General features: G+C 35.3%; 5 protein-coding genes across 5 annotated transcripts; 2 read left to right on the top strand and 3 right to left on the bottom strand.

Moving 5' to 3' along the window:
* Nucleotides 1–25333: 25333 nt before the first annotated feature.
* Nucleotides 25334–36492, top strand: LOC126657526 (uncharacterized). The gene is made up of 15 exons (XM_050352231.1): nucleotides 25334–25497; nucleotides 25788–25938; nucleotides 26074–26171; nucleotides 27987–28048; nucleotides 28148–28239; nucleotides 28337–28460; nucleotides 29113–29199; nucleotides 31446–31539; nucleotides 33525–33632; nucleotides 34026–34126; nucleotides 35244–35309; nucleotides 35386–35473; nucleotides 35709–35769; nucleotides 35995–36058; nucleotides 36168–36492. The coding sequence occupies exons 1-15, from the start codon at nucleotides 25437–25439 to the stop codon at nucleotides 36297–36299; spliced, it is 1389 nt and encodes a 462-aa protein (XP_050208188.1). The 5' UTR covers nucleotides 25334–25436; the 3' UTR covers nucleotides 36300–36492.
* Nucleotides 36493–47574: 11082 nt separating this feature from the next.
* Nucleotides 47575–48884, bottom strand: LOC126657011 (uncharacterized). Its single transcript, XM_050351631.2, has 3 exons — nucleotides 48628–48884; nucleotides 48432–48539; nucleotides 47575–48139 (listed from the first exon to the last, which is right to left on the bottom strand). Exons 1-3 carry the CDS (start codon nucleotides 48868–48870, stop codon nucleotides 47705–47707), a joined length of 786 nt encoding a protein of 261 aa, XP_050207588.2. The 5' UTR covers nucleotides 48871–48884; the 3' UTR covers nucleotides 47575–47704.
* A 108-nt stretch (nucleotides 48885–48992) lies between these two features.
* Nucleotides 48993–49467, bottom strand: LOC130014833 (uncharacterized). The gene is made up of 2 exons (XM_056103781.1): nucleotides 49220–49467; nucleotides 48993–49140 (listed from the first exon to the last, which is right to left on the bottom strand). Exons 1-2 carry the CDS (start codon nucleotides 49465–49467, stop codon nucleotides 48993–48995), a joined length of 396 nt encoding a protein of 131 aa, XP_055959756.1.
* Nucleotides 49468–50627: 1160 nt separating this feature from the next.
* Nucleotides 50628–53273, bottom strand: LOC126657010 (uncharacterized). Its single transcript, XM_056103780.1, has 3 exons — nucleotides 53040–53273; nucleotides 51021–52985; nucleotides 50628–50918 (listed from the first exon to the last, which is right to left on the bottom strand). Exons 1-3 carry the CDS (start codon nucleotides 53271–53273, stop codon nucleotides 50628–50630), a joined length of 2490 nt encoding a protein of 829 aa, XP_055959755.1.
* A 15674-nt stretch (nucleotides 53274–68947) lies between these two features.
* LOC126657009 (uncharacterized) lies at nucleotides 68948–70172 on the top strand. The gene is made up of 2 exons (XM_050351629.1): nucleotides 68948–69840; nucleotides 69896–70172. The coding sequence occupies exons 1-2, from the start codon at nucleotides 68948–68950 to the stop codon at nucleotides 70170–70172; spliced, it is 1170 nt and encodes a 389-aa protein (XP_050207586.1).
* The last annotated feature ends 1917 nt before the right edge of the window (nucleotides 70173–72089 follow it).

Genomic DNA, 72089 nt, shown 5'->3' with positions numbered 1-72089 from the left:
CTATGTGATTAAAATTTTACTATTTATCGTGAATTGCGGCCCTATCTCGGTGGGAACATGAATACATTATTTAATTAGAAAGTAAGTGCTTTTTTACAACTATCCATTTGGAACAACATGGAGATTTATCGAGGTATAATGTTTTGGATTCGGTGTGAGAATTCTATCTCGTTTGACCGGAACCTTACATAACGGCCGAAGCCTTACTAGGATGGCTGAAACCTTTCTTGGACAGCCGAAACCTTGTTAGGATGGCCGGAGCCTTACTTGGACGGCTGAAGCCTTGCTAGGACGGTCGAAGCCTTACTTGGACGGCCGAAGCCTACTTGGTCGTCTGAAGCCTTGTTAGGACGTCTGAAGCCTTACTTGAACAGCCGAAGCCTTTCTTAGACGGCCGAAGTCTTGCTAGGACGGTCGAAGCCTTACTTGGACGGCCGAAGCCTACTTGGACGGCCGAAGCCTTGCTAGGACGGCCGAAGCCTTTCTTTTAAACGCATAGTGATTGGCACATTGTTTCCTTTTTAACTTTTCTGTTATATTAAGGGGAAAACTTATATTTGATTTTTACACAGGTTTAACCCAAACTTAAGTGAAAAACCCCTAAACATCAACTCACAAAAATGAAAAGAAAAGATATATAAACATACGTACGTCTACTGGTATTACTTTCGCAGTACTTGCGAGTTCCAGGTTCTTGGCACAACTTTGCCCGACATAGACTTCAAGTGATAAGCTCCACCCTTACCGACCTTCATAACACGGCACGGCCCTTCCCACTTTGCTTCCAACTTTCCTACTCCTACATTGCCTTTGCCAATATATGCTCTCCTCCGAACTAAGTCTACAACTTGAAAATTTTGCGGCTTAACCTGGTTATTGTGATATCTTGCCATTCTTTGCTTATACTCCTCAATCCGGACATATGTTTGTTCTCTTCTCTCTTGCAACAGATCTAAACTCAACCTCTGCTCTTCCTCATTTGTGGCCTCATTAAAAAATTGGACTCTTAATGCCGGCATACGAAGTTCGACTAGCACTATTGCCTTACATTCGTATGTCAGAGAGAAAGGGGTTTTTCCTGTTCCTTCCCTTAGGGTAATCCGGTAAGCCCACAACACATTCTGCAGCTCTTTTACCCATTTCTTCTATGCTTTCTTCAGCCTGGTTTTTAATCCTTTCAAGATAGTCCGGTTTGTCACCTCGGTCATCCCATTGCTCTATGGATGAGTGGCCGAGGTGAACCTTAGATCGATATCCGAGTTAGCACAAAACTCTCTGATTTTTTTGCAGTCAAACTACTTCCCATTGTCCGCTATGACTACTTTAGGGAGCCCAAAACGGCAGACTATCTGTTTCCAGAAAAACTCTCTTACCCGAGCTAAAGTTATCTTGCTGACTGCTTCTACCTCGACCCATTTTGTGAAATGGTCAATTGCTACTATCATAAACTTCCTCTGCCGAGTAGCTGTTGGAAATGGTCCTAGGATATTAATTCCCCAAGTTGAGAAAGGCCAGGGGCTGACAATAGGGGATTGCTCGATGGTCGGCGCATGTCGTAAATTTTGGTGTTGCTGGCACTTTTCACACTTCTTCACTAAATCTTCTGCTTGCTTTAGCATCAGAGGCAAATAGTATCCTTGCAGGAGTACTTTCTTCGCTAATGACCTCGGGGCGATATGAGATTCACATACTCTCTCATGTATCTCCTTCAAGACATATTCCCCTTCCTCCAATGTCAAACACCTTGACCAAGGCCTCAGAAAAGACTTCCGATATAGAATACCCTCCAAGAAAACATAGTGTGGTGCCTGGCATAAAATTTTATACACTGCTCTCTGCAAATTGTTATCTGTCAGATACCGAGCAAATCCTTGCATCCATTTATCCAAAGGCCGTGTGAGGAAAATTGTTTATGGGTGATCTATGCTGAAATGATGCAGAGTAGAAAAATGTACTCCGGGCAATGTCTCTCCTTGCGCAGCAGCTTTTGCCAAAAGATCCACTTCTGTGTTTTCCGACTTGGGTATTTGCTCAAGCTCCCACTTCCCTATGAGCTCGGTGATCCGATCAAGGAAAAATTTGGTTCTACCAACATGTCTCCTCATCTCGGCATCCCTGGCTTCAAACATTCCCAGGATTTGGTTGACTACCAGCTGTGAGTCACTCCTGAACATTACATGTTCTGCTTTAACTATGTTAGCAAGTCGTAATCCAGCCAGCAATGCCTCACACTCAATTGCATTATTGGACGCAGAAAAATTAAACTTCACCGAGCTACACAGCTTAGTACCCAAAGGACCCTTCAACACTACACCTGCACTAGCACCTTCCATGTTGGAGGCTCCATCAACTGCTAGGACCCAACTTACCAATTTCTCATCTATTTCCTCTTACTGGTCATGGGTGGTGGTTTCTGCCATAAAATCATCTAAAACTTGTGCTTTGAGTGCCGATCTGGCCTTATACTTGATGTCAAACCCACTCATCTGCACTAGCCATGCGACCATTATCCCTGAAGTTTCAGATCGGTGAAGAGCCTTCTTCAAAGGTTGGTTGGTCCGCACTACAACCACATGCGCTTCGAAATACCTCCTCAATTTTAGAGCCGCCGACTTAAGGGCAAAAGCGAATTTCTCTATCTTCGAATATCTCACCTCTGGTCCTTTTAGGACTTTGCTCGTGTAATAAATTGGTGTGTGTTGACCCATCTCCTCTTTAACAAGCACCGATGCCACCGTTTCCTCAGCCACTGCTAAGTATAAATACAGAATCTCTTCAGGCTCTGGCCTACTAAACACGAGTGTAGTGTAAATATAGACCTTTAATTCTTCAAAATCCTTATCACACTCTTTTGTCCACAGAAAATTCTTTGTATTCTTCAATGTCTTGAAAAATGGCAAACATTATTTTGCCGAGCAACTCATAGATCGGCCCAAAGATGTGATTCTCCCATTCAGCTTGGGTGACTGGGTGTTTTCTTACTTCGACCGATGGCGTTTGATTGGAATTTATGTTTCGCGTTGTTTGTTTTTTTGTAGCTTTTGGAGAGTGTGGCCTCATTATGTGCTGCACATGTATTTTAATAATATTTCTTTAGTTTCGGTTGACATTTTCTCTAATTTGCTTTTTCTTGCTTGTGTTTTGCTTAACTTGGCGTTGTATCTCTGGTTGCTTGATTTTTGCCTTATGGAATGTGCTCCTTTCATGCATGTTTTTTTTTTGGCTCCGTTGATTTTTTGTTTTGTTGTTGCCTTGGTGGGCATGGGTTGTTGTTTTGTTGTTATTCGTAGAAGGTGTGCATCTCTATTTTAATTGGCCGTTGCCTTGAGGAGAGATGTATCTCCTTTGTTTGGCTGTTGCCTTTGGAGATATGTATTTTTTTTATTTGGTCGTTGCCTTGAGAAGATATGTATCTCCTTTGTTTGGTTGTTGCCTTAGGAGATATGTATCTCTTTTATTTGGTCGTTGCCTTAAGAGGTTTGTACCTCTTTTGTTTGGTCGTTGTCTTATGAGATATGTATCTCTTTTGTCGCTTATTTATGCGCATTTGTTTGCGTCTTTCGATTGCTGCTATTGTTGTTTTATTTTGCATTTTTCTACTTGGATAAAAAGGAAACTTTGATTGTATTGAGATTGACATGGAGAATTTAATTATAACAAAATTGAAGGCTGATATCCTTATCTCTTTCGCTTTCTATCTTTGACAACTTTCTTGTAGTAGTGTTCTACCCCTCAGTTTCTTTCATGGCGATAATGTAGCATTTGGCGGCTACCTCATAGTCTCCATTGACGTCGATGACTCTCTTTGCGGTTGGTATTTTCATGGTCAGGTAGCGGATGTTGGTGATCGCTCCTGAAGAATATAGAAGCGGCCTTCCTAATATCCCGTTGTAAGCCAATGGCATGTCCACAACTGAAAACAATGTTTTGACTTCCTTTGTCTCTCTTCCTCCTCTTTCAAATTCTACCATTAGTTCCGCCAGGCCCTTGGGTTGGATTAGGGTTCCTCCGAGCCCTACTATCAGCACCGAACAATGCTTGAGCTTTCCTAGTTCTCCGCCAATCCCTTTGAACCTCTCCCATGTCATCAGGTTTACTGCGCTTCCTTCGTCTACTAGCAGCTTCATAACCAGGAAGTTGATAATCGCTTCCGCCACCAACGCGTCGTTGTGTGGTCCTTTCACGTGTGTTCCGTCTTCCGCTGAGAACGTGATTACTTTTGTTACTTTCTATAAGCGTTCAATTTTAAGCTTAATTATAAAATTAATTATGGTATTAAATTTTAATAAATTTTGAAAACTAACTTGATAATTTCACCATTTAATTCATTTTTTTAATTGAATGGAAAAAATTTGAAAGAAAATAAAATAAGTAGATTAAATTCCTAATGAGCAATAAAAGGAAAATAAACAAACAAATAAATAAATTATTTTATTAATAATTTTACATAAAAAGAAAATAGAAAAAAAATAGAAAAATATTACAAAATCAAAATGCAGGGACCAAATTGAAAATTTTCCAAAATGACCACTCTGAGACTTTTGTACTTCAAAGGCTCATTTGTTCGTTTCAAAACTCCAGGGGGCAGATTGTACATGTTGCAAATTCTCGGAACAAAAAAAAGTAAATTAGCCACTCCTGCTTAATTCTCACGAAACTGAAAAATATGTTCAAAAAACTTAATCAAAATTATGTCCAATTAAATAAATTAGACAAAATTAATTAGACTGCACATAATTACAAGTTTACCACTATCAATGTCTATATAAGAAAGGCCTCACCGCCATAGCAAGGGATAAGGGAACTCACATAGCAATATGCCCATAAAATAATTCTTTCCCTCTTTTCATCTCCTCTACTTTTAGTTTGGTGTTCAATCTAAAAGGCTTCTAAACCTTTTTCCGTTTTGATTTGGTGTTCAATCAAAAAGGATATAGTTTTCAGTTCTTAAAATTATAACACTTTTCTGTTAATTCATTTCAGCTTTGTGTTCATTCTAAAAAAGGATTTCAGCTCTCATTTTTACTTGAGCTTCCAAGAATTTTTAAAATTAATAATTTTTTCAGAAACTAAGATTAACAAGAACTATTTTTTTCCACTAAAACTAGAATATCATTCATCTCAAAGACAATCAAGCATTCAAGGTACAAACCTATCTATTTTCAATTATCTTACACCACATTCATATTGATATGGAATTTTCACATTTATTGTAGAACTCAAACATCAAAAGTGTTTATGTATGTTTAAACTCAAGGAAATAAGATTTTTTGGTGTTCAAAGAAAAACTTCTACTTTCTTAAAAATAGACTTCAATATCCGTGGGGTTAATGGATCTCAATTTAACAAAAAAAAACGACATAATCATCACTCATTGAATAGCCATTTATGTGTAAAATTAACTAGTAACAGTTAAGGTGCATTTAGCAATAAATAATAAAACAAAGTAGCAAGAACTTGTCTTTTAATTTAGTTTCATCTTGTTATTCTTTCTCTGCTGCTTCCCATTTCTATTTCCACGGCCTCGAACCCATTCGTTAGGTTTCGATTAAATGATCAAAACAACACCATCAAAAATCCCGATGATATCAAATCTCCCTTTTCTTGTTTGATTGAATCGCACCAATCTGAACCCACAAACAATAACAAGAAAAAAATGCAAAAAAACACAAAAACAACCATAAAATAAATACCTTAAGCCTCGTTCTCACTTTGCCCAACCAAATCGCCCCTTTTGGTTCAATTGAACCAAATAGAATAGGCAACACATAAAATTAGATAGAATTGGAAAAATAATGAAAAAAAGTGTTTGATTTGAAATTAATAACAAAAAGATCAAAAGGGTATATGCGGGAGTTGTAGTGGAAAGGAAGGTTTGGAAGCAGGTGAAAGTGAGAGAAGCAATGGAAGTTTTTTTTTGTCAAAAGATAGATAGATAGATAAATAGAATAGTCAAAATACAGGTACCAAAAGAATTAATGTTCTAACCGCATAAGGTATCTAAATCTAGCCTTAGCTTCCTGCGCCTAGGGATGAGTATCGGTCGGTTCGGTTGGAATTTATTTGGTTTTTTTAGTTTTCGGTTTGAAAAATTCTCAAACCGAACCGAACCAAACATTTAGTATGGAGGTGAAAAAACCGAAAAAATAAAGAGACCCGCGGGTTTGTATTTAAAAAAAAAAGAGGTTTTAATTTTTTTTTTGTATATTAAAAAATTAAGGTTAATTTGTTGATATTTTAATTTTGGGGGTTAATTAGTTAATTCAGATTTTTAAATTTGGAGATTAATTTGTTATATATTAAAAATTAGAGGGTTAATTTGTTGTTTTATATTTTAGAATAATAAGGATTAAATTGTACTTTTTTAATTATTAGGTCTTAATTTTTAATGTTTAAAAAACATTAGGACCATTTCAAACTTTTTTCTATCAAAAACAACCTTGGGCAACAAAACCACTATAGAAAACCGGAGAGTGTAGTACACTCTTTTAGGTGAGAGTGGGGAGGGGGGGTTTTGACCCGTTTTACACAAGTTCAGGGTATAAGTGATCCCTTTTTCCAGTTTTGGACTTTTTTGATATTTTGACGCAAGTTCGGGGGTGAAAGTGATCATTTGTTCATTAAATAATTAGAGTCTAATAAACTTCCATATATTTTTAAATAACAATTATAAACTCATATATCAACAATAATTAAGATATAAAGATAAAAATATATATGTATATTATTTTTAAAAAATATACTATATATTTTATATTAAAGTTCGGTTAATTCGGTTTTTCGGTCCATTCGGTTTTCAAAACACCCAAATCAAACTGAATACCGAACACCAAACTTTACCTAAAATAGAAACCGAACCAAACCGTTTTCACTGAAAAACCGAACCAAACAACGAAGTTCGGTTTGGTTTGGTTCGGTTTTTCGGTTTGATTCGGTTCTTGCTCACCCCTACATGCGCCAGCTGATGCGCTTCTTTATTACACATTCAATTAATATACCTAAAGGAAATTGAACTATAACGAGGCTTAAGGTGCCAAATATCTTGACAGGTTCCCCAGTTGACTGCTGTGGGACACCAGCCCGAGTTTATTGCCTGGGAAACCAGAATGGTGTCGCCTTTGAAAGAAACTGACTTCCAGTTCATATTGATACACCAGTTCATTACTTCTCGAAGCGCAAGTAATTCAAGGATCCCCGGGTCCCAAATGAACTTAAAGATAGCCGAGAACTTCCCTAAGATTTGGCTTGAGGCGCTGAAGGCTACTCTAGCAACAGACCCAAATTTGTGGCGCTTACTGGTGCCTGCATCGTACGTAACTCGAATTTAAGTACGAGGAACAGAAAGGATTCCTCTGACGTAAGGAAAGTGAACATTAGGATCAGGATCAGTCAGCTGCCTAACATCTTCTAGGCTATTCTGAGCAATTACGAACTCATCTCTGAACCATAGTGCAATTTGCACCGTGTCCTCCACCGACCAATGCTGTTCTTTCAATAGGCGAGAATTTCTTGCTTTTTATATAGCCCAAAGAAGAAAGCAAAACATATTCTGAGCTGATCCAGACTCATCTAAAGCATTCAACTCGTCCAAGACTGCACACCAAGACTGAGGGAATGGAATGTTAGCCCTTGCGCTTGCCTGGTAAGATAGAGGTGAGATAAACCAGACACGCCTGGCACAATCACAACTAAAGAAAAGATGAGTGAGAGTTTCTGGCTGGCCACAAATTAGGCAAGCCAAATTACATTGCAGTCTGTGATTAAGATTGTCTGCAGTTGGAAGACCATCCTGCAGAGCTCTCCAAATGAAAATCTTGATTTTGTTAGGCACATTTAGTTTCCAAAGAGCCATCCATCTCTTTCTGGATAGAGAATTGGGGGTCTGGGCCTCCTCAACCATTCCTGTAGAATACTTGGCCCTGTAGTACCCAGATTTTGCCGTATACACGCCAGAGGGGTGATGGTGCCAAATGATTCTATCAGTGTTATTATAATGAGAGACAACCATGTCCAGGATAAGAGACGCATCTTCCTCTACAAAGAGTTTGTTGATCAAATAAGCATTCCAAGTCTTAACAAATCGATGTAACAAGCCACACACCCCTCAAAGGAACACTATCAGAATGGGTTCCCTGTCTCAATCTTGGTTTGAAAGGGAATTGGGACGGGATCCAGTGGTCATCCAAAGTTCTGATTTCAGCTCCTAAATTCTCCTGCCATCTACATCCATGCTTCAAGGTTTTAAGACCATAGAACAAGCTCTGACATCCCCATGATACTGAATTCCCTTTGCGAGCCTCCCAGATTGAGGAATTATAGAAATATCTGGCTTTCAGGACCTGAAATAACAGAGAATCCTGGTTGTTTAGAATTCTCCACACTTGTTTAGCTAGTAGAGCCTGATTGAAGCACCTGAAATCCTTAAATCCGAGACCTCCCTCCCACTTGCTCTTCGTCATTTTCTCCCAAGAAACCCAACACATCCCCTTATTAGTGCCACTTCCACCCCACCAAAACTGAGACATCAAACTATTGATTCTGTCACAAAGAGCAAATGGGAGTTTGAAACACATCATAGAGTATATAGGGATTGCTGAAATGACTGCTTTAAGGAGAGTTTCTTTCCCTGCCAGGGAGAGCATCTTTTCTTTCCACCCAACTAGCTTTTGCTGAATTTTCTTGATAATTTCCCCAAATGATTCCTTCTTGGATCTAAGGATGAAAGGGGGTAGGCCAAGATAAATACTTTCACTACCAATATTTTGTACCTGAAGCATAGCTGAGAGAGCATCTCTGGTGGTGTCATTAGTGTTCCCATTGTAGAGGACCGCTGACTTGTTAAAGTTTACCAATTGCCCGCTGGCTCTACCATAACTGGTGAGGAGCTCCCTTAGAGCTGAAACAAGCGCTTGAGCGGCCTCCGTGAAGATGATAGAGTCATTAGCAAAGAATAAGTGACTGATGATAGGACTCTGTCTAGAAATTTTCAGCCCAGATATTGTAGCATCTGTAACAGCTTTCTGGATATTGTGGGCAAGCCCTTCTGCGCACAGGACAAATAGGAGCGGAGATAAGGGGTCTCCTTGTCTCAAACCCCTAAAAGGAGTAAAGTAGTCACAGGCCTGGCCATTGATCATAACTGAATATGTCACTGAAGTTACACATTCTTTTATCCATTGACAGAAGACTGGGTGAACCCCATGCTTCCAGGATTGCAAAAAGGAAAAGCCATTCTATTATGTCATACGCTTTGCTGATGTCTAGCTTTAGGGCCATATATTTCTCTTGACCTTTCACCATTTTCTTAAGGTAATGAATCATTTCATGAGCTAAGAGGATGTTATCAGCTATTGACCTGCCTTTAATGAATGCATTTTGTGACTGACTCATGATGTATGGAAGCAGTTGTTGGAGTCTTTCGGTGAGAATCTTGGAAATGATTTTGTAATAGACTGAGCACAAGCTTATTGGTCTGAAGTCTTAGACCTCCTGCAGTTGGCGGATTTTAGGAATTAGTGTTATAAGAGTGTGGTTCAAGCTCTTCAGAATTTTCCCCCCTCTAAAGAATTCCTGAATAGAGTAGGTCATTTGAGGTCCTACAACTGACCAGTACTTGTGAAAGAAGTAGCCAGTAAAACCGTCTGACCCTGGCGCCTTAGAGGGGTTGATAGAGAATGTTGTTCCTCTAATTTCTTCCCTGGTAATTTCCTTAATTAGGGATGAGTTCATTACTTCTGAGACTCTAGGGGCAAAGCCTGTTAGAAAACCATTGATGTCAGTTGACTGAGAGGTCTTGAAGATGTCTTTAAAGTATTCTATTATAGTTCCAATTATTTGGGGTTCATTCGTTGTCCATTGACCTCCTATTGATATGATTCCTTTAATCTGGTTCCTTTTGTGCCTCTGTTTAGTCGAAGCATGGAAATACTTCGTGTTTTTGTCTCCCATCTGAAGCCAGTTTTGTCTGGACTTCTGTGCCTAATGCAGTTCTTCCTCCACCGTAGCATCCACAAGCTCATGCTCTAGGTTTCTAACTTGGTCCTAGTTTATGTCCACATGCTCACCCATTTTAGCTTCTTGGATTAAGTGTTGAAGTTGTTGCATTCTGATTCTGGAGTTTGTGGTTTCAGCACCTTTCCAAGCAAATAATCTTTGTCTAATGTTCATGAGTTTCTTGTGAATTTGGAACATGCTGCTGCCCACCACACCTTTTGACCATTCTTCTAAGACTATGGAACGAACCTCTGCGTTATTGCCCCATCTGCTATCGAAGAAGAATTTCCTCGTTTTCTTTGCCTTTGCAGGCATTGGCTGGACTAGCACAGGTCTATGATTTGACCCAAGGTCTTCAAGGTTCTCTACCACATAATGAGCGAAAAGATTGCTCCAGTTTGAGTTTCCCATGCATCTGTCTAATTTGATTCGGATCATATTTAGGAAGTTCCTCCTGTTGGTCCATGTAAATAAAGGTCCTAAGGATCCTAAGTCAATGAGATCCAGATGGTGGATGAACTCTGCAAAATCTGCATGTACTCTGTGATCAAATGGATTTCCTCCTTCTTTCTATTCTGGTGTTAGGTAGTCATTAAAGTCCCCCATGCAAAGAAGATTGTTATGAAAAGCGGTTTTTATATCTTGGATCATCTGAAATTGGAGTTTCCTGTCTTGAGGAATTGAGCTCAGGTGGCAAAAGAGAATATCAAAGTTGGGCTCATGTAGAGGGGAAATGGAACAAACTACATGGAATTTGCTATACTCCTGCACATTAAGATTGATGTCCTTTTTCCAAAACACACACAATCCACCAGATATGCTCATAGGCTCCACACAAAATAACTCAGTATACCAACAACGATGCACTATTTTATTCATTTTAATATTTTTATTTTTGGTCTCCACAATGAAGACTATTTCTGGGGAATACTTAATACATAGATTTTTTAGGCTGTTTGTTGTCAAGGTATTCCCTATCCCTTGACAATTCCAGCTAAGAATGATCATTTTCTACCTGGAAGCCCTTCAAGGTTGGCCTCCTTACCTTTAACACTCTTCTTAGCAGTCTGAACCATTCCTTCCTCTGGTATCTGATTGACATTGGGCTCCTTAACAATTGGTAAGCTGCTTTTTGGTTTGTTCCAGGGTTTCGGAGTTAACATGGCCATTTTGAACCCATTATCCTGATAATGGTGGGGGAATTCAGCACTTCCCAGCTTACGCTTGCCCCTAGTCTTAGGAGGAAGAACCTGCATCATTGGGGGAGCTGCAGAACAATTGATGGCATGGTTCCTCTGGATCTTCTTCCAGGTTCTGGCCACAACAGCTTTCGAGATTTGTTTTGCACAAGCTTTCTCTTTTGGAGATTGAAAGTCCTTGATAGAGGTTGGCAAAGGGAACTCGGTTGGGTTTATTTCAGCAAGTAAGGCACGAATCTCATCCATGTCCTTATTTGTCACAATATGGCTAAGCTGCTCTGCACCCTGCTTCCCATAGTAGAAATCCACCACTAGCTGCACTTGATTTTGCATAGGGATATCACCGGGATCAGCCACACCAGTGATCTTTTTTGCACCTGGGGGCTCCATTGATTCAGGATGCCTTTGGGAAGCCTCATGTTCTGCTAATTCGCCTGGTTAATCATTTTTTGTGGGGTTGGTATGCCGTTTGATATGTGGGTTGCTGTTGTCCCAGGATGAATCACTGGATGGATATCAGTAGGCTCCAGGTTGGTAAGCTCAGAAAAGCTTGCTTGGAGGAAATTTGAGACTTGAGGCTCCGGAGGTATCTGGAAATCTGTGATATTATTGAAATAATCAGCATTCATATAGAGGTCAGTTTTCACAAACTCCTGATCAGTGAAAGGCTCTAACTGGTTTCCAATCATGGCAGTGTTGAAAACCCCAACATTGTTGGCCACCTCCTGCTGCATTTCCTGGAATTGGCGTTTAGCCTCGATGACCTGGGCTAAATCTCTGGCATGCACCATGTGAAATGATCTCATGAACAACCCATATCTGCATTTCCCTACAAAAGCAATGCCAGCTCTCTCCTCATTACTTTTAGTGTCACAAAAGTTCCTGTTATGCCCTATCATCCCACAATAAAAGCAGATGTCTGGGAGTTTCTCATATCTGAATTTGATCCATGCTTTCTTTCCATCAGCTACAACATTATTGAAACCGGCCAAAAAAGGGTTAGTCACTGATACCTCTGCTCTAATACAAAGGAATTTCTATCTCCAGAGAGGGGCAAAAGGGTCCATGTCTAGCTTAAGGAACCTGTGGAATAAGCCAGCGATCAAGAGACCATTCTCTTCGTTGATCTGGTTTGGAGGAAGTCCCTTCACTTGGATCCAGAAGGGAGAAGTTGTAAAGTCCACATCAGACATAGGAATGTCACTTGGCCATTCCTTCACATTGACTAGCTGGCTATGAATGCACCAAGGTCTCTCCTCAAGGACCATGTCATAGTCCTCTTGAGTTGATAGGCTAAGAGAGAACATATTAAGCTCATACTTTGCCATCGCAAATTCCCCCTTAAACTTCCAGTTGTCTTGAATGCTACTTTTAACGGTGGTAATACTGAAGATCTTCTTAGAAATCACTTTGAGTGCCAGCATCCATCTCTTCCCACCTGGATGTGTCTCTGCTTTGACATGAAGGATTAAGGACGGTTCGGTGATTTTGAGTTGCACAGTTTGGTTAATCATCTCTGAGACAGGGCTCTTCTGGGTCGGACTCCGAAAAGCGGGGTTGTTTCCAGTTGGTGGCTGCCTAGATGAGGAGGCTTCACCTCTACTGACTATCAAAGGGGCGTTGATGTCAATCATGTTGAACATGTGATTACTATTCAGCATCCCACCTTGAGTCTGGGATCCGTCCTCCGAAAAAGCTTTTGCTTGCCTTTTCCATAGCAGTGCCCCTCTTTAGGTTGAGCGAATCTATTATATTCAGGTTCTCTGATCACCAATGGACCAATAAGGCGGGGGCTGACAAAGTTTTTCCCGGAGATCACCTGGGTGTCCACTTCTTCTTCTAGTATTGGGAGTAAGTTGTTTTTCTTGGTGGTAGGTTTATTTTTTCGGGGCATGGAGGTGTTAGTACGCTTCGGGTATGCCATAAGCAGAAGCAAAAGAACCAGGAGTTTTAGGCAATGCAGGGCTGGATTTTGCGGCTTGCATGTTTGTGAGTGTGGAATTTTTGCTGTGGATTTAAAGGCCCTATTATATGCTTTCTGGGTTGGGAAATCCATGGGGGGTATGAACCAAATTCAGGCGCTGTAGGCTCGAGCACTACAAAGGATTTTCAGAGAATGGGAGCAAAATACACGAAAAAGGAAATTAGGGTTTTAAGAGTAGGATTAACAGATCATTAATTCACACTGGAAGCATGTAATTGGTGGGTTTTTTAATCATTAGAATTGAAAATTACAATCAAAAACATCTTGCTGCGTACGCCAATTTGGGGAAAATACACTGAGCAATTAAAATCCCTAATTATCCATGCAAGTCTAGATTTAGAAGGTATAGTTACTAATTGCAGCAATAAATGCTGCGCCGTTTGGGATACAAAGATTTGGATAAAGCATAATCATTACAATATGGATATGGCAAAGGGGATAAAGATATAAAGGCTTAGGTTGTAAGACTACTCAAACATAGTGTTGAGAGGAAGAAGGAGAGACTCTCTCTCTAGAAGACTTTTTTTGTTTGTTGAGAAGGAATGAAAGTTGGCTGTAAAGGAGAGATGATTAGGTTGGTAAAAATGGATTATTTATTAATGGTTCAGATCAATATTTTCAGAACCGGACCGGAGAGTGAACCAGCTTCATCGGGAGTTTACGGTTGGACCGGTTCAACCGGGTTCGACCGGATTTTTTAATTTTAATAAATATAAATTATTTAAATTAAAAATAATTAGTTTCATAAAAAAATATAAAAAAATATTTATATAAACTATTTTTAAAATAACATTATATAAAACATAATTATAATTGACCAACTTAAAAATATATAGAATAATTACTTTTTATGAGGAAAAATGATTTTTTTCATTTTAATAATAATTATTCTTAAATCAAAATTATATAATTAAAATTGATAAAAAAAATATGATGGAACATTTAATTAAAATTAATAATTAAATTTGTGAAGTACAATTATAATTAATCAATATTTATATGTATATAAAATGATTATTTTATATGAAAAAGTAATTTTCAAATTTTAAAACATAATAATTATTAATTTTAAAAGTCAAATTTAATAGATAAAAAATGTGATAATATATTTAAATAAAAATTGTGTATTAAATTATATTGTGTGAAACATATTAATAATTAATATTTTAAAATTATGTAGAATAATTAATGTGTATTTTAGAGAGAGAGAGAGAGAGAGAGAAAATATTCTATTTAAGAGAAAGGAAGTATGTTTTGTGTGTAAGAGAGAATAAAGTGTTAGTGAATATTGTATAAGGAAGAGAAAAAATAAATATGGTGTAAGTAATTGACACATGTGTAGGGGACCACAAAAATCTGACTTGAAAAAAAAAGACATTTTTGACTCATTTTATCAAAAATGGGATTTCTACGGTTTTGGTCAAAAACCGGGTTTTACCGGTTCAACCCGGTTTCTGACCGAATTTTTGACTGTGGGTTTTTTATAACCGGACCGGACACACAGTCGGTTTCTGGTTAATCCGGTCCGACCGGCCGGTCCGGTCCATTTTTCAAAATATTGGTTTAGATTCTATTAAAGAACATAAATCAAATGGCGGAAATTGATCCATTAAATATGGATTGGGGCTTAATCTTTAAATTTGTAGACATAATAGCCTGAATAACAAAATATCTTTTTATAAAAATTTAAATATTAATTTTTTTATTTACTTCAATTTAAATTAATTGCATTATCTTTATGTTTATTATTTTCATCGATTGTTAGTTCTCGGTCGAACAACGTAGACTTTGATTCCGGTGTACGGATACGTAGGCATCAGAATTTAATTTTTGATTCAAGTCTAACTTTTAAGCTTTTTTTATTTATCGAGATTCACATTTTCATATTTATGTTTTTTTTATTTTCGTGAATGATTGAATTTTATTTGGGGTTAAAATATTATTCAATCCTTTCTAATTTAGAAGCTCTAAAAAAATTTATTTATTTTTGGATACGATTTGATAATATTCCGGTGTTCAGATATTATCTAATCTATCTCAAATTTTATTTTATTTTGGTTTATTACTCATTTATGATTAGAATTAAATAATATTTTGGTGTTCAAATATTATTTGATTAATTTTATTTAATAGTAAATAACATAATTTTATTATAAAAATCAACTGAATAATATTATGATGTTCAAATATTATTCAATCTATTTTAATTTTGTGAACTATAAAAATTTAAATATTTTATTTATTTATAATGCGATTAAATAATATTTGGGGGATAGAATATTATTTATTCTATCTTAAAATCTACAACCTTTTTATTTGGTATCTCGACATCCATACCGAAATCCAAATTTAATTCATTTTTATTCGGCGTCTCAGCATTCAAACCAAGATTCAAATGTACATTTTTTATTCGACATCTCGGCTTTCAAACCAAGATTCATTTTTACAATTTTTTAATCGGCGTCTCGATATTCAAACCGAGATCCAAATTTACATTTTTTACTCCGCGTCTCGGCTTTTGTCACGACCCAAAATATTGAGCCGCAACCGGCGCTAGGAAACGGGAGTGGTAGCTCCGGAACCCGTAATAAGCTTTAAACCGCTAATAAATTTTCGCAAATAATATAAACAAATAAAATCAAACAACGGAAGCAAATACATATATATCTCATATAACAAAATATTTACATTAACTGTTTAAACCTCGCGGGCTCTAGTTACCGTACCTCGTACGAACTAGCCTCGCGGTACTGTATACATCAGTTAATGTCTCAAAACATCTCACCGGCATCTGGGGCCGTGGATACGTAGCCAATCAAAAGCATATAGGACAATGACAGCAGTTAATATACAATCAAAATGAACTGTTGTCTAGGCTACTATACTATCGACACAGGACCACTACTGCAGCATTCACAGAAGTCAGAAACTATACATATACAGCTGACTTCTGGACTTCAAAATTGGCCTCTAGCTAGGTCCATAAACTAAGCACCTGAAAGACATCAAAGGTGAGGGGTCAGTATTTGGAGAAATACTGAGTGAGTTTGCATTTACTAACAGAATTATTATAAAAACATATCATCGCATTTTAAATAACATTAATACAAAAATATATATGAACGAGTACTCGATCCTTTCAAAACTAAAATCCTAAAACATAACGTAGCTCACTGTTATTCAAATCATACCGATTCCAATAGTCTGACCCGGGAATGCTCACACTCTACCACGTCAGTCAGGACATATCTCTTACTCCCAAAGTGGTGGGTCCAACCCACTGGTAGGTCCAACCTACTGGATACGGGGCTCAGGTTACACTGTAACCGAGTTCACTCTCGTATCACATCCATATCATAGCTTTCATAACCAAACCATGCATGCATCTCAAATCATATCTCGTAGTCAGACACGCTAGACTGACTCAATTACTGGTGATCACACAGCCTATTGACACCCAATAGGTAGCTAGTTTCGTTGGATCGTATACTGGGTTCTCGTACATAAAACTTAATCAAAACATGTAGCATATCAACAATTCATATATATATATATATAGTGCGATGCATATAAACAGTACATATATATAATATGATATCAAAATAATATTAATCGATAATACACAAAAGTAAAGTGCAACTCACAGTGACCGCTATCTAAGTAATGATGTGGTCGATCTGATAGTACGCTCTCGCTAGTCCGCGTCTACTGACCCCATTGTTCGCTGACACGTCTGACGAATTATTTAATGATTAGACGTACACCTTATATTTTAATACGTATAATACTTTTAAGTTCTAGGGTTTAGTTTTTATTTTTAACGTTATTCGTGATCTCGATATTCCTTTATCATAATTACGATATCTCGAACTCTGTTTCTCGTATTCGAGAAACGTATAATATCCTTGACATTTTTTGTTATCGTAGCTCACGTAAAACGTCGAGCTAAAACTTTATTTTTTGTGTTATCGGGGTTCTTAATCGTTCTTAGGGCCTAATATTCAAAATATTGAATTTCTGTTCTATTAGGGCTAAAAGCTCAATCAGGTCCCTGCGGACCCACTGTGTGCGTTCGCACACTTCTGTGTGCGTCCGCACACTTGGAAGTGTGCGTCCGCACACTTGCTCAAGTGTGCGTCCGCACACTTGCTCAAGTGTGCGTTCGCACACCACAAGTGTGCGTTCGCACACTTCGGTGTGTGATTGCACACCGAGTGCAGTCTACGCACAGCCCCGGAAAAATCCATTTTCCGGGCGTTTTGCCGATTTACGACCCTCCACACGCATGGTAAACACTTATATCCATAACACCCATATTTTACTTTCTTCAAAAACGTTAAAACCGATTCAAAAACGTTAAATTCTTAATTTTAACTAAAACCACCATAACTTCCAATTTTCAGCAAAATACTTAAACCTTTACCTCAAAACGAAGCTTGGGATCCGTAGAATATTCGATTCTGAAGAAATCGCCGCTTGAATCATTTGAATCGAACGTCGAACGGCGAAACGGCGGCGAAACGGCGATATCGTCGGTAATTTCTGTAACTCTCTCGATCCTTCTCTCTGCTTTCCTTATTTCATATTTCATTCCTTATATATTTTGGTTAAAATACCACTTTGATCCTTGTTCTTTTTGTTTCTTATCATTTATCCTTTAAATTTTTCTTTCCTTCGATTTAGTGCATAGTTAAATCGATAACTTCTTTTATTATAACCTATACGTATTATTTATATCTAATAAATAATACGAATCTCGATATTAGTACTTTCCCGTAAATATCCGATATTTCCATTTTCGACACAAAGTGGTTAAATTACCACTTTGGTCCATGTACTCTATTTTGGGCTTTTCTTGATAATTTTCCTTTTAATTCCAATTCTAACTTTAGAATTGAAATGTAATCTAAATTTTCACATAATTAGTTTCCCAAAACCGACCTACTTAAGACTTATTTACTTTATCTTTTCAGAAATTCTTCTGATATCGCCTCTCTAGCGAATCAAAACTGGACACGTGGTCCAATTAGCTAATTAATTATTTTGGGGTATTACAGCTTTCAAACCGAGACCCAAATTCAATTTACACAAACTGAATATTTTCTTTGCGATCTTAAATAGATCCAAAGGTGAACTACGTGGGTTTTGAATCCGGCTTGATGGATACGTAGGTGTTTCAGCACACAAACCGAGACTCAAATCCAAAACTTTTAGAATTTACTTTTTCAATTGTGGTATTAGTTCTAGCAAACTACGTGGGTTTTGATTCCGGCCTAACGGATACGTAGGCATCTCAAATGAGACTCAAATTCAATTCTTTTAAATTTACTCTTTTTTACCAAATTACAGTTCTTTTATGAATTATGTAGGTTTTGATTCCGGCTTGATGGATACGTAGGCATCTCAAATAAGACTCAAATCCATTTTCTTTTCAATTTTTTTTTTAATTATTGTTTAAAATATTTCAACTCGAACTACGTGGACTTTGATTCCGGCATGACGGATACGTAGACATCTGTGGATCCAGATACAAGTCCAGTCTTTTAATTTTTGTTCTTGTAATAATATTTAAATTAACATTTTTACATTATTTTACGCTAATATTTATAATAATATGCTATATATTAATTTAATTTATACTTTTCTTTTACTTGCTCATTTATTTATATTTTATCTATCTTAAATACTCACACTCACAAATGGATTGGTGTTCAATCCATAAACCGTTTTCTTAGTTTAGAACAAAAATGAGTACCGTTAACTTATTGGGAAACCAAAAGCTCTGCGTGAAAATTCTCACTCAAAACCAATGTTTTTAAAACCGGATCGGAAATCGAACTGGTTTCATCGGGGATTCACGGTTCAACCGGGTTCAACCAGATTTTTAAATTATAATAAATATAAATTATTTAAATTGAAAATACATGTATTATAAATAAAAATATGATATACTATTTAAATTAAATTATCTATTAAATATTTTTACATAAAATATAAAGTTTTTTATTTTAATAATAATTATTATTAAATTAAAATTATACAATTAAAGTTTATAAACATATGACAAAATATTTAAATAAAATTAAAGTTTATAAATAAAAATATGACGAATATTTAAATAGAATTAATTACTGGACGTGTGAAATACAATTGTAATTGATAAACATATTGTATATAGAATAATCATATTTTATGAGAAAGAAAAAATATAACTTTTAAATTTAATTTAACATGTCATCATATTTTTATTTTAAAATAATTTAATATAAAAAATATAATTATAATTTATAAATAATAATATTCAAGAATATATACAAGAATTATTTTATATGAAAGAGATAAACATATTATTTTTAATTTAATAATTATTAAATTATAAATATGATATAACATTTTATAAATAAAAAATATGATAATATATTTAAAAACAAATTATAATTTATTTTTTATGAAATATAATTATAAATAATTAATATTTAAGAATATATAATAGTATTAGAAAGAGTGTAGTTATATCTTTTGAGTAAAAATATTTATTAATAAAAATTAAAATGTCATATGAGAGAGAATAAGAATTAGTGTGTGTAAGAATAATTAATGTGTGTAAGAATTTATATGAGAGAGAATAAGAGGCACATGGGAGAGAGAAAAACAAAGACACACGGGAGAGAGAAAAACAAAGACACATAGTATGGACCACAAAATGCTTTTTCTGTGAAAGAAAAGTGTCTTTTTGACCATTTTTTGAAAACCGGATTTAGCAGGTTTTTATGTTAAACCCGATTTTTCCGGTTTATTTCGGTTTTTGACCGGTTTTCAAGCTATCTGATTTTAACAAGAAATCGAACCGGACACAGAGCCGGTTCCGGTTAACCCAGTTCGACCGGCCAGTCCGGTCCTGTTTTAAAAACATTGCTTAAAACTAACTCCTGTTATATTCGGATTTGCTAAACAACGAGGGTGTATTGGTTTTGGGACCCCTTTTCCTTATAGTTAGAAGTCAAAAGTTAACTCGTAACTTACAAAAAGCAAACGATTGGTTAAATATGATATTATTTCCGAACTTGAATCTCTGAAGAGGTAAAGATAATTATAATGCTTTAATTGTCTTTTCTTTTCCGGTTAATCCCGGGTGGCGACTCTATAAATATTTTTAAAAATAAATAAATTAAAGTCTCCTACTTTTTAAAAACGGACGCCGCCAAAACTGTGTGGGGCCTCGAGCGAAACCTCGCGGGATCTCCACACTTTTGCCCTTCTTCCTGCTTGTTCCGCTACCTACATTATCTCGCCCCTTAACTTTTTTCTCCCTTCTTTCATGCCTTTTCCTCCAATAATGACGTTGATGACCCCCGAGATTTCTTTCTTTCTTCCCCTTTTCTCTTCCTTTTTTTTCTTCCTTGTCGGTTCCTTCTTTAGATCGTAGCATTCTTCTGTGTCATGCGCATAGTCCTCGTGGAACTTGCAGTATCAGTTTTCGTCTCTTGTCCCAGTTTTGTGGATCATCTTCCTGAGCCATGTTACCGGTGTCCTGTTTTCTTTGACCCACTTCAGGACGTTTGCCCTCGTGGTGTTTAGTGGTGTGAATGCTTCAGTTTTGTCGCCATACCTAGATCGGTAATCACTGGTGTATCTGTTGTCGTTTCTCCAATGGTTTCTCTCTTCGTTTAGGGTGTACCTGCTGATGCTGCGATGGCTCGTACCATAATCATTTCGCGAGTATGACATTTGTCTTTGAGAGGCGCTTCTCTTGATTTCTTCCTTATTTGGCGCTTTGCTGGTTTTCTGCCTCCTTCCATCGTCTACGTTGATACACTTCTGAGCTACTTACTTCCTGGTAGATTTTTGGCTTTGAACTTAGCTTATCGCCTAGCACTCTCATTTGAGTGCCCTTCTTTAATGCATGTACCACTATGTCATTGTTGAGGTCTTCAATTTTCATGCCTTTGTTATAGAATCTTTCAATGTATGCCCTTAGTGTTTCTCCCTCGCCCTGTTTGCATCTGTAGAGTTCTTTTGAGCTTTTTTTAGGTGGAATGTTCATGAAGAACCTTATCACGAATTATTTTATTCAGCTGTCTCCACGTAGCTATTGATCCGGCCTTCAAGTTGTTGTACCATCGTTGTGATGTGTCGCTGGGTGTGGTTGGGAATGTCTTGCAAAGTATTGCATCTGAGACATACAATAGGAACATCTTGTTGTAGTATTTGGTGATGTGGCTCTCCGGACAACCGGTTCCGTCGAAGTTATCAAAGTTGGGTATCTTGAGCCCCACTGGCCACTTTTCAGACAACATGTTTACTGCTAGGGGTGACTTCCCATACGTCATACTGCTGGTTTAGACGTGCTCTTTTGATTTTTCATCAGCCACTTTTTGCATCGCATCTGAAATGAGTCTCTGAACTTCCTACAAGTCTAACCTGTCCGTTCCTATCTCCGAACGTCTAGGAGTAGGTAAGTCCGCTTCTTCCCTGTCGTTGTCTTCCACCGTGATTACTTCCGGATCCTTTCCCTCTAGGTCGTCGACTGTGTTGGGCGTTTTTCCTGTTCCGCTTGTCCGTTTCTCAGTGGCGCTCTGGTTCTTGTTGTTAGGCGTTTATGATCTGATTGATTCGGTCGCTTTTTTTGACCATCGTAGCCACTTCTTCTCTGAAACGCCTCATTGGCCCATCCATCATTCGGCCCAAGGATTCTTGGAAGTCCTGACTGAGTTCATCTCCCGGAGTGGGAGTCAGACTTTCAAATCCCTGAAAGAAGATTCCCGACCTCCCGGTTTCCCCTGTAGCTATTGGGGTCTGGGAACTGTCTTCGTTCGACACTACAAAACCGCCGGGCAAGGTGCCTTTTTCCTTAACGCTTGTCCCGTTGCATCCTTGCTTACATCCGCCATCATCGAATTTGATCACTGAAATTTCTTTGGGGAGTTCCCAAAGACGGCGCCAAATGATAGATCCAAATGTTGGATGTGGTTCGTGACTTAGAGATTTGAGTATCGGTACTGGATGTCGATTTAATGGTAAGTGGTTTAGCGTATGGGGCGTTTGTTCATTCGGATCGCGTGTCCTGAATTTATGGGTTTGTGGCCTTTCATAGTGTTTGTAGCGCGCCTTGTTTGCTTCTCTTTTCCTAGTCGATGTGAGATTTATGGTTCTTCCGTTTTCTCTTGGTTTATTTGTATATTCCATCAGGTTGTTTGGTAGATAATGAATGTGATAAATATTTAAGGCTTAGAATACGAATACCTTCTCAAGTACCGATAATGTGGTATTTATTGGTCCTAAGGATGCAAGTAACTGATCTTCAGAATGTGCTTTTGCCCCACGATCCTCTGTACGTGTTTAGCTACGTTTTCCGACATTCACATATAGTAGGGATGAGGATATACTTCGCCTATGCTGTGTATCTAATGGGCGAAGTGAGGTCGGTTATGGAGAACTTTACTTATGGCGATATATTCGGTATGAGGAAGATCTCTTTTCCTGGAGAGGACTCATCTTTTAGGCGAGCAATGATCCTCGAAGGCGATTCATGGCTCGCATGGAGTTCAAGTTTTATGAGGTCGGTATCAGGTATGTTTGACCCTTTTCGCTCGAAAATGACTTATTGGATATTTCGTGCCAAGTTGAGAGGGTGAATTTAATCAAATGTAATTGGACACGGAAAGTAAATATCATTCTGAAGCTGAAGTAAACCCACCATTAGCACACCCCTAAGGGTATTAAACTTGGGAGGGTACTGAGATATGCGAAAGTTTTAAAATGGGTATTAAACTTTTTCGTTTGTTACAAAATGGGTACTGAACTATGCGAAACGTTACAAAATGGGTACTCTCAACCATTTTTTACTGATGTGCTTCTTCCTTCGTCCAATCAGTGGAGAACACGTGGCTGAGAGTACCCATTTTGTAAAGTTTCGTATAGTTCAGTACCCATTTTATAACAAAAAAAATTTCGTATCCATTTTAAAACTTTCATATAGTTCAGTATCCTCACAAGTTTAATACCCCACCTTTACACTAAACATAAGAATTGAGAGCTACGGGGCAAATTTGTGCTTACTTTACAATTTGAAGGACCGAGTTCCGGATTTGATATAAAATGTTAAATACTGCTTGAGGAACAGAGGATCATTTTACCCCCTCAACTTGACACAAAATATCAAAAACGTTAAAATTTACTAAATGAGATCACTTTTCCCCTGACTTGTTAAATTCGGAACAAAAACCCCCCTCCCCACTCTCATCTAAGAGTGAGATACACTCTCCAGTTTTAATGGTGGTTTCAGTTTTATAAGGTGGTTTTTGATAGAAAATGATTTAAAATGATCCTAATTTTTTTAAATATTTTAAATTAATACCTAATAATTTAAAAAAAAATACAACTTCATCCCTTTAATTTAAAACTTAAAATTACAAATTAACCCTCCAACTTTTACATATATACCAAATTAATCCCTAAAATTTATATTTATAATAAGGCCTAATTACTTAAAAACCACTCACCTTGTAACTTTTTTTCATTTATACCACGACCTAGGAAAATTTTCAATTGTACCCTATTTTCGATTTTTATGTTTCGTTTGTACCCCAAGAGTAATTTTTTTGATAATTTAATTAATTTAAAGATGAAAATATTAAAAACAAGATACATAAATGATTAACATTAACGTTTTATTAGAATATATGTTAAAAATGAAGGATTAATTTAAACTTTTTTTTAAAAGAAAATAGGTCAATTCAACTCATTAGGGTAGAGATGAAACATAAAAATTAAAAATAGGGTACAATTGAAAAAATTTCTAGGTCATGGTATAAATGAAAAAAAGTTATAAGGTGGGTGGTTTTTAAATAATTAAGCCTTATAATAAAAAAATTAGGGACTTTTTCAATTCTACTTAATTAAAACTCTAATCAATTCTAATTAACTAAAACTCTAAAAAATAAAAAAATTAGGGACTTTTCAATTCTTATTCATTTCATTATCTTCTTCCTCCCTTTATCTGCAACCATCATCATTTTGCCGCCGGCAAACAATCAAACCACCAAGAACAAAATCCAAAAAAAATCAAGAAAATGAAATAAGCAAACCCCAGATTATTACAACAGCAACAGAAAAGAAAAAAATAAAGAATACTTAAAAAATTAGAAACCCTAATGTGAACAAATCACTGCCGTCTTTACCGTCCAACTCGTCGCTGATGCTCCTCCATATATGTTGGTTCTTCCTCAACAAACGGCTTGCGTTATTTGGGAATGTGAGACAAAATATCCTAAAAAATGAAAGATCTGTTAACTTTATAAAATTAAGAAAAAGCTGCCGCCACGCTGCCGTTGTCGCCTCGCCGTATTTGAACAGCTATTGTCTCCTTCAAGAGCTGCTGTCGCCGTTCTCCACATCAAAACAAATTCGACAAAGAACGAACAAATTCGAGGTGTGATTCCTCTTGTGGCCGCAGTTGATGGTGGCGGTGGTTGATGGCTACGAACTGGTGTTGACAGGTTTAAGCTTGGTAGTGGTGGTAGCCGGGAAAGAGAAGAAGAAAATTAGAAAAATGAACCCTAAATCTAAACGAAAAAGAAAATTATTAAAATGAAAAATTTGATTTTTTTGGATAAAAGTTTAAAAAGGCCCATAGATTAATTAAATTTTAATTGTGATTAATTAGTGTTTAAGTATGATTAATTAGAGCAGTGTTTTAAAAACCAGACCGGACCGGCCGATCGGACCGGTTGAACCGGTCAGTGGTCCGGTCTGAAAAGGCAAAAAACCGGATTTTTTGGTTGGACCGGGTTGAACCAGATTGGACCGGTAAGAACCGGTAAAAACCCGGATGTTTAACCGGATTGGACCGGTAAAAAACCGGCCAAACGGAATTATTTTCAATTTTTTTTAAATTTATTAAACCGGTTGAACCGGAAACCGGTAGCTTCACCGGTTCGGCCACCGATTCGGTTTTTAAAACACTGAATTAGAGTACATTAAGTTTAATTAGAAACCCACTCTCCATTTAAGATGCCACGTCATCATAGGGGTGTTTTTGTACGGGTTTTAAAAGTGATCCGGTTTTTCTACTTTTGACTTTTTAGATACTTTGTGCCAAATTTGGGGGTAAAAATGATCCTTTGTTCACTATTTTTTTTACAACATTTGGCCTTGAGAAAACAAAGAAAGAAGCACACTTCCTGAGTACGCTTAACGCTTTAGAGGTGGGCACGAAGCAAAGCTTTGATCTTTCTGAAACTGAAGTCTTGTTTTAGAGTATGGAAGTTGGTGAAAGCTCTTCTGGCAATTGCTCCTCCGACGTAATCTGGGCCAAACTTGGTATCCCCCTCTTTCAATTTTTCATTTTTAAATGCTCTTTGTTTCAAGCAAGCGTCTTTAAAATGTTCTTAGTTTTTTCTTAAACCCAAATTGCAATGCAAAGAATTGAAATTTTGTTTTTCTATAGAGGCATGAGAGTTGCTTTGTAGATTATATTTTCTGGGTAAAATTCTGTTGTTACTGGTTTTGTATGTCAACTTGGTTCTCCTAGAGAACTTTTGTAAAACAAATGTTTTCATGGGATTAAATTGCTGCAGATTTTGATTGATTTTCTTTTTTATTGGTTGAAGTACCATCTGACTCGAGATATTCGGATATTGAGTTAAGGTCGAATGAAGAGTTGATCTCTTCAGCAATCACATTGTCCACATTCGAAAAGCAGGAATGGTGTAAACTAATAAGGAATTCTGATCAACGTTCTGCCACAATACAAAATACTAGGTGAGTTTTTCAACTCTGTATAATCATTTCTTTTGTTTTTTAACTAATCATATATTTTCTATCGACAATTATTCCCATGAATAATCTCTTAGTTTTCTGCATAAGTTCTTAATTTTATCTGGATTTGTGATGTAGTCCAAACACAATACTCGTTGATGAGACTTCCATAAATAGCGATGATGATATCATTGTCAACTGTGGAAGTGAAATTATTCCTTGTCCTGCAAAACAAGGTCAGAATCCATTTAGTTATGTAATTATAATTTCCCTAGGTTTAATTTGCCTCAATATCTTTGTTTTCATAAGAACATTTTGTAATTCTCTTTCTATTTTTCTTGAGTTGGCTGCACTAATTGGTGCAAATGTGTGATGCCACAGTGATTGTGGTTGTTAATGTTCTTTCATTTTATTTTACGAAGACTGCTAGTGTTGGAACATTATATAGATAATACTTGCATCATCGGTTCCAAGTTCCAACACAGTTGTTAGGCGTCAAAGACGCTTGAGGTAGTTCCTTGCCCGCCTAGAGGCTGGTGAGATTGACAAAGGCGCGTGCTTTAACCATAGGGCAATGTGCAATCAACGCTCACCTTTGCAGCATCTTGCGTTAATTCTCCTTTAGTTTAATAAATAAGTATGTTAAATTATCACAACCAGCCATTTGAAGTTTGGCAATACATCACTATGGACTCACTCTCACATCTTATCATCTCAAAAAATATATAAAAAGGAAAAGAAAGTAAAATAAGATCGAAGAATAGGGCAAAAAAAAAGGATTGACAAAAACAGGAAACAGCCGCCAGTTATTCATCTTCTCCAAGATCTCCAAGAAGAATAATGCAAAGAAGGCTCTTGCAGCACATTGGCCATCACTTGCAGGTATGCCCCTTGAGAATTTGATGGAGAAGTCTTAAAATGATCTGAATGATGACGAGCAGCTGGTTCTAAAATGAACTGAAGATGATGAGTAGTTGGTTCTAAACTGAATAGAATGACAAGTAGTAGTTGGTTTCTAAAAGATGGTTGAGTAGAATTTAGGAATATGACTGGTTAAACCTCTTGAACATGAATATGGTGCTTTCAGTTTTTAGTTCGAACTTGGTAAACTTTATGCTATGGTTTGTGTTTTTATAATTATTTATATTTTAAACAATGGCGCATATATGATGTTATGACGTGTATCAGCTTCATTGTGTGAATTTCCTCTTCTTTTTTTCCGTTCTTTTACATTTGAAACGCGCACCCTCCCCTCGCGCCTTGGGCTTGATGGTGCTTTGATGAGCCTTATGCCTGTAACAACTATGGGTTCCAATCTTATTAGTATAGTTTTCCTTTTTCTTTTTTATTATTTATTTTAACCTTCTCTCTTCAGCAATTAAGGAAGCAAAGCTATTAAAAGTGTCTGAACAGTTTAGTTAAGCTTCCTTTTCTTTACAACCAAATGTTTCTACAATTAGTTACTGGTTTACCATGTAACCTCTGTTTAACATAAGGAAGTGCACCAACTGTTTGCAATCACTGCTTAACAAAAGATTACAGGCCTAGCTACTTATAGACCCAAAGTATTTGGAAAATATTAAGCATTGAACATTTAAAACTAGTTCCTCAAATATACGGATATGTACTTCTAAATGAAGTGAAATGCTTATGGCTGCTCTGAACCATGACTTATAATATCAAAAGTAATGTTGCAACGTTAATCCCTCATGACACAAAACATGGATAAGAGCAAAGCTAAAGACTGTCCTCGTTGCTTCACACTAAGGCATATCAAAGATGAGATATGGCTACAAACATCAATCAGTGGGCATGTTATTTGATTACTATCAGTCTAGATCCTTAGTATAAAATTCCGGTTACAACTCCTTAAACTATGAAGGTTCATTTTTTTTATTTCATTTGACAACTTGGAGAGGTTTTGGAATTTTCTTGCAAGAGGGATAGTACACTTCTTTTTCCCTACTATTTTCTAATTAAATTTTTTTTCCAGACTTCTTTTATCCAATTTTTTTGGTACTTTATTAGAATGTTATCGTCTGTATTTGTAGGTTACTTGAGTTATAGATTTAAAGTAATGCCTCCTCCAGAATCCAACATGCAGAAATTAATGGTAAATAATCATATTTAGCATATTTGACACTATCTTTTGTGCCATAAATATATCATCATGTGGTAATGTTTTCCATTTTTTACTTCTTTTCTCCACCAGGTCCGCATAGATGCTGAGCATGCAAAATGTAGCATTTGCTTGAACATATGGCATGACGTTGTTACTGTTGCTCCTTGCCTTCATAATTTCTGGCATGTGATTAAGTCGTCAAAAATATTTTCCCTACGTTTATGGCCCATAAAATTATTGTTTTTTATGTATGTTGATTAAGCATTCTCTGTAATACAGCAATGGGTGCTTCTCAGAGTGGTTAAGGAGATCAGAGGAGAAACATTCCACTGTGCTCTGCCCTCATTGTAGAGCAGTTGTAAAATTTGCTGGTAGAAATCATTTTCTCCATAATATTGAGGAGGTGATTTCTTATAGTTCATTGAATTTTATTCTAGTGCTTTCATTTTGTTATGTTGCTAGGTTTTTAAGATATTTTTTTTTGTAAAACGGTAAATGCTCCCCATTTCTATTGTGGATGCAGTAGCATTTGTTTCAATTCTTTTGTTGGCCAAATATGTGTTTTTTTTTCTCCTTTGTTTTTCCCTTAAAGCTGCATTACATGTTAAATTTAAACATCAATGATCTAATGGTACTAATTAAAGTGATTTTGTGTTTCTTAAATATTTTAGTAATAATTATAGAATTTTGTCAAGGATCTTTGCTGATATCATGTTTTTACCTAAAGCAATGCTACCTTCATAGCTTGAACCAGTTTGATACCATGTCTTGAATTTGGTAATTCTTAACTAGACACTTCTGCACCTATATTGTATTTTTCATTTGTTTCACATGAAGGTATTTTTATTTATTGAAGTGCATTCTTGGAGTTGTTTTTCTAATCAGTCTGGGAAGGTTTCACCATTTGATTATATGTTTGCACTTGATCTTGTTCCCATGCATTTTATTTTCCTGATTGCTGAATTATGTTGGAACATTATCTTATCTTTTTTAGAATGATTCCTGTATTTTGAGATTTTATATTTTGTTATTAAGATACCGGTTGTTTTGTCTAGGATATCCTGCAAGCTGATTCTTCATTAAAACGGCCAGATGAAGAAATTGCTATTTTAGACTCCTTTGCGTCAATAAGGTCTAATCTTGTAAGTACTTTTATTGTTTCCAAACATATTTCTAGGACATGAATCTATGAGAAATGGTAAGGCTGAGCAGACTAGGAATCTTAGCAAAGAAATAGACGCATGAATCTTGATTTACTTCTTACTATATCATTATGTTATTTGTGTTTTTTTGTTGCAAAGTTGCTCAAGTGAGTTCGCATGCTAGCTTCGTATGATAGCATTATCATTTTTGCCCTAAACTATTGCACATAAGATATATGAAAGGGATGATGTTTAGTTTTGTTCTTCATCTTGCAACAAACTTTAACACCTCCATCATTATTTCACAATGTCTCGATTGCCTGTGTTAGTAATTTTCATCTTATACAAAACTTATCATATCCTTTGTATTAATGGGGTAATTTTTACCAATGGTTCCCGAACTTTACTCTGTCTCCCCCAACCATCCTTGCCGTCAATTTTCTTTCACAACGTCAATTCTTATTGATGTGGCATGTGACTTAATAGTCTATTTTAGTGACATATTAGCAAACTAGAGTCCTATGTATTTTTTAATTTAATTTATACCACATAATTTGAAGAACATATGAAAATGTTTTTAACTCTCTCTTCTTCCCTTTTCTCTCCTCATTTACCTTCAAATCCTACATGCCTCTCCGTCCACAACCATCCATAACCAATCCTAATTTCTTCAGCTTCTAAATGAATAAGCCAGCCACTGCCAGCCCCGAATGCTCTGTCCATCATTTCTAGCCTGCTGCTGAAGCATTCTCAGTCTGAAGTAGTCCACTGCCGAGAAGTCCTCTGCTCGGAAGCAGTCTTTTAATGCCGACAATATTATAGATCTAAAATTTAATATTTTTATCTATAAAATTTGAGTTTTGTTGAGGTTTATTTGTTATTATATGTATAGATCTATATCATAAAGTTGATTGTAGGGGAGAAAATGATGGCGGCTGCGGCTGCTAGACTGCGGCTGCTAGATTGCGGCGGTGGTTTAGACAGTAGGTTAAATCAGGTTTTTTTGTAAGAATTTGTTAGTGAAGACGACATGAGTGCCATGTCATAAAATTACATGTTAAAAATAATAATTTGTATGACGTAGACTAACAAGTCATACGTCACATCTACAAAAGTTAACGGTGTTTTTAACAATTGACGGTGGAGACAATATATAAAGTTGAAGTGTGGATACTATTGGGATACGTCTTAAATATTAGGGATGGTTGGGAAAGTAAAGTTCGGAGACAGTTGGTGAAAATTACCCATATTAATGCTCCTTTAGATTATCATCAATTAGTGAGTTACCTTTTGCACAATAGTCTTGTTTTTGAACTCATAATTTTCAATTTTAGTCTTCTACATATTATCAAAATCGTACAATTCGCGATTCAAATATTATGATTCATTCGATTTACCCTCAAAATCAATTCGCATTTCTGAGTGAATTGCATATTAAACAAAATCAGCGCCAAATCTATAGTGAATCATAATGAATCTATGATTCGTGCGATTCACTCCGATTCATTATACAAAAGAAATTTAAATTGGATTAGAATAAAATTAAAAAAAACTTGTTCAAATGTTGCCTTTCATATACCATAAATTAAAAGAGAAAAGAAAGTATAAATTAAATAGGAAAAAAAGAAGAGTATAATAAAATAGAAAGAATTTAATAGTGGCTTATCACTTATCTTCTTAAATCAAAATGACCTATTGAAATACTGTTGGAATATATATATACTATACCAGAGCGCTTAAATTCACTATTTAGAACAAAGTATATAAAACCCCGGAGAAACAATCTCAAATAAAGAAACGTCTTTTTTTGTTAGATTCTGTTGATGCTATATTTAATTTAGTAATTTTATTTTAAGAATGTTATGTACTAAACAAGAGTTAGTTTATTAAGCTCATTTGCTAAAAGCACTATAATTTTATTTGTTAATTTTTTTTTTATGCTGAGCAATTATATAGTTCAAATTTTAGAAATATATGAAATTTCATATATATTTATGCGAGTACACAATTTTTAAAACTATAGTAAAATATAAACCGAATGTTACGGTTCTATCGATACCCAATTCTAGATTCACTAATCCAGCATTTCGATTCTCGATTTGTATCTCGATTTGACAACTTATTGTAGTTTTTCTTTGCATTTTTCTTTTCCGTTTTTAGTGTTAGCAATGGTTCCTTCTACTACATGTTAAGTCTTTTGGAGAATGTTAAGTTAATCCAAAGTTTGCTGCTTGATGATGTAATAGGTTATTCAAAATGGGAAGAAGTCAAATAGGAAGAGGGCATTTTCAACTTTGGATATGGACAGTGATGATGGAGAGTTCCCATGCCCTCAATGTGGTAAATTCAAGTTGGTTTCAAGTTTAATTCTCTTAAAATCTTTTTTTTCCTTACTGGATATGTTTGTTTTTAGTAACTGTGTGTTGGAAAGAGATTAAAACTGTATACTGGTTGATGAATAGCTTTTATGTGTAGCTGAAACCTGTTTCTCTTTTGTTTTATTTAATATTGGAGTGATCTCACCTCTTAAACATGCATATATATCATAGTTTATTGAAATTATCTGATAATATGTTTCACAATTCAGGTGCATTAAGGTTATTGAGTTGTTATTTTTGGGAATTGGATATGCTGCTCCCTAAAAAATTCCTGCTAAACTTAAATTTTAACTCTATAGTTAGAATTCTGAAAATTTCAAATTTACAACTGGAAAATGTTGTGTAGCGACTTTTATTGTTTATATTGATGTCTGAAAGCAATTAAATCTTTTTTTTTATTATTTTGCTTTTTAAAAAGTACATATATTTGTACTTTTTTGTTGTTAAATATAGGATTGGGATTCCTTCGAGTTCATTTCAACTTGAGGGGTTATGTTCAATGAATCTGCACCATTTATTTGCAATTTTAATTGAATTAATCTACACCATTCATTTAAGGCTTATCCCCTTAAAATCCCCCCACCTTTTACCCCCAATTCGTTTGCACCCTCACGTTGTAAAACCACCAAATATACCCAAATTACGACCTTTCACTTTCAATTGCACCCTCAAGTATTAAATTGACCTCTTTTCACTTGAAAAATGTTCAAATCAACACTTTAAATTTTAGCATATATTTTAAAATAGGACTTAATATTTTATTTAAAACAAAAATAAACCTATTTTTCCAAGTGAAAAGAGATCAATTTAATGCTTGAGGGTGCAATTGAAAGTGAAAGGTCGTAATTTGGGTATATTTGGTGGTTTTGCAATGTGATGGTGCAAACGAATTGGGGGTAAAAGGTGAGGGGTTTTTAAGGGGATAAGCCCTTCATTTAATAATGAATCTGAAGTTGAAAATGAACTTGAGGGAATTCTAATCCTTAAATATATCCACATATCTGTCATTTTCACCACTCCCACTGCGATTTATTTGTCAACACCCACCATCATTGATCTAAAAGAGTGTTCCACTAGCATCAGCACCATCTTTTTCTACCATCACAATCATAGTTGTGGTATCAGATAGTTTAGTGTTTTTAATTGGTGTTTTTGTGGTTTTCTAAAAGAGCTTGCAAAAAGGGTATATGCAGTGTAATGGCTGTAAAAGGAAAGAACAACAGGCTGTTTACTGCTATTCATTATTGCTTCCATAGCCACTACTATTATCAACTACTATTGTCAACTACTATTGTCAACATTGTTCCACCATGATCACCTCCACAACCAACACCAGCATCATTGCCTTTGCCATTACTGCCACTCCCTTGCAATAACTTTATCACTACTAGCACTAGCACCCTCATATTTGACAAAATTATTGTGATTAATGTTTGGACTTATTAATGTCTTTTTTACTTCTTAATTCTTTAATTTTTTATTAACCACGCCTTATGTATGTTTATGTGGTCAAATCCATCTTATTTGAAAAAAAAAGATCCATTTTTTTATCTTTGAAACGGAAACCCAAAATTAGTAAAGGAAAAAGAATTGCTAATAAATTGCTACGTTCCTTAAGTTGTCAAATGCATCAGCAGCGTTCCTATATTAATTGTGGCTTTTTATGCTCCACTTGCTGTTGTTGCTTTCAAACAAGAAAGAAAGATACCGATGTTTCAGCGAGTTGTGTTAATTTTATCATTCTCTTGTTTGCTATACCTTTGCAATATGTTGACATGCAATCTTCCTATACTTTTAGTGTTGAAAATGCGGCTAAAAATCTGAAGTTAATATTTTCTGATTTGAATTTTTTGGTTAAGTAAATTTATCTGTTCCATATATCTTAACTAATACATTTTTATTCCCAACATTGATCTTTGTTTTAATTGTTTGATATACAACAATCAGGTATGGAAATTGGTGGCTTTCGCTGTGGACCGAACATGGTCCATTTGCAATGTCAAGCTTGTGGAGGAACGATGCCTTCCAGGACAGATATTAATGTGCCTCAACACTGTAAGTGGCAGGGTTGTGTCTGTTTGTAGTTGTTTCTGGTGTCCATGTAATTTGGAAATGTGTCAGTTTCGGTATTCTGACATTTCATATATGCATGCAGTTTTTTTGATGTATCTTTTCTCTTTGGAAGTTAGTGTTAAATGACTTTTGAAGAACTTAGAAGTAGGTCAGGGATATTTGCTTGTGTATGAATTAAGTTCTAATTTGTGGATCCATTGTTCGCTGAAACAAGTCTATTTTAAGTTGGAGTCCAAAACCTAACAGGGGTGAATTAAAAGAGTGTGTATAATGACAGTGATTGCTTTGTTTAGTAATTAATGTGCACTTTAGATCAGACTGTTAGTTCTTCTGATCAATCAGTACAGTAAAGTAATTACTTTCATTTCCTTGTAGGTTTGGGATGTGATAGAGCATATTGCGGTGCTTATTGGAATTCTCAAGGGGGTACCAGAAGCAACTCTCACTTGGTGTGCAGTCCTGAAAATTTTAAACCGGTATGTTTAGATTTATGCTTAGAATTTCTTACCCTTCCTTGCAGTTGTGAGACATTTAAATCATTCTATTAATGTGCATGGTTACTATTGTTATTACTGCATTGTTATTGCTATCAGCAACTCCTTTATAACATCAAGAGGTAACCAATCTCACCACAAATTAAAAAATATTGGAGTTTGAAATGTCAGAAGTATTATATGTTTCCTGAGTCCTCTCGAGGAAAAAAAAGAGTAACAAGACACATCAAGAAAAAAAAATCTGCTACTTTGTCCACATTTCCCTCTTTATTAAATTGCTCCTTTCCTTGACGATAGTCAAATATAATGTAAAACACCTCCTGATCAAAAGTTTCTAGGCTTGTGAACTTTACCACTCGTAGTGACTTAAAATGCTCCAACAAGGACCCATTGTTCTCTTACAATGATAATCATGCACATCAAAAACAATAATTAAATTAAAACTTTATGATTCGAGCATTTTTTTTATGTTTTTGTTAACTAATTCTTAATTTCTTGGGTTACTTCAGCTTTGCGGTCATTATGCTTGTCATTTTGTTTCATTCCAGCAGTTTCTATGCTAGTTAACGGATATTAAACTCTCAGGATCAGTGAGTAATTCCAGTATTACAGAAAGGATACTAAAATTCAAATCGTTAAAAAACAGTCACTAAGTTATTGAATTATTTCACGGGATATCATTGAGGCAAAACGCACTAAACTTTTTGCGTTTTGTCCTACGTGGCATGCCATAATTACAAAAAGGTGTATAATTCAGTATCCTTTTTTAACAAAAGGGACTCAGTACCCGTTTTGTAATTTGCGATAAACTTAATGACCTTCTTTTGAGATGGTAACCTTCCTGAGAAATATTTCAATAAATTAGTGACTGTTTTTAACAATTTGAATTTTAGTATCCTTTCTGTAATCTTGGAATAACTCAGTGACCTAAAGAGTTTAATATCCGCTAGTTAACACTGACTGGAAGTTATTAGATAGAGTGCTTAAAAACTTTATTATGTCAGGCTTGTCAGCACATGATGCTTTTTTGCTTGACTTGTCATGTTTGGGAACTGTTCAGATTTGCGTACCTTCTGAATTAAAAAAGTTTTCTTTGCAGATTTCACAACGTACGATCTCACGGATTCCATTTGTGACTCATGAAAAAAACCGCCATGAACAAGATGTATGATATTTATGCAAAGATACCTCTCCATTCTATTTGTATTGCTTTAAATACACTTTATGTTAGTTTTTTGTAGATTACTGAGAGGTGCATCAGACAGATGGGGAAGACACTGCAGGATGTTATTTCAGATTGGATTGGAAAATTCAACAATAGAGAAATTGGTGGGTTTTATTTTGAAATGTCTATTTTCAGTTTAAAGTAAAAGTTGAGTGTTTCGATTCCCATCTCATGCTTTTCTCTTTCGTTATCGGCATTCATGCTGTGTTTTTCCTCAATGTGTCAGGAGGTTTTGGATATTATTTATTTTTGTCCTTTTGGATTTCTCTAATTATGCATATGGACGAAATATACCATTCTTCTAAGAAAATCTAATAAATTGTGCGACTGTTGTTGCAGATCGAACAAGGTTGCCTCTGAGTCATGCTGAGATGATAACTGCTGGAACATTTGTTTGCAAGTATGGATTTTTCCGTCTACTATTTTTTAGTTTTTCTTATCTGTGATTTAGTTTACATAGTGCAAGATTACAACGTATAGGAATTATTGAAATGTTTGAATACCGAAGCGTTATTGCAGCAACAATTATCTCAGTTTTGAATCTTTGACAATAGTATTGGTTATGTTGGATTGGTGGAACATTGTTATTGCATTTTTACAGCTTTATGTATACTTGTTGGTGCAGTGATTGTTATGACAAATTGGTCTCCTTTCTCTTGTACTGGTTTCGAATTTCAACGCTTAAAGATGTAAGTTTTCTGCGTTTTTGAAGAAATGCTATCGGAATTTCTCGTCCAATATTTGTTTTCCAGCTTCATCTGTGAGTTTTAGATGCTAAAGTGGATAATTTGGGTGTAGTTGTTGCCGGCGGATGCAGTTAGAAGGGATGATTGCTGGTATGGGTATGCATGTCGGACACAGCACCATAATGAAGATCATGCTCGCAAACGAAATCACGTCTGTCGGCCGACAAGGGGTAGGGATATGTAACCCACACCTCCATACATGCATCTTTCAACTTCTTTTGATTGCAGATCAAGGTTTTAAATAGATAAGTTATGAGCTCTATTTAACTGTAAATTAAATTACTTTATCTGTTCCTAAAATAATTGTAGCAGTTATATTATGATTATCTTGTTTAATTTCTAATTTAGTAATTTAATTTATAAATGTTTTTATGAAAGTTTATTATTTAATATATAATCTTAAATAACTATCATATAGATAAGATATTGATATTTTTTTTCTAATTAAAAGATGGAACTAAAGTAAAATGTGAAAAAAGAGAAGTGCTTCGGGTTTTACCTTAAGGATGGTTTATATGGTAAGGCTGTGATGTGCCATATATTTTTCACCAATTTCCAAATTGATTGTTGATAAATTTAGATGTGAGGTAATTTACATAACCTGTTTACATGACATGAAGTTAATATTGTTGGATTTAGTGACTTTTCAGTAAGGTTGGCAATTTGCCACATAACCTGTTTACATGACATGAAGTTAAACAGTTTTGTATTGATCGCATATGAATTCGGATTATGAACGGATTAATCCGTTATGACATGGTTTAATAGCAGGTTAGTTAGGTAAAATTCGCCTAATCCATCTAAAACACGTTTAATTCTATTTATTAATTATGTTAATCAAATTATTATATGTAACCAAATATATTCATCTATTACATACTCCCTCCGTCCCAATAGAGTTGTCCACTTTGAGAAAAAAATTTGCCCCAAAATTCTTGTCCACTTTCAAAAAGTAAATAACTTATACACTCAATTTTCCTATATTAGCCCTATTTAAAATTCACTAATGAGTAAATTGAAAGTAAATTGCAAGTTGACTTTATATTAAATAGGGGTATGACAAGAAAAGTAAGGAAAATTTTACAAAATCTATAAGTAATAATTGCTCTTCTTGAACTGTGTGATAAAGGTAAAGTGGACAACTCTATTGGGACGGAGGGAGTATAATTTATTAGTGAACAAAAGGTTAACGCGCCCTCTAAACTTATTTGAGCAATTAACCCCAAATTTTTTTATTTTTGGGTTAGATTACTTGATAATTTATATTTTTATTGCAAAAAATAGGTTTAGAATAATTTTATCGCAACAATTAAGGAACTTTCTAAAAAAAAAATTCGCATCCCTCACCTCCGATTTATATTTCACGTGTTTTTAAAATACAGTTACGGGTAATTTGACCAAAAAATGAAGAATTTTGGGGTAGTTGCGCAAACAAATAAAAACTGAATTAAATGACCTCGTGTCACAAGTTCAGGGGACGTGTTGATCCTTTGTTCATTTATTAGTTGTTGTTTGTTATATTAAGATTTATGTTTATTTTGGAGGTTTATTGTGTAATTATACTCATTTAATTTAAAAAATATGTTAACCAAAAAAATTAGGTTATCAATAAATGTGTTAATCTATTATGGCATGTTTTACTAAACGGATTAGACAGTTCGATACGTGTTAACCTATTTAATAAATGTATCGTGTTTGACTTTAACATTTTAAAACGATTAGTTAAAGGGGTTGTGTCCGAATTTGAAAAATTTGTCAACTTTTAAATGGATACACAACACGTTTATGACACGATGATATGAATTACCAACCTTATTTTTTAGGACGTTAAGATTGTTTCACCACTATATATGTTTGGTCTTTTGGCGAGATCGAACAGTAAACATTTAAATGTGGGCATGTCAGAGAGCAAATTACAATTATGATCGTGTAAAGTTGACTTCAAACAAGCAGTTTCGTGAGTTTTGTTAACTTTATAACAAATATTTAATTTAAAACAAGTAATTGAAAATTGAATGCTAAATAGTGATGAATTCAATTTGTAAAATTATTTACAAATATGAATTGTACAAGGATACAAAGTGTTTTGGGCGTTTTTATCGTTGGAATGAGTTTTTAGAAATTTGTTCGAGGGTTGTCACTATAGCCTTCATCTTTCTTTTATACCGAGTCTTTTGGTAGCTAAAACCTCAAAGCAACCTCAAGCAATTAGCTCTCTAAACTAGGGGGTGTGCAAAACCGAACCGAACCGACAAATTCGGTTCGGTTCGGTTTGAGATTTCAAAGAAATTTCGGTTGGTTAGTTCGGTTTTGAGTTAAAAAAAATTTCAGACAGATTTCTATGTAAACCGAACCGAAATAACCGAACCGAACCGAAATAACCGACCAAACCGACTGGTTCGTTTCGGTTTGGTTTGAAATTTTTTCTTTTCCTAAAATTTTGGTTCGGTTCGGTTTTTAAAAAGGCCGAAATTTGGTTCGGTTCGGTTCGGTTTGAACCGAATGCACACCCCTACTCTAAACTCATGAAGTTAGTCTCCACCAGATATATCTGGTTGCCTATGTACTTCTCAAACTTCAATCTTTAAGATTTTAATTCCTCATGTTGTTCATCTCTTATATGCTTTTAACTGCCCACAACATTCATAAAAATTCATGCATGATTTACCCTTTATTTTCTATGTTTTTTAACTGAGGAATTTACAGAAAAACCCCCATTTTCTAACTTATTTATTATGAATACTTCACTTTTAAAAATTTATTTTTTTTCTTCAATTTTTTATTGTTTTCAGTTGTACTCCCAACAAAAATTTAGTTTATTTGCGTTTTTATTCTTTCTCTTTTTAAACTTTATTTGTCTCTTTCATTCTTTCTTTTTTCTATTTTTTTCTCTTCTCTTCTTTTTCTTCTTACTCTTTGTTTTTTCCTCTTTTGTTTCTCTGCAACTTTTCTTTTCTCTTGATTTTTCCCATTTCAATAGAATTTTTTTAGTAAATTCTATATAAAATTGCTATAATTTATCTAACATGTTCAATTTTTAACACAAACTATCAAAAAATTGAAACAAATAAGAAATCACCGATAAAAAAATCAATCATATTCGTCTCAAAGAATTTAAACCAACGGAATATCCCGCCATTGCCACCGCCATAATATCTTATTATGGATTTTTTTTCTTCCTCTTTCTATTTTTTATGTATTAATTGTCAATTTTATTGATGATTTTGTTTATACGTTTGAAACTATTGTATACCATTTTAAATTATTCTAGAAATCATTTTAAATTGTTTGTTTGAAACCTCTATAAATTCTTGAAAACTTTGTAAATTGTTTTAAATTATTTTTATAACTAATTAATTTTTTTTAAAAATGTTTGCAATTGTTTTTGAAATCCGTTTGAAACTGGTTGAAACCTTTGTAAACTATTTTTGAAATTTTTATAAGCTGTATGAAATTGTTCTTTTTAAATTTTTTGAAACCTTTGTAAATTGTTTGAAACATTTATAAACTGTTTGAAACTGTTTTTATATAAAGGTTGCAAATTGTATTTTTTGAAACTATTTGAAACTTTTGTAAACGGTTTATTTTTTGAAACTGTTTGAAACGCTTATAAACTGTTTGAAACAATAGTATAATTTTTTTAAGATGATAATAAAACTGTGTTTTAGAAACCTTTTGAAATTGTTTAAAACTACATATGAAACTGTTTGAAACTGTTTGAAATTGTTTTTAATAGATTTTTAATGAGAAATAATAAATTAATAATTTACAGTTTTCTTTATTTTTGGAAAAAATTATGATCGTTGTATTTGAATTCGAAGTAAAATTCGAAGCGATTTAATTACGAATTAAAATTCGAGCGGATCGGAAACTAAATTTGAAATTCACAATAAATTTTTAAGAAGTGATGATAGAATTAGAAAAATCAATCTATTTAATTATTATGAATTGAAAATTTCGAATGTATTTGTAGTTTACTTATTTTCATTGAATTGATTGAAAAAGAAGAAGATGGAGTGTGAAAACCAAATGGCAGAGTATGAAAAAAAAACTGATGGGGTAGAGTAGTAATAAATAGACACACTGGGGTGAAAAAATTAAGTTGGACTTTTGGAGTTAAAAAATGCTAATATTTTAACCGTTTAGGTATTTTTCTAATTTTTCCTTTTTAATTTTTACTAGACTTGAAACAATAGCTTTCTTTGGGTTGAAATCATGCGATTTCAAATAATAACGAAGATGACAATTAAATCGAGTACAATCGCTGAATCTTCTTTTCGGAGGAAGAGGAATTGGTCGTTGCTTTAGCGGAGAAGGAGGTACTGGTTGTTGCTCCTGCTGAGGAGAGGAATTTGATGGCATCGGCTAGGATGAAGCGGAGTGCTGATCGGATTTTAAAATTTGACTAACCCAAATAGTAGATAATAGCCATGGAAGCAACAAATGCAGTGATGGAGTGAGAAAATAGACAAAAATTTTGTAAAGGGTTGATTACATATAAAATCACCTCCTTTACATGAATTTTCAAAAATAACTCGACTCTTAAAACGTGTCAATTCAGGGCACCAGCTTTCGTTTCTTTTCAAAAATATCGGCAATTTTAAGTGACGTTTTTGCTAACGTGGCAGACCCATCAGGTGTCCGAGTCAGCGAAATTTTACCTAAAAATGTGACCATGTTGTTTTTGAAAAGAAATGAAAGGTGATGCCCTGAATTGACACATTTTAAAAGTCGGGTTATTTTTGAAAAATCGTGTGAAGGTGATGATTTTATATGTAATTAACCCTTTTGTAAATAAAAATCAAAAGTAGATTGAGAATTGTTTCAAATTCAATAATATCTTCTTATATTGCGATTGATATGTTCTTTAATTAAAACGATATAATGAAGCACTGTTTGTTGTGAAGAATTTATTGAATTTGAAATAATCAATAGCGGTGATTCATTTGATAGCCATTTGAATTCAGATTTTGATGATAATTATCTTACTTTTAAGTCTCAGTTTCACATTTAATTTCAAATTTGGCTGCAGGAGAGGTAAAGATCCACCGTCGACAACAATATAGAATCAACCATGAAATTGTATGTATTATTGCGTCAGTTAGAATTACAGTTATTTATTCCAGTGGAGGGAAGCTTGTTCTGACGGATGGTAGGGGTACGGTGGTTCTGTTCGGTGGAGGTTCAATGGCTTTTTCGAAGTTAGGTGGCTGTTTGGACGTTAAAGTTACGGTGGGTTTGCAAAATCTTGCTTTAAATTGTTGATAGCAACATATGGCTTCCTCATAAAAATAAAATTAATTCAGAAATCATGACATTATTAGTTTAAAAGTATGCAACTGCAACACCGCATTTCAGAGGATTGACTTATCGTCATGGATTAGCAATTATGAAATCAGACCTGCATTTGAAGAAAAAAGCTATTAGAATCCTCGAGGTTCATAAATATGGAGATAGTTAGACAAAACCAACCTTGGCCAAATTCAAATTATTAGACTGCATATATTTTTCAACAACATTCCAAATGATAGTCATGCAAATAAAATAAGATAAATGAGAATAGATGATGCAATTAAAAAGAAGAAGAAGAAGTTACAGTAGGCACTTGATTGCCGAAGTTGGTGGAAGAGTGATGAGGCTCATGATTGTTTTGAGCAGATAACACATCAATGCTTTTTTTTGTTTTGGAGTAAATTAAAGGTGGGAGATGACTGAAATTGGCTTTTGTAGAAATAAATGAATAATTTATTAATGAAAAGTTTAATTTATATATATTTTTATCTTGATTATTGTATTTCTTTACATTTAATTTTATTATGTGGTATTATTTTAGATTCAAATACGGTTCACATCATGTTGCTTTTTCAATTTTATAAATTGTCAATTATATTTCACTTAAAAACAGTTATTCAATTCTTATAATAGTCTACATTTTAAAATTCTCTCTATATGAAATATCATATAAGATTATAAAGACCAGCAAGAAAAAGTTTATAAAAATAAATAAATTAAGGTAGTTCAATTGATATAGGTTCATATCAGGTTCACATCAGGTTGATTTTTAATTTTATAGACTATCAAATACATTTCACTTAAAAGATATATTCAATTTGTATATTACACTAAATCACAAAATTTTATCTATATAAAATGTCAGTTAAGATTGTAAAGAGCAATAAGACAAATTTTATAAAAGAATAAATTAAGTTAGTTTAGTTGATATAGGTTCACATATGGTTCACATCAGGTTTCTTTTTCAGTTTTATAAACTATCCATTACATTTCACTTAAAAACAGTTATTGAATATTTATAATAGATTATATCTCGAAATTCTCTCTATATAAAATATTAGATACGATAGTAAAGAGCAGTAAGATAAATTTTGTAAAAAATTAAAACTAAGATAGTTCAGTTGATATAGGTTCACATCAGGTGATTTTTAATTTTGTAGACTATCAAATACATTTCACCTAAAAGAGATATTCAGTTGATGTACATAAAATGTCAATAAAGATAGTAAAATAAAATAAGACAAATTTGATTAAAAATTAAATTAAAATAGTTCAGTTGATATAGGTTCACCTCTGTAATACCCCAAAATATTTTAAGATAATTAAGTCGTGCCACGTGTCGTGTTTTCCGATAAATTAAATTAAGGAGAATAAATTTTAGAATAAATTTTAATAAGTCAATTAGCGGATTTGAGGATTTAACTTCGGAAATTAATATAAAATAAATTATAAATTCCGTAACGATAATTATTTCGCCAAAGTTTGCGAAATAATTTATAGTATTTATGGTAAAAGTTTCGAGTCCATTGGAGATCATTTAAGTATTTTAATCATAATATAAAATGATAAAAACTGCCAATCAATAAATAACAAAACGATAAAGTCAATACATGGTCAAACATGATTGACCTAGTGCATATCACTAACAAAAATATGGAATTGATACTTAACTTAGCTAGGAATGCCTTTTATACTGACTGGATAACCTCACTCACCTATGGGCGAGATTATCGTACGCTGGACCAAAAGACCGGGTTCGTGGACATATTACCGAAACTCTTGTACTTGGCTTATCAGTCACTTTTCTTTTACTGGATGTATTCGTTTTATCTCATATCGACGACATTCATGAAGTTCACAGTATAAATTGCAAAAATTTAAACACAGATGAAAGAAGCAAGGGACCCAAATTAGACACCCATATAACTCGATTCTGGAAAGTAGCAGATACTCTTATGCATTCATCTAACCTTAGAGGTTTCTAAAAAGTAACATAAGTCTGGCTGATTTGAATTAATTACATGCACAAAGCCTAAAATCGGGTTTTTATGTTTGATTGATTTTATTTGGTTATCTTGAATGACCTATACAACCTTTTACTGCTTTTTCATGGCAGTCCTAAGATATCTATGTGATTGGCTGAAATTGATTTGGTTTTAACTAATTAACGTGGTTAGTCCTTTAGCCTGTCAATATTGGATTGACATGCTTTTGGAAAGATGTAAACATTTCAAACGTGCTCACGGGCAGTTGATATGCATACAAGGTGAGGAATACTTTTAAACCTAGTTGACTTTTGAGTTCATGACACTCGCGCGTATTTGATCGTTCGTGTGGTCAAAATTGGTTCTCCGACAGAACACAGAAGTTGTCCGTCTCGTTGATATGGTTCTATTGGTTCAAACCGGGGTCGGTTCCGAATTTGGGGGGGTCCTGGAACTCGGTCTAGATGTGGCTGGATTTGCCGGTTATAGGACCATGGGCCCGATTTATATTTTATGTTACATTTTTAGACTTCAGGGTCCGGATTACATTGTGTATGGCCCATTATAATGAATAAAAGTGAAGTACATTAAATTCCCTAAGTTAGGATTCAAACTGGGCCTAATTCCAAACCCAAACGATCCCAGAAACCTAAAAGCAAATCTGGTTTGGAGTCTAGAGGATATGGGAAGAAATTTTTGGCAGTAGAGGAAGAATAGTCGAGCCGCCACGCAGTGTCGGTGGCGGCACTGTGTACTACCGGCGCCGGTAGTCTGGGACAGTGGCAGCAACAGTAGGGACAATATCTCGTTTTCATTCGATATCAGCCTCATTTTTCATCTTTTCAACTCTTTTTTCATGCAAAGATAGGTAAAAACGCATAAAACAAAATAAGGGACTCAAATATGACAGTTTAAAAGTGTTTAAAGGCGATTTAAGGCATAAAAAATAGCAATTTACATCAATTTACAAGAAAAACAAGTTTATGGAAAACATGCTTTTTAGGTGTTTTAATTGACTGGATTTCTGAAATTGAATATACAATTACTAGCAAAATTTGACAACACAACTAATCATGCACCCTAGTTCACAAATACTCAACAAATATGAATGGAATGACATAAAAAGTGCTACATTAATATAGAGGGTCCTTATAATTACCGTTCTGAGTCCTTGGCTCATTTACTGGCGAAGTGGATGCCGAATCCAGCTTCGAATATGTGCTGCTTGATTGATTGAAGCGTATTTAGTTGTTTTCTGATCTAGAATCGAATGACACTTGTGTGTGTGCGCTAGGGAGGTGTTCGACCAACACTTGAATTAGAGTAAGGGTTTCAAATCTTCCTAGGGTTTCTGGTGATTTGGTCCGAACCTGCTAATATTATCTTAATGTTGTTTATATAGAGAAGTGTGTGACCTAGGGTTTACTAGAGTCTTCTAGGGTTGAAAGTGTGTTAATTGATAAGCCATTTAGTGTTAGGATTAGTTAAAACTCCTTTTAATTTAATGAAATTCGTATTATTTCTTTTAGGGTTAAGCTATTTTTGGTGCCCGAAAGTATTAAAAACGACTCTTAGGACCCTATGGATTTGGATATGGTTAATTTTAGTCCGTCAAACTTGAAAATTCACTACTAAAAATTCGTTGATTAGTGACGGACTTTAGCGACGGATTTCAAATCCGTTGCTAAAATCAATCTTACCGGCGGATTTAGCATCTGTCGCTAATTCCTAATAAAAATTGGCGGGAATCATCCCGCCAAATTTAGCGACGGAAATTCCGTCGCTAAAAATGGCGGGATTCATCCCGCCAATAAAAATTGCACTTTTAGCGACTGATTATTGAATCCGTCGCTAAAAGTAAATAAATAGCGACAGATTGTTTAATCTGTCGCTAAAAGCAAACAATCCGTCGCTAAAAGTTCCTTTTTAAAAAAAATATTAGTTAATAGAAAAAAATTTATTAAAAATTTATTTAAAAAATAAATATTTATTAAAAATATTATTAATTAAAAATATTATTAATTAAAAATATTATTTGTAATTAAAAAAATATTAGTAATTAAAAAATTATTATTTATTAAAAAATATTATTAACAAAAGTATTTGAAAAATATTAATTAAAAATATTAATGTAAACAATAATTATATTAAAATGTGGGGGTAAAGTGTAAGCAATAATTTGTTTTTTTATTTAAAATAATTATAAAAAAGTTATTAAAAATATTAATTATAAAAAATAATTAGTATGAAAAAAATATATGTTATATTGTGAAAGTAAATTGCGGGAGCAAATATTTGTTATTTTTAGTTATATTTAAATATAATATACATACATATATAATAAGAATATGAGCTGGTTAAAATTGAGTTACGCGCGGGGGAACTCCAAAGTTAAAGAGCTTTGGATGTGAGCAATGGAAGGATGGGTGACCTACTGGGAAGTTGGAAAATTTGCAAAATTTGCGGGTGGGTGACAGTGTGTGGTCTATCGCGGTTGGTTAGGTTTGGTGGGCTACCAATTAAATAATATTATATTTTATGATTTTAAATAATTTTTTTAATTCTAAAAAATTAACGACGAATTAAAATCCATCGCTAAATTTTTAATAATCCGTCGGTAAAGTTTTTTTCTGTCGCTAAAAATTTTTGCAACCAGAAATCCACCGACGGAAAACTTCCGTCGGTAATCCGTCGGCAAACACATTTGCCGACGGATTTTGGCTGTTTAGCGACGGAAATTTCCGTCGCAAAACAGCGAATTTCCAGTAGTGAATTGGCTCATAAATTTCTAAGATATTGCAATTAGTCCAATTTATGGACATAGACTACAATGTCTTCAGATTTTTATGGGCTATTTACGACTAGTTATGCTTTAATCCTTCAAGTTTACAGTTATGCACTAATTACACATGCTTGGATTCTAGCAACCAGATCAATAGCCTGTCACCTTGACGTTTTTCTCTAGAAATCATCATTGGACCCTTTAGTTCCTTACCACTTTTTACCTGTCTGGAAAATAGGTGTCTACACCTATCTATTTTTATTAGTTTTCAGTTTTTCTTCATGTCATGAAAGGATATTATTTTTTTTATTTATAATCTCCCTTGGTCATTGTATCTTTAGTTTCCGTTCATCAAATATTGAAATTATTAATATTATGTGACGGTTCCATATTTTTAATAAAATGTGATTTTATTTTATCATTTTAATTATAAAACTATAATCTAATAATAAAAATATTAGTCTTTATTAGTTATCATTTTTTGTAATATACTCTATTTTATGAATTAAGATGTATATTAGAAAGTCACAAGAAGTGGCAAAGAAACACTCCAACCTCAAAGCTTACACACAAGAAGTGGCTTCGCAAGGAAGCACACTAGAGGCTATGATAATGAAAAAGAAGAAAGTCACAATAACATAATACAATCGGAATTTCTATACAAATCCAATCTCGAATACGAAAACCTAGGAACTCTACATTTGAAATAAAAATCTGATAATAAGAAACAACGAAAAACGACGTCTTCAACCTCGGAACACTTATTTTCAAAAATGCGACGATTCCTAGATTTCCAAACTTTCCAAATAGTAACCTCCCAAAGACATTGCCAAAGGTTATTCGAAGCACCAAACTTGGCACACTACTGGATTTCAGTTGTTTTGCGACGGACAATTCCGTCGCAATTCACTCATAATCCGTCGCAAATACACATTTGCGACGGATTTGCGACGGAATCAGTCCGTCGCAAAAGCTCTGGTCGCTAAAATATTAGCGACCAGAGCGTCGCAAATATGGCGACGGCCAGCCCGTCGCCATATCCAAACACACCGTCGCCAATGTCGTCTCCCAAAAAATGAAAAGGGAGACGTATTGGCGACGGATTTAGACATTTTGCGACGGAATTGATTCCGTCGCAAATCATGCCATTTTGCGACGGAGCCAATTCCGTTGCAAAATGGTACAAGTTTGCGACGGTTATGTGTCCGTCGCAAAATTGTATCATTTTGCGACGGAATCAATTCCGTCGCAAAATGTCAATATTTGCGACGGAATCAATTCCGTCGCAAATATCGTCGCAATTTGGACAGAATTATCTATTTTCCGTCCGTTTTTCCTATTCAATTCACGACGATTAAAATCTGTAAAATCTATTATTTGCAACTCTCATTAAAACTCAATTTCCAAAAACGACCGATTTCATATAAAAACATGTTATATTTTACATATCGTAAGAAAATGTATAAAACAAGATAACACAAAATGTATAAAAGTGACAAAATACAAAATGTCAGAAATACAAACGTGACACTACAAAGTCGGAGTGTCGTCATCGTCTGAAGGACCTGGGGGTGGGCGATACTGCGGAGGAAGAGTCTGCATCATCTTCGCCATCTCGGCCTGAATAATCTCGGCCATCCTCTCATTGGTTCTCGCCTGCTGGGCACGGAGATCCTCCACCTCAGTGGTAATCTGGCGCAGTCCGTCTTGGATCCCCGCCCGCACACGCCGCTCGATCTCCTCCTCAGTTCGCTGTGACTGTGTGGACCTGGTCCTCGCCCTACTAGACGTCGTCGTATCCACGTACGCACTAGTCGCTGAACCCAACCCGTAGACACGCCGCTTCTTGTTGACGCCCTCGATATCCAGAAATAGCTGCGTCTCGTCGACTTCCGCTGTGCTAGACGAACCACCCTCTCCGGTCGGCGGCTGCGATGCAGCAGCAAGTCTTTGAGCAATTGCATCCTACAAAAAGATTGAAAAACATATATATCACATAACGGCTAATTAAAATGTATAACATATGAAATGTAAGTATAAATCCTAACGAAAATTCGGCAGCATTTCCTCTATAATTTGATCAACACCCATTTTTCAGGGACATCCTGCAAACATATAGATTTCATATACAACCCACCGGCTGTTAACACACCTAATCTAACATTTACAATTTAAATTAAAACACATTTTACACTAATTTAATCTAACACTTGAGTAAAGTAAAACAACTACTAAAATTAGATTGTTTATGACTTACACTCATGTCTTGGGCCCTCTTGTCTACCATGACACCCTTATCAGCTTTCGTGGAGTGCATCCGAGTATACAGCTCCGTTGCGGTAGGCTTGCGGCCGAGCTCGTCAGCCTAAAAGAATAATAAACAATTTGTTAGTTCATCAGAAAATCAGAAAATAAAAGATAGTTATAAATAAAAAAGAATTCTAGAAACAAACCAACACATCCATATGTCTGATGGCGGAACGGGATCCCCCTGTATGGCGTACTGGTCCGGAACCGGCTCCAGCAGGCTCGCTCATCCGATTAGCGCGAGCTACATCGGACTTCTTCTTCTCGTCCTCTGACGCCCAGACGGCCTGCCAGGAATCCCAGATATCTTGGCTGATCGAGGTATGTTTTCCGTCCTTCTCTCTCATCCTGTGAATAACGTCCTTGTATCGGTTGGCAGCATGCGTCATGAATACACCTTTGATGACGTCGTCGTTGTAATCCGCCGTATCCCACCAGTATTCCTTCTGCAAAACATAAACACCAAGTTTGAGTTAGTAATTTTGCGTTAGTCTAAATTCAAACTTTAAAATTAACAATTTATTACCTTAAATTCCTCCCAATAGAAATCTCTCTGCGCTGGAGTCAGAAACCGCCAGGCTCGCCCATTCTCGAACCAACACTTTCTAAAGATCTCCCGCATAGATCGGGAGATTGGTCCAGAGTTCAACAGCCTCTCCCTGCGAGGTTACAGCAAACTTTTATTACTTTCTATAGCAAAACGATAAAAAAAATTAAACTAACAATTTACATTCTTACCTGCTGGCGTCTGGGAAACACAGTGCCCTCCCCTGATCATCCAGCTCTGCAGGGGGCTCTCCTGGCTGTCGGGGCTGAACAGTGGGTGCCGCCTCCACCTCCTGCTGCTGATCCTGAACAGGGATATCCTCAACAGGGGCACGCACAGCTGGGTTACCCCGACCACGACCTCTAGCTGGGTTACCCCGACGTCCCCGACCTCTAGTCGGATCACCTGAACCACCCTGCCCTCTCATAATTGCAGACATTAAAATATGTTTCATTCCACATATAACAATTTAACAATTATAACAAAACATTACAGAAAAATACATTATAAAAAAATACATTTTAATTGTTAACAATTTCATATATTTAAATTAATTAATACATTTAATAATATAACTAATTCATTACAATAATAAATGAATACAACTAACAAAAACTGCAAAAATATCAAATACGTCAGTCAAGTTGTTCTTCATCTTCGTCTGATGAGGATGGCGGAAATTCTTCTTCTTCATCTTCAGCAGGAGGGATTTGCAACGCATCTTCGTCCGCCACCTCATTCAGGTCAGCTAAATTTGTGGGATTGTCGTCCGTTTCAACTATAAGGGGATTTTCTTCAATGTCATCTTGAAAGGCCGGGATAATTGCATCGGGCATGTCAAGTTCTGATCGTGCCTTAATTTTGCAAACTGCCCACCAATTTACTTTGTCCCGTTTTCTACTTGGATATGGAAGGTAGTGAACTTGGTCAGCCTGTTCTGCCAAAATGAACGGTTCGTATTTATTGTACATGTGTCTGTGATTAACATCTACCAAGTTGTATCGATTGGTAGTGTCCGTGCCTGTATCCATAGGGTCGAACCATTCGCATTTGAAAATGACGGTCTGCTTCATTGGTAGAGATGGATACTCTAACTCAATTATGTCCGTTAGCACTCCATAAAAGTCATTTTCACCCTCAACATATTCTGTTCCCCTTACGCACACACCGCTATTCATTGTAAGTTGATCCTGCCCATATTCCTGAGTCAGAAATTTGAAGCCATTTACATAGTATCCCTTATATGTGGTGACCTTTCTACACGGTCCCTTTGCGAGACTCAGAATAAACGGATTAGTACAGACAGTTGGATCTTTCACCTGTGGGGAGTTAGAAATTTGTAAGATTTATAAACCTTATTATTAAAATGGAAGTCCATTGTTATAAGATACGTACATATTGTTCGAACCAAGAGGCGAAATCACTTTCAAGCACTCTTTCAATTTCTGTTTCACTTATGTCACTGTTCCTTTCGCGCAATCCGGCCACAAAAACCCTTTAAATGGAAAAGGCCCAAACTAAATCAAATTCTAGCAAATATGTGAAATATTACACTATATTTAAATGCTTACCTTCGATAATCTTTGATTTCGGAACAATTCAGAAGAACATAGGTCCGAGCAGCGATGATCTCATCGTCTTCAAGATATCTCCTGCCGCTACCACGCAACGGCTTTCCCTTAGGTTTAAAAATTCCCAGTCTGTCGGCATCTTCATCGATATCCATATCACAAGTTTCATTTCTTTCCAAACGCACGGGTAACATCGGATCACCTTCAGCAAAATAATAGGATGCAAATTTAGCGATTTCTTCTTGCAGATATCCACTACTAATGCTCCCTTCGACCCTGCCTTTATTAGTGACCTTTTTTTTTCAATTTCCTCAAATATCTGTAACCGGATATTAATATTAGTAATATGAACAGATGGATTCGAGAAAAAACCATGACTAATTGATTACCTTTCAAATGGATACATCCAGCGATACTGAACCGGTCCTGCCATCATAGCTTCATACGGAAGATGCACGGGAAGATGCTCCATAGGGTCAAAAAAGCTGGGTGGAAATATACGTTCCAACTTACACAGGATTTTTGGGATCTCAGTTTCCATACGGTTTAGATCTTCCTGTGACAGTGACGTGGAAGTTAACTCCCTGAAGAAGATACTTAACTCTGTTAGAGGCTCCCACACATTTTTCGGAAGTAGCTCCCGAAGAGCGATTGGCAGAAGTCGTTGCATAAAAACATGGCAGTCATGACTTTTCATTCCATGCATTTTCAGCCCCTTTAGATCAACACATCTAAACAAGTTTGACGCGTACCCGTCTGGAAACTTTATTTTCTGAATCCACTCAAGCAAAACTCGTTTTGAATCCCTATCCAAAGCATACATTGCCTTTGGAAATCTCCCAGTTGCCGGATCTTTAGCTAACCCTGGCCGATCACAGATGTCGTTCAACTCTTCACGAGATTTTGCATGGTCTTTTGTTTTCCCGGGGACATTGAGAACGGTATTAAAAATGTTATCGAAGACATTTTTCTCAATGTGCATGACATCGAGATTGTGACGTATTACATTCGTTCTCCAATAAGGCAAATCCCAAAAGATACTTTTTTTATTCCACCCATGATCTTTTGACAGTAATGCATTAGTAACTTTCGCACCAGGCTCAAATGCCTTCTTAAACCCCAGTCGATCAATCTCTGCTAACAGTTCATCTCCAGTTCTCACCCCTGCAAACCTTTTCCCGACCTCTCGTTTCCCCTTACGGAAATCAGTAACATTTCGACGGAATTGGTGATTCGGAGGCAAAAACTTGTGATGGCAATCAAACCACGATTGTTTACCGCTTTTATCCAGTGTGAATGCATCGGTGTTTTCCATGCAGTACGGGCATGCTTTTCTACCAGCAGTGCTCCAACCAGACAACATAGAATAAGCGGGAAAGTCATTTATTGTCCACATAAGAGCCGCTTTTAGTTGAAAATTCTGACGCTTATGAACGTCATATGTCTGGACTCCACATTCCCACAGTTGGTTCAACTCTGCAATCAGCGGCTGTAGGAAGATATCCATTAGGTGTTTTGGGTTTCTAGGCCCCGGTACCAAAACCGTTAAAAACATAAACTCATCCTTCATGCACATGCTTGGGGGGAGATTGTACGGCGTCAAAATGACCGGCCACGAGGAATACTGCTGCCCAAAATTGGTAAATGGCTGAAACCCATCGGAGCATAAGCCTAATCTGATATTTCTCCCTTCATCGGCAAACTCAGAATGCAGTTCACTAAAACGTTTCCAAGCCGGAGAGTCGGACGGGTGGCACATCTTATCACCATCCATCTCGTGGTCTGCGTGCCACGTCATATGCCGAGCAGTGGCTTTCGAAGCGTACAACCTCTGTAGCCTCGGAGTTATTGGAAAATAGAACATTTTACTATATGGCACGTTAGCCTTTCTTTTTGTGGATTTTCCGTGGGTCACAGGTTTCCACCGCGCATAATTGCAAACTTTGCAGTGCGTTAGATCCGCGTCCTCCCCCCAATAAATCATACAGTTATAAAAACAACAGTCAATAACCTCAACCGGAAACCCCAAACCTTTAACCAGCTTCTTAATTTTAGCAAAATTCGTTGGCATCTTGTTGTCCTCTGGGAGCAGCTCCTGTATCAATCCGCATACGTCGTCAACTAAAGCTACTGAACCCTTATGTCGACACTTGATCTTCATCACTTTAGCAGATGCAGAAAATGGAGAGTGTCTGCTATTCCCAGGCCATATGTCTTCTTCAGCCGCACGCATCATATCATAAAAATTTTGAGCTTCAGCATTCGGGAGCTCATCTTCAGGAAACGTTATTTCTGGACCGGCCGCATCAAGAATCATTCTTTGAGCGGAACTGAACTCACCTGGCCCCTCATCTTCATAGACGAACTCAACATCCTGCTCCGGTAACTGTGCAAGGGGAGGGGGGTTCAAAACGCTCCCCTCGCCATGAAAAACTCATACTTGGTAACCTTTCACGAACCCATTCTTCAATAGATGGAATTCCACCTCATCGACATCCCGATAGCTTGTATTTCGACAACCTCTCTTAGGGCAGGGGCATTTTATCTGTACCCCGCTCATACAAGCCGGATGCCGTAATGCAAACCGGACAAACTCCTTCACATGCTCCTTATAACCTGTGGTTAGCAGCCCGTTTGTGTGGCTCCTGTACATCCAACTGCGGTTTGTCTCCATTTCTGTAGCGCGGATAATTAGAGGTGGGGTTTTCACTCGAGATAAGCAAAGTCAATGTAATTGACTGCTGAAAAGGTAGGGCCCTATCCCATTCGCAAAACAGGTGCCCCGTAACTCGGCCACGATATATGCCTAGCAACGGAAAAAAATATTCGGCAGCCTTCCGGCGTCGTTCTCCTTTAGTGCGATATTTAGTATATGCGTTGTAACGCTAATTATATATTCCTCGAGGAATAAGCGTTACAAAACATATACTAAACATCCACCCGGAGAACAAACGCTGGAAAACAACCGAATATTTTTCTACCGCTACTAGACATATATGGTTTTTCGTGATCGAGTTACGGAAGCACAAGTTTTGCGAACTGTACAAACTGTACAATCTCTTGTCGTTCAATCTCTTGAACACACGGGACGGGAACTCTACGGCTAGGTTTACGATTTTATTCGGTGGGAATAAAATCGAGGTTTATTTAGGTTGATTATCGTAAATAAAATATATTCCAACTAAAATAAATCAAATTAATTGAGCGATAAAACCTACTTGTTGAAGGGCAGAACCGCAAAGAGAAGGTGAAACGTCCGGATCAATCGGAACCACGGTGCGTGGGCTATCAGCGACTGTCAGAGAATGCAAACCTATCATATTAAATAAAAACACGTATTAATAAAAAATTTCTACTAAAAATTCGGCAGAACTTCCCCTAAAAATGAGCATCACCCATTTTTCAAGGAAGTCCTGCAAGCAAATTACATAGCACAATCCAACAAATCATGCCACATATAATCTATTACTTCAATTAATATTTTAAATCTTTGACAAAAAAACTTTAATATTTTAAATGCATTTAATTAAAAAATATTTAATTAACCTAATTAATAAAACTAATCCTAATCCCAATCAATCAATTAAACTAACGTAACAATTTAACTTAATCAACCAATTAGACTTAATCAACCAAATTTATCTAACTTTAACAATTTAACCCAATTAATCAAAATCTAAACCTAATCCTAATCCTAATCAATCAATTAAGCTAATTAACTTAACAATTTAACTTAATCTAACTTAACAATTTAACCCAATTAATCAATAAATCTAAAATAAATTACGTAATCAATTTTTAGAACTAATTAATTTAAATAAATTATAAATCTAGATTACACCAATTAATCAAATATAATTGTAATTCATTAGTTACTTAACATTTTAACCAAATTAATCAATTAACCTAATTAATTAAACTTGACAATTAAATTAACAAAACAAATTATATATTAATTCATGAAGTTAAACTAAATTAATCTAAACTATAATTTTTTTATGTAAAGTAATTATAATTAACTACTTATTATAATTAATTAAACTAAAATAAACTAAATTAATCTAAACTAGAGTTTTTTTACCTAAACTATAAATTATAATATTTAATTAAACAAAATTAAATTAAATAATGAAAAACTCACTATGGCGGCTGGACAAAGGCAGCGGCAGCGGGACGTCGACAGCGACAGCAATGAGGGCGGCGGCAGTAGCGGGTATACGTCAACTAAAATCGAAATCATAAATTAAATCAATATACTAAACAATTAATTTAGGTTGAATAAACAAAATAAATAATTAACTAATATAACACTTACCGCCGGTGGATGAGGAGGAACAGACGGCGGCGCACGGTGGAGGAGAGAACAGGACCGGCGGCGCACGGTGGAGGAGAAGAAACAGATGGCAGCGGCTCTCAGTGGAGGAGGAGGGACTGATGGCGGCGGCGCTCGGTGGAGGAGGAGGACTGATGGCGGGGAGGAGGACTGATGGCGACCGGCAAAAGAAAAGGAAGGAGGAGGACTGGTGATGGCGGCAGAAAACCAAACAAAATAAGAAAAAGAGTAAAGGAGGAGACCAGGTTTCAATTAGGTCTATTTTTTGCGACGGATTGTTATCCGTCGCAAATCCGTCGCAAAAAGTAGGCCTAATTGAAACGCACCGTTTCAATTAGAAGTTTTGCGACGGACAATAACGTTTATCGCTAAACTTTTGCGACGGACGTTTTTGTCCGTCGCAAAACTTCTAATTGAAACGGTGCGTTTCAATTGAGGCAGAATTTAGCGACGGATTGAGAAATCCGTCGCTAAATTTGGCTCAATAAAACCCGCCAATTCCCGCCCTTTTAGCGACGGATTTGCGATGCCGAATCCGTCGCTAAAATGGTGGGATCATACCCGCCAACACTTTTACAACTGTGGCGACAGATTTACAACTTTGTCGCAAATTCCGTCGCCAAAACATCAAATTAGCGACGGATTTAATTTCCGTCGCAAATTTCCGTCGCTAATTTGATGTTTTCTACTAGTGGCAAACGATTTCCAAAGACTAAAGAATCCAACTAAAGACTAGGGCATCACTGAAGAAATTCCTAGCTAATCAAGAATTATGTTCCAAAACGAAGTTGCAAAAGAGCAACGGAATAGGTTGTGTTCTTGAGATTCATGCAAACTACATAAGGAATAGAAGATACGATCCGCAACTTAAATATTCCTATTATTCAGAAGCACCAAAGAGGATATCCTCTCATGGAAACCCAACCAAACGAAGAACAAGATTCTTGGAGGAGATATTGAAGACCAAAGGACTGAAAATGGAGTTGAAACAGTCCCCAACAGAGCTGCTACATCAGTTTCTAAAATAGTAGCAACCGTGAAAAATTAGAAGTAGCAACTTGGTGATTTGAGATGGTAGCAGTTATGTTCATGACTGAAAACTGATGATGGCCAAAGAGACGACGGTAACTTGCTGCTGCGTACATTCCATTCTCTTTAACCCACCAAATAGCATCATTTTAGCGAAGTCTACGTCTCCAAATCATAGGCAAACGAATAAAATCCGCGAAGCAAACATTTTTCCGCCTTGAGAGGTTAAATAAACGAGGGAATAAATCATGCATATACCACAAGCATGCCAACGATCAAACCACAAAGAAATTGCCAGACCATTCTTGATAGTAAATTTAATATTGAGATAAAAATATCTGAAACTTGAATGTCCAGGCAACAAGTCGAACGAATACCATTCCAACTAAAAGAAAGATTAGGAATGCTAAAGAGGTACGAGAATTCCAGTCTCTCATATGAGAACTAGCAAGAACAACTTTACTCCAAAGCCAATCCGGGTTATTAAAACGCACTTTCCAAACCCATTTAAGGAGTAAACTTTGGTTACTCATACGCAACTGAAAAATGCCCATTATTGCAAAATGAATTTCAAGAGACTTTGCAAAAATCTCTACCTGAAGCATCATCTTTCCATAAAAATCTTTCCATAAGATTCTCAAGATGATTTAGGATGGCAATTGGCATATTTCTAAAAATCGACATAATGTACACAGGAATACTATGTAGGACAGATTTTATGAGAATTAACCTTCCTATTGGAGACATTAAAGAGCCTTTCCAAAGCGCGAACTTGTGATTAATTCGTTAAATAATAGTGTTCCAAGTGCCTGAAGTAATGGAACGATAAGCCAGAGGAAGAGCAAGATACTTAGAAGGAAAGGAGTCGATTTTGCAACATAGAACATTGGCAGCCACATCCATCTCATGATCAGCCAAATTAATTCCCATTAGAGAACTCTTGTGGAAATTAATCTTGAGACTTGAAACAATCTTAAAACATCTAAAAATTCGAATGATATTCTTGATGTGATCCATGTTGAAAGGAAAATATAATAAGGTGTCATCTGCTAATTGAAGTTAAGAAACCGGGTCGGAGTTATTATCAAAAGAATAGCCTTCAATCAGCTCTTCAACACTCGCCTTTTTAAAAATACTATTCAGTTCCTCTAAAGCCAGAACGAAAAGAAAAACGAGATAGGGTCGCCTTAACGAACTCCGCGTTAAGTAGTACCCGAAGAAAGGCAATTCTTAATCCAAATGATCCAAATATCCGGAAATTCCATAGCCCTTAAAATACCCAACAAAATCAAATCAAACGCCTTGTAAAAGTCAAGTTTGAGAAACAACAATTTTTTTTTATTAGCTAAATGTAAAATCTCATTAGCAATTAAAGAACAATCAATAATGCTACGATCCTTGATAAAAATATTTTGATATTCAGAGATGATACTTGGCGAAATCGGAGCCAAACGGAGGGAAAGAATTTTGTAATATACTTATTTTATTTTTCTGACTTATTCTATTATAAAGCTACATGTTTCAAAATTATATTTGAATTTAATAATAAGTTTTTTTATGAATGATAATATACTAATATCACAAGTGGTCAACCAAGCAATCTAATACAACTGAAATTTTTACCCAAAGCAAAAATCAAAATTAAACATTAAAAAAATAAAAAATTTTGACTTCGATAAACATCATTCCTAGAATACAAAAAATGATTATATGCACATTTTTAAAAACTGATTATATGCACATTTTAAAAACAACCCATCTTAAGGATAAACTGCTCATTTACTTTCTATTTTTTAGAAGGCTTAATCACCAAAAAATAACAAACCTATACGTTTTGTGTCAATTATAGCCAAACCTTTAAAAATCACCAGATTTAGCCAAAACTTATATATTCTGTTTCTTTTTTAGCCATTTTTGAATCGAACCGGTTTTCTTGACACCGTGTCGTCCACGTCACCGCCAACTAAGCAATTGGATGGCATGACAGCTGAAATATTTAAATAAGGTTTGACTATAACTGACACAAAAAATATAGGTTTGGTATTTTTTCGGTGAATAAACCAAATTTTAAATTCATGCCAATTTTTAAATTTAATAATTAGTAAATTAATTATATCATTTATAAAATTTATATATATTTAAAATTAATTAATATTTCCTATTTAATACTAATTAAAATTAATTTTAATTTCTTATTAAACCTAATTAAATCTAATAAATTTATATTATAATATATTTTAATGAATATGTAATTAAAAAAATGAATTAATGTATTACTTAGGAATTTATATTGAATTAAATTTGGGTGAAAGGATTTAATGTTCATGATGATTTTGAACTTAGTTTATTATTTTTAATGTTGTTGAGATCTTGTTATGACTGGTTTAGGTAATAAATAAATTAGTTATGTGTAAATTAAGGTAATTTTTTGGCTATGCCGAGTAAAATGACATATGCGTTTATGCTTATAAACATCATGATATATATTGATTACACCACAATGAGCTTCACTTTTTTTTTAAAAAAAAATGAGAAAATAATTAAACTCGTCCTTTAAATAAACAGTCTATTCAGTGATTATTTTTATGTTTGTGTGTGTATAGTTGAATTATGAACACTGTCGTATGTTTGTTGTGTATATTACTCTCAGATTGTTCGTCGGAAGACGAACAATTGGGTTTCAAACGGCGACGGTGTTAAAGAACCAACGAATGGAATTAAAAAAATGAATTTTAAGATGAATATGACATTTTTTGTTTTTATTAGAATTTAAATTAATTATATATCCCTCAAATATGTAAAAACAATTATTAGAATTATTTAAATTTAGTAAAAAATAAATTAATTTTTAATTAGCTTAAATAAAAATATTACTTTTTTAAATATATATGAATTCTAGTATAACATAATTAATCATTTAATTATTTAATTTTAAAATTAATTTTATTCACCAAAAAATACCAAACCTATGCATTTTGTGTCAGTTATAGCCAAACCTTATTTAAATATTTCAGCTGACATGCCAGCCAATTGCTTAGTTGGCGGTGACGTGGACGACACAGTGTCCGAAAAACTGGTTCAATTCAAAAATGGCTAAAAAGAAATTGAACATATAAGTTTTGGCTAAATCTGGTGATTTTTAAAGGTTTGGCTATAATTGACACAAAACGTATAGGTTTGGCATTTTTTGGTGATTAAGCCTTTTTAGAATTATCTATAATAAAAGTGAGGCTTAATTCATTAGTAGATATTTAAACTATACATTTTTTAATTAATCGGTCTTTAGACTAAATTTATTCTCTTTCTAATCCATGAACTCTAAAAAAATATATGTCCAAATCTATCGATGGATCTCCGTTTTAAATTATGTAGTTATAAGTGGTATTTTTTTAAATAACTGGTCGTTGTTAGAGCGTGAATCGCACACTCTTTTACGGAATGATTTAGAGACATGTTCTTTGTAAGTTCAAGTATTGGAAAGAAAAAAAATTAGTTTGCAGACTAGTTAATCAAAACACATATAATTTTAAAAATTAATAATGAATTTGTCCTAAAAGTTATTATGAGAGAAGCATTATGATGGGTTTCTAATTTACATAAATTAGTTATTTAAATATTAATTTGTATTATAAAATTTTGTATTTCAAAAGTATTTAATATTTTAAAGAATTATATCTCAATGAGTTTCTAATTTGTATAAGTTGTGTATTGTTTTTTAACTTTTATTATATAAATTATGATTAACAGATATGTTTTTTAATTTTTAATTATATAGCTAATTGTTTGTTATTTTATTTTATTATAAAAGTTATTTTTATTAACATTATTTTTATTATTATAAAAGATCTTGTTTATTAAATATTTGATTTTTACCTATTATATAAGCTACTGTTTTTTAATCTTTTTTATTAAGGAAGAACTGTCATAAGTTTTTAATTTGTATAAATTATTTCTTTTAAATTCTATTTTTTCTATTTTTTCTATAAACAATTGATTTTAAAATAAATGAATATTTGAATCATTTTTCACGTTTATAAACTATTTTTATAAATGTTATTATTTAATATAATTTTTTTGGAAAACCTATTTAATATAATTAAATTTAGGGATAATGTTATAAAAATTGACCAATTTAAAACGTGTTTTTAATTTTAATCACGTCTATTAAAATTTATCATAAAAATGCAACTTTTTTTTTTCAAATTCATTCACGGAGTCATAATTTGCTGAGGTGGCAGCTGAAAAACAACCTCCAACTCAGCAAATTCCACCAATAAATGATTGTCACCTCAGGTGTATTTTTAAGATAAATTTTAAAATACATGATTTAATTGAAAAAACATATAAAATTAGTGAATTTGTATAATACTAACTGATGGATTCTGCCTTCTGAGCCGTTGAGTAAGACCTGCAAAACAGGGTAGAAGCTAACCGGACGGTGGTTGTCCGATTAACTCTCCGATGCTAAAGTTAGTTTAGAGCTTTGAGCAGCGTTTTGTGTATATGAATGTAATTGTGATTCTAGGCATACCTCATACTCCTTTTATAGTAGTCGAATATACCTTGTAGAGTCGTAATAGGTAAGTGAATCCTACTTTTTAGGGATTCGGCAATATAGTAGGGATTCTCCTGATTTGTCGAGATCTACCTTAATCTGATAAGAGTCCTATTTAGGAACGTCTTCCTAAATAGTCTTATCTTCCTAAGGTAGAGCTTATCCTTCCATATTCGGTGTTTGTATCCGAATAGGAGAATACTTCCAATCTTGGCGGTCTACCCGAATCCCGGACTTAACGCGCTTTAGGCGGATCCTATGGGATTCGGTCTTTGTTGGCGTATTACCGAATCTCGGGGGATTCAGTATCTTCTTCATATATTCAGACCTTCGTGGGGAGTTCGGTATCACCCGAGAGTGGATCTCCTGTGACTCGGCTCCATTCTATTTATTGTAGGATTCAGTATCCATCATTAGCCCCCCCGCAAGTGAGCTGAAGTAATTGGTATTCATGCCTTAGTAGATTTTAGCTCTTTCGGAGCTGAGTCTTTTTATATCACGGGCGAGTCGCTTTGTATTCTGGGCGAGTCGTTTCATATATTGGTGGGTAACGTTTCTTCTCTGGTAAGATTCTTTATGTTGCCACGTGTCGGCATTTAGTGATTCGGCGAATGTTCGAAACTCTTCATATTTAATCTCTTTGTATTTCTTCTTTTCCCTCTCACTTTTTCGAACTCATTCTTATTACTGCAATTATTTCTTCCTTGTTCTTCGTCCGCTCATTTCATTCTTCATAACTTGTTTTCTCCAGATTTTCAGGTATGTTTCTTCTTGTTATTTGGATATTAAGGTTGCTTTTCTGTTTATATATATGTTTTTCATGATCGTCGCTCTGGAAAATACTTTTCTGTTCTTGGTGTTCTTCAATATGTTCTTCGATATATTTCCTGTTTGATCTTCACTTCGTATTTATATTTGTGATTTCCTGTTCTAGGATGCCTCTTAGTCGAGTGGAAGATGCATGCGCTACTATGGGTTTTACCAGATCAAGGCTTCGTAGGAGTGAAGTCTTAGATATTTACTTTAAGTATAGCTTTCATTCTGATTATAGGGTAATATTACCTGGTGCCAATATGGCTGCCTCCGATTCTCCAGGCTCATCCTGTAGGGTGGTTCTTTTTGAAGAGCAGTTTGCTGCTGGTCTTAGGTTTCCCTTAGATTCGTTTTTAGTAGAAGTGTGTAGGGATTTAAAGGTTGCTCCGGGACAACTTTATCCTCGCACGATTAAAGTAGTGCTTGCCTTTTCGGAGGCGTGTAGGCTTCGGGGTTATGCCCCTTCTCTTAACGTGTTGTATTATTTTATAGACTTTAGGAAATGCAATGGTTGTTTCGTTTTCGCCCTTGGTAGAGAAGGGCGATCTCGTATTTATCTTCCTTTCCTGACCAGTCGCTGGCGAAGGCGTTTCTTTATTGTTTATCATAACTTTGCTTTCCTTCATTTTTCGGACGGTTTTTCTTCTCATCAAGTCCGGAGCTGTCCGTCTCCTTTAAGTTTATCTGAGTCGACACTTGCTTTCGATATATCATTCTATAATGTTCTTCAGCGTCCTATCTTAGATGTTTTGGTTAATAGTCATCTTCGGCATCGATTGTTTCCTTTGGAGGATCCTCCTCGAGGCCTGGCGGATCTTTGCTACTCCTTTCCTCAAGGTATATTAATTTGTTTAATTTCTCTTGATGTTTTTTTTGTAGGATGTCTTCTTCTTCTGACGATTTCCTTTCCGGATTTCAAGTAGATTTGGGTATTCCGATGGGCGGTCCTGAAGCTCACATCGCCGACATTATTCCTGGCGATATCGATGTTGATGTAATCCCTGCTGGGGCGCCTATTGTTCCTGCCGAGACAGTATTGCCTGCGGGCGACGGGGCTATTATTATATATGATGATGATGTGGTTGAACTGGCAGGTGATGAGGCTGTTCCATCTCCACCTCCCCCTCTAGCACCATTTGCCGTCTCGGGGGGAGTCGAGGGTGTGAATTCAGGTGGGTTGATTGTTGTTGATCCGGAAGAGATTTCCTTGGGTCGAAATATGGATTCTCCGTCTAGGAAGAGACGTCGAGTTAGTGATGATTCTCCATCGGGAGAGAGTCTTCCTGGAAGCTCTTCATCTGCTCCAAATTTGGTGCAATGGGTTGAAGGTCATGATCCAGCTAGTTTGCTGAACCCTAGAGTGTTGGCGGAATACATCCGGACTTTGGCGATTCCTGATGATATCACATGGTTCTGTTCTAGGCCGGGGCAGGAGCTCTCCGATCTAGCTTGTTTTCATGGTTTCTCTGTGAGTTGGTGTTTTCTTTATTGAATATAATGTTTGTTGAGTTTGTTATTTCCTTACTGATCTATTTTTTTGGTGTTGTAGGCTCTTCAATCTGTTTTGGTGTTGAATGACCGCCGTCAGTGTGCTGAGGAGGAGGTCGAGCGTCTATCTTCTCTTTTGGCAACTTCCGAGTCTGAGAGGGCAAAGTTGAAGGCATCTTTGGAGGAGCATGATTCACTTTTGGCGCAGCTTAAGGCGCATGATGCGATTAATGATCGTCAAGTCAGAGTGATCGAGAAGAAAACTAATGACTTGACTCAAGAGATTGAGGAGCTTATTCGAATCAATACTCTTGTTGGTGAGGAGAGGAATAAACTAAGATCAGAGGTGGAAGGACTCCATATCCGTTTACTTGATACAAAGGCTTTTTATTCTGCTTTGATTAACGAGTATCGCCTTGCGATTGGGAGAAAACTTCTGGAGCAGAACCCCAATATCGATCTTTCTGGAGTTAATGGGTTGGATCCCCAGGCCATCGCTCGTGATCTTCTTGATAGGATATCTAAGGACCGTGTTAAGTAGTCTTTCTTTTGATTGTATTTCATAATTTATGAATTTCTGTTCTTTTGTAATTCGCGATCTATGAATATATTTTCTTCGTGCTTCTGCATAAGTGTGCTCTTGCTTTATATCAGTGTTTGATTTATGTACTTGTCTTGCCTCGAGGGTTATTCTAAACCCTTTCTTGGTGTTTTTGCTTTTAGAGTTGATCTAAACTCTCTTTATTTTTATTTTTTTTATTTCGAGTTAATCTAAACTCCTTTTGTGGCGATTCGCCTTATTAGGCGATTTTGCCTTTTCTGAGTTAATCTTAACTCATTTTTCTTGGCTATCCGCCTTTTGTGGCGATTCGCCTTTTTTGGCGATTTTGCCTTTTTCTGAGTTAATCTAAACTCATTTTTCCTGGCTATTCGCCTTTTGTGGCGATTCGCCTTGTTAGGCGATTTTTCCTTTTCTGAGTTGATCTTAACTCATTTTTCTTGGCTATCCGCCTTTTGTGGCGATTCGCCTTTTTTGGCGATTTTGCCTTTTCTGAGTTAATCTTAACTCATTTTTTCATCTTTGATTTAATCATTCGTGGCAGTTCTTGATTTTTATTTCTTTATTGATTCGTCTGGCTAATCACATAGTAGGAAATTGAACTTTATTTGATAAAAAGACTGCATACAAAACATTAAAGATAGTTTTGACGCCATCGGGTAAGACATAAAATCGTTACTAGCGATGGGTCGTTTTCCTTTCCTATTCTTCCTTCTTCTCGGTCTTGTTCTCTTCAAGATCCACTACGGACTCGTCATAGCATTTCTTGGCGATTCCCTGGTCTCCTCTCAGCGTCACTACTCCTTTCTCGGTTGGTATTTTCAATTCCAATGCTCTTATGCTAGTCACCGCCGCCGAATCATGGAGGAAGGGTCTTCCTAGGATGGCGTTGTATGTTAATTCCATGTCTACTATGTTGAACAGTGACATGACTTTCTTGTTGATTCCTCTTTCTGGGCCGATTATTACTTCCAAGGTGACTGCTCCTAGTGGATTGATGGAGGGGCCACCGAGTCCTGATAGCGGAATCGGGACTCGGCGTAGCCTTGATGTAGTTCCTCCAAGCATTTTGTACGCTGCGTTTGTCATAAGGTAAACTGCGCTTCCTTCGTCGATTAGGATTCGCTCCATGTTCCAATTTTCAATGATAGTAGTTACTACCAAAGCATCGTTGTGGGGTGCTTTGACATGTTCGTAGTCTTCCACATCAAAGATTACTGGCGGCATGTGAGTTTCTCTGATGTTCATCACTTCTTTTCTTTGCTTTCTCCTGATCGTGGAGCTGTTGTGTCCGCCTCCATTGATCATGTGTATGGTTCCTAGTACTTTGGATGGGCGTTCATCTTCTTTCTCCTTCGGTTTGTCCTCTCTACTTCTTTTTTCTCCTTTGTCATTGCTCTTCTCTTTTCGAGCCACGAATTTCCTTAGCTCGCCCGTGTCGATCATTCTTTCGATCTCGACCTTTAAATCTCTGCAGCTATCCATTTCATGTCCGTAATCTTCGTGAAATTTGCAGTATTTCCTGGTGTCTCTTATCTCTGCTTTCATCTTTGGTGGCCATACCACGTTTTTGACGTTTTCTTTGATCCACATGAGGACATTAGTTCGGCTGGTGTTTAGTGGTGTGAAGTTATTCTCGTCATCTCTGGGTCATATCTTGGTTCATATCTTGTCTGGGGGGCGAATCGTCTATTTTCTTCTGGCCTTCCTCTCCTATCGTCAGGTTTCGACTTCGTCTTTTCTCTGGATTTCTCTTTCGATTCTTTTCCTTTTGCTTCTTTTCCACGAATCGCCCTTCGCCCTTCGTCTAGCTCGAAGTATTTCTGGGCCATGCCCATCAAGTTCGAGAAAGTCTTGGGTTTATTAACTAGCAGCTTGTCCACCAGTTTTCCGAATCGCGTTCCTTCTCGCAACGCTTCAGTCGCCATGTCGACGTTCAGGTTGTCAATCTTCATAGCTTGCTTGTTGAATCGTTCAATGTAGCTTCGTAAGGTTTCTCCTTCTTCTTGGATGCAGGATCTCAGGATGCTGGTAGTAGTTTTTGCTGGTATGTTTGTGAGGTATCTGTTGAGGAATTCTGTTAAGAGCGAAGCAAAGCTCTTGATTGATCATGGCTTTAATTTGTTATACCATCTCTGGGCTGTGCCTGTGAGCGTGGTGGGAAAGACCCTGCATAGAATGGCGTCTGATACGCTGAGTAGCCCCATGGTTGCTGTGAATCTAGATGTGTGATCTCGGGGATCCCCTTCCCCGTTGAAGGTTGGCAGGACCGGCAGTTTCATGTTGTACGGGATAGTTTCTTCCATGATCTCAGGCGAGAGGGGGGATCCTTTCAACCTGAGATCGTCTATGTCTAACTCTTCTGATTTCAGTTTTTTGAGTGCTTTGGCGATCTTTTCCTCCAAGTCTTCTTCCACTACGTATGTGGCCTTGCTTTTTTGGGGCGCTTCTGAGGATTCGCCCTCCCCTTCTTGGTGTTTTTTCTTTGGTTGTTCTTTCCCTGCATCTTTGTCTTGTCGCTTGCTTTTTGGTGGGGCATCTTCTTTTTCCTTCTCTCTCCGTTCGTCTCTCTTTGAACTCAAACCACTTCGGGCGTCTTCCTGGTTATGCTCATTTCTAGGCGTCTCTGGTGATTCCTCGTTGGACTTGTTTCTATTTTGATCGTTTGGGCTTTCCTCATCACTTGTTCTATTCTCTCGTTGGTTTCTTGTTTCGTTTCTTTCTTCATTCCCTCCGGTTCGGGGTTCCTTGCTTTTGTTATTTTCCGCTCTCGTCTCTCGGCGGCTTGGGTTTGCGTTTTCTATTCTCCCTCTTCTTCTGGGAGCTGTTGGGCTGAAATTTTCCCTCAGGGTTTTCATGGTTTCTTCGTGCCCATCGTTCGTTCTTTTGGCTTCGCTAGCCAATCTGTCCAGATTTTCTTGGACGGATTCTAGTACCTTTTTCAGCATTTCGTTGTACGAATCTTGTGCTGCTACGCTCGGCATTTGTTGTTCTTCAGTGTTCAGGTTGAAAGCGATTGGGTTGCTTCCCCTCATCGGATTAGTTTGGTACTGAGGTGTTGAAAAAGAGGGCCCTCCGGTATTGCTTTTCTCCCCGAAGTTGTGAAGCCTGTCTTCTGTCATGTTGATTATCTCTGGAGTGTCTTTTGGGTCCATTGGTTGTTTGTCTTTCAGGTTCACTCTTTCAGAAGTCATCTTCTTCAATGAAATTTGTTTTTGAGTTCAGAAAAACTCCTTCGTTTTGAAGTTTAGTTAAGCTTTTCCCACAGACGGCGCCAATTGATGGATTCTGCCTTCTGAGCCGTTGAGTAAGACCTGCAAAACAGGGTAGAAGCTAACCGGACGGTGGTTGTCCGATTAACTCTCTGATACTAAAGTCAGTTTAGAGTTTTGAGCAGCGTTTTGTGTATACGAATGTAATTGTGATTCTAGGCATACCTCATACTCCTTTTATAGTAGTCGAATATACCTTGTAGAGTCGTAATAGGTAAGTGAATCCTACTTTGTAGGGATTCGGCAATATAGTAGGGATTCTCCTGATTTGTCGAGATCTACCTTAATCTGATAAGAGTCCTATTTAGGAACGTCTTCCTAAATAGTCTTATCTTCCTAAGGTAGAGTTTATCCTTCCATATTCGGTGTTTGTGTCCGAATAGGAGAATACTTCCAATCTTGGCGGTCTACCCGAATCCCGGACTTAACGCGCTTTAGACGGATCCTATGGGATTTGGTCTTTGTTGGCGTATTACCGAATCTCGGGGGATTCGGTATCTTCTTCATATATTCAGACCTTCGTGGGGAGTTCGGTATCACCCGAGAGTGGATCTCCTGTGACTCGGCTCCATTCTATTTATTGTAGGATTCGGTATCCATCACTAACCTTTAAATTTACATTTGAATTTTATAATATGAAAACTATTATTAAAAATAATTATGTACTGGTGCGAGAATATATAATTAATTTCAAATATGTAGGATGAAGAGAGATTTAGATATTTACCTAAAATAAAGAAATATTTGTAAATTTTACATCAATGCGGAAAAATTAAAAAAAATACATCACAGTTTTGACGTTTTATGTTTTTACTTTTCCATGTCTAAAAGTTTTTAATTTTACTCCAATTATATGCCACATGTTCTGACATAACTTTTGTTTATTTTTCTTCCTTTTTGACACGTAGCACCTTCACACGCAACACCTGCAACCAAAAGCAACCATATTCATATTGCTAGCTCACTGTACTATTTTAGATAAAATAAATTTATTTTTCTTTTTAATATTCATTAAGACTTCATATAACTACAACTACTAAAAATACCAATACATTATTAAATTTAAATGGTTTTTCAATTAAAATAAATAAATTCTTTCTGCAATTTAATTTTAATTTTAATTTGCAATTAGTTAAAATTGATCATCTCAAATTTAGATTTAAAAATTTGATAAAAAATAAAATGCAAACATATGATTTTCATAATTTTAACATAATTCTATTGTACAAATCGTATTTTATTATAATATTATCACAATTTCATCATAATTTTTATATAACCTTTCTCATATTTTTTTATAACCTTTTTTATATTCTTTTTGCACAAATTATGTTACATAATTTATATAAAATTAGATAATAGTTCCATTACAGTATCATAAAATTATCACATACTCCCTCTATTCTATATTACCAGTCATTTTAGGAGATAGCCCACAAATTAAGAAACTAATTAATATGGCTGTTATTGACTAATTTAGCCCTATTAAAGAGATTTATCCTTTTAAATATACGATGCAAGCATTTCCTGATTTGAGTAGTACTCTACAATATTCAACTCCATTATCTATGAAGCATTGAAAGCAAACGTTTTATATTCCATGTGTTGGCGGGACTATGAACAAAAAAGGAAAATTTTAAATTGAACAAGAAAACAAAAAATTTCAACTTCCCTCTCAAAAGCAGCTTATTAAAGAAAGCAACTTAATCTAATATGCTCCATAACCAATTCAAAATGGCAACAGACGAAGAAGATGATCATTGGCCTAATATTCCAAATTTAAATTTAGATATTCATGATGGGAATATCGAATTACAACGACAAAATTTACAAGAGCAGTTGAATAATCGCATCCCGAACCTCAATGACGATGTTAACGATTTTACTTTTGATCTCAACGTTCTTCCAGAATCTCCGACGAGTGACGGTATGTTTCTATTTTTATTAATGCAGCATATTTCATTATGGCATCATACTTCATTATGGCAGCATATTTCTCTACGGGAACAAATATTTTTTACTGGAAACACATTTTTGTTAATACACCATATCTCATTATGGCAAATTATTTCATTATGGCAACAAATATTGTTTACTGATAACATATTTTCATTATGGCAACATATTTTTATTATGGCAACATATTTCCAGCATTGCACATGATTATCTATAAAGCAAGTTTTTTAAATTTAGTGTATGATTGTTATCCTTTTTACTCGCAGATGATACACCAGGACCTGGATAATATCAAAGAACAAGGAAAGAATTGAGTAACGATGAACGAAGATCTATATATGAAATGCTTCTAGAGAAAAGTGTTGATGGAAAACTAAAACGAGGAACTACAAATATTGTGGCTGCAAAATTTTCAGTTTCAGTTCGTTCGATTCAGCGTATATGGAGACAAGCTAAACTGAGTGAAAATGTTGTAGTTGTTCATAAAAAGACGGGAAATTGTGGGCGTAAAAGAATTGAAATTGATTTGGAACAGATTCGGAGCATTCCTTTACATAAGCGGACAAGTTTGGAATCTTTAGCATGTTCTATAAATGTGAGCAAAACTAGAGTGTTTAGTCTTCTCAAGTCCGGTGTGATACGGCGACATTCGAATGCCATAAAGCCTTTTCTAAAGGAGGAAAACATGAGAGTTCGACTGCAATTTTGCATTTCAATGCTTGATGATAGTAGCATTCCTCGTGATCCAATTTTTAAAGAAATGTACAACGTCATTCATATTGACGAGAAGTGGTTTTACATGACCAAAAAATCGGAAAAATACTACTTGTTGGCAGAAGAAGAAAATCCGCTACGTACTTGTAAAAGTAAAAATTTTATTGGTAAAGTAATGTTTTTAAGTGTTATAGCTCGTCCAAGATTCGATTCACAAGGGAATGAAATCTTTAACGGAAAAATTGGTCTTTTTCCTTTTGTTACGCAAGAGCCTGCTAGAAGAAACAGTATTAATAGAGCAGCAGGCACATTAGAGACAAAGCCTTTAACTTCGGTAAATAGTGATATCATGAGATCTTATTTAATTGAAAAACTATTGCCAAAAATAAAAGAAAAATGGCCAAGAGATGATGTGATGAATCCGATTTTTATTCAGCAGGACAATGCGAGAACTCATGTGGATATTAATGACGAAACTTTTTGTGCGACAGCTAGACAAGGAGGTTTCGATATTCGTTTAATGTGCCAATCGCCAAATTCTCTCTGATTTGAATATTTTGGATTTAGGTTTTTTTAGTGCTATTCAATCTCTGCAGTATAGAGAAGCACCAAAAACCGTGGATGAACTTATATCAGCTGTTGAACGATCATATGAATTATTTGACGTGAGAAAATCTAATCGGATATTTGTATCTTTGCAATTATGCATGATAGAAATAATGAAAGCAAAGGGGTCAAATAAATACAAGATTCCGCACATAAACAAGGCAAGGTTAGAAAATCTCGAGGAGCTCCCTAACCAACTTAAGTGCGACGCTTCATTGGTACAAGAAGTTATGCACTATTTAACCTAGTTAAAGTAGTTCTACATGTTGTAATTGTCATTAGCTATCCAAGTCTACAATATTTATATTTTCTATTAAGTTAATGTTAATGTAATTTTTCACATTTTCATACTTCTACAAATTTGAGAATTATGCCATGTCATAAATAACATTAGATTTTTTTATCAAAGTTCAGTAAAAAGCATGAGACATATTGAACATGAAATTCTTGCATCAATTAAGAAAGGTACTAAAGTGCATTCTAAATCAGTTAAGAGAAGTACTAAGGTGCACAACTCAACCATAGAAACCGATAATTCAATCTTGCAAAAATAGGATGCACCAAGAAGCACAAAATAATGCATAAACCAAATTTACCATTAGCTTGTCTTCAGATACATGATGTTATGATCAGATTACTCAAAAATTATAAAATAAACCAAATCAAATATGAACACAGACCTTTTCTCTGCCTCAAAAGCTATCCTATTCCATTCATCCGCACATTTTATGAATGTGCCCATGGTTAACTATTTGTACATGCTCCATTCTTTATAATGTTACTTTTGTAATGATGTAACCTGCAAACCTAAAAGCTTAGTAGACCCATGAACATAAGAAAGGATCTCAATTGTCGATGGCTGTTTGTCTAATTAATTTCTACACACTGCATAAGAAACATAAGCTCAACATTTTTCTTTTCAATTGCAGTTCAAAGAGACATACACTTTTCATAACAAATAATCCATATAACAGAAACAATGAACAAAATTCTCAAAAAAAATTAGGAAGATAGATTTTGAGCATCGTTACAATTTCTTTTCGAATTTCTTCATTCTCACATTCAATAATTTCGGCTGGAAATTTGTTCAAATCGAATTCCTGATTCGCTGCCACATTCAAGTCGAAATTGAGCACAATCTTCTGCTTTCCGTTACTTTTTTCTGTGATTTCTTATGTACTCTTATGCTCCTCTCCATCCATGCTTTTTTCCTTGAGTTTTTAGAACTAAATAGAAAATGATGGTATAAACCATTTTTACCCATATAAAGAATAAGAAAGATCTGTAGAATTTAATGATTTCGATAAAAATGAGAAGAACTTGTTAAAAAGAGTGTAATCAGTTTTGAAAGCATCCATTAATTAAAGGTAAGAGATAAGGGTAGATATGGAATATGGGACTTAAAAGTGTATTGGAATTGCAAAACGTCAGGTATTTGAGAATAATAATAACTCTCTAAAACGACAGGTAATATAGAATGGAGGGAGTACTTATCATAATTATTGCATAACTCATTACTTTTACATAGATTATTTTACATGTAGAATTATATAACATTTTCATAACAACATCGTAATATTATCATTATCTTATCCTAATTTTATTATACAAAGATATTTACATACTTTATCATGAATTTATCATAATTTTATCATAACCGTATCATAATGTTATGATAAACTTTGCATGATCTTATTATATTTTTCGTACATTATCATACTATTATCATTAACTTTATTATACTATTATCATAACCTATTCTTATAAAAATTATCATAATATTATCTTAATATACTTTATCATAACATTATCATAAAATATTATCATAATATTATCATGACGTACTTTATCATTACTATATCATAATCTTCTATCATAAACTTATCATACTATTATCATAACATTATCACAATATACTTTATCATAACAATATCAAAAAATATTATCATAACATTATCATGACGTACTTTATCATAACTATATCATAAACTTATCATATTATTATCATAACAGTATAATATTATGATATTGATATGATAACGTTATGATGTAGTTATGCTAACGTTAATGATACAGAAATGATAATCAAGCCTTTTTCTTAACAGAAAATCGTTTTTTTCTGCAGTGTTATGATAATGATATGATAACGTCATAGTGATAACAAT

Source organism: Mercurialis annua, linkage group LG7 (genome assembly GCF_937616625.2).
Source record: "Mercurialis annua linkage group LG7, ddMerAnnu1.2, whole genome shotgun sequence".
Classification (NCBI taxonomy): Eukaryota; Viridiplantae; Streptophyta; class Magnoliopsida; order Malpighiales; family Euphorbiaceae; genus Mercurialis; species Mercurialis annua.
This window is presented reverse-complemented; position numbering and strand designations above follow the sequence as displayed.

Coding starts and splice junctions, on each gene's coding strand:
- LOC126657010 (XM_056103780.1), bottom strand. CDS start 53,273: ATGGAGACAAACCGCAGTTGGATGTACAGGAGCCACACAAACGGGCTG. Junction 52,986..53,039: donor GGTTCGTGAAAGGTTACCAA/GTATGAGTTTTT, acceptor CCCCTTGCACAG/TTACCGGAGCAGGATGTTGA. Junction 50,919..51,020: donor AAGCTATGATGGCAGGACCG/GTTCAGTATCGC, acceptor ATCCGGTTACAG/ATATTTGAGGAAATTGAAAA.
- LOC126657009 (XM_050351629.1), top strand. CDS start 68,948: ATGCTTCTAGAGAAAAGTGTTGATGGAAAACTAAAACGAGGAACTACA. Junction 69,841..69,895: donor GGTTTCGATATTCGTTTAAT/GTGCCAATCGCC, acceptor AGGTTTTTTTAG/TGCTATTCAATCTCTGCAGT.
- LOC130014833 (XM_056103781.1), bottom strand. CDS start 49,467: ATGTCTGCAATTATGAGAGGGCAGGGTGGTTCAGGTGATCCGACTAGA. Junction 49,141..49,219: donor TGTTTCCCAGACGCCAGCAG/GTAAGAATGTAA, acceptor GTAACCTCGCAG/GGAGAGGCTGTTGAACTCTG.
- LOC126657011 (XM_050351631.2), bottom strand. CDS start 48,870: ATGACGCATGCTGCCAACCGATACAAGGACGTTATTCACAGGATGAGA. Junction 48,540..48,627: donor TCAGACATATGGATGTGTTG/GTTTGTTTCTAG, acceptor TTATTCTTTTAG/GCTGACGAGCTCGGCCGCAA. Junction 48,140..48,431: donor AGAGGGCCCAAGACATGAGT/GTAAGTCATAAA, acceptor ATCTTTTTGTAG/GATGCAATTGCTCAAAGACT.
- LOC126657526 (XM_050352231.1), top strand. CDS start 25,437: ATGGAAGTTGGTGAAAGCTCTTCTGGCAATTGCTCCTCCGACGTAATC. Junction 26,172..27,986: donor TCCTTGTCCTGCAAAACAAG/GTCAGAATCCAT, acceptor CTGTATTTGTAG/GTTACTTGAGTTATAGATTT. Junction 28,461..29,112: donor TTCTCCATAATATTGAGGAG/GTGATTTCTTAT, acceptor TGTTTTGTCTAG/GATATCCTGCAAGCTGATTC.